General features: G+C 38.8%; 5 protein-coding genes across 7 annotated transcripts; 3 read left to right on the top strand and 2 right to left on the bottom strand.

The window, feature by feature from the left end:
• Positions 1-5966: 5966 nt before the first annotated feature.
• Positions 5967-7600, top strand: LOC149006325 (REF/SRPP-like protein At1g67360). The gene is made up of 3 exons (XM_089165973.1): positions 5967-6113; positions 6208-6432; positions 7028-7600. Exons 1-3 carry the CDS (start codon positions 6099-6101, stop codon positions 7448-7450), a joined length of 663 nt encoding a protein of 220 aa, XP_089022099.1. The 5' UTR covers positions 5967-6098; the 3' UTR covers positions 7451-7600.
• Positions 7601-16330: 8730 nt separating this feature from the next.
• On the bottom strand, positions 16331-18432 carry LOC149006324 (F-box protein At1g67340-like). Its single transcript, XM_089165755.1, has 3 exons — positions 18082-18432; positions 17779-17941; positions 16331-17676 (listed from the first exon to the last, which is right to left on the bottom strand). The coding sequence occupies exons 1-3, from the start codon at positions 18378-18380 to the stop codon at positions 16918-16920; spliced, it is 1221 nt and encodes a 406-aa protein (XP_089021881.1). The 5' UTR covers positions 18381-18432; the 3' UTR covers positions 16331-16917.
• An 18040-nt stretch (positions 18433-36472) lies between these two features.
• LOC149006323 (chlorophyll a-b binding protein, chloroplastic-like) lies at positions 36473-38437 on the top strand. The gene is made up of 5 exons (XM_089165536.1): positions 36473-36596; positions 36708-36893; positions 37000-37037; positions 37210-37721; positions 37830-38437. Exons 1-5 carry the CDS (start codon positions 36544-36546, stop codon positions 37845-37847), a joined length of 807 nt encoding a protein of 268 aa, XP_089021662.1. The 5' UTR covers positions 36473-36543; the 3' UTR covers positions 37848-38437.
• Positions 38438-40579: 2142 nt separating this feature from the next.
• LOC149006322 (uncharacterized) lies at positions 40580-48105 on the bottom strand. Of its 3 annotated transcripts, none has more exons than XM_089166580.1 (9): positions 47906-48105; positions 47510-47585; positions 46432-46471; positions 44753-44811; positions 44585-44622; positions 43558-43644; positions 42037-42098; positions 41264-41365; positions 40580-41070 (listed from the first exon to the last, which is right to left on the bottom strand). In XM_089166580.1, exons 1-9 carry the CDS (start codon positions 48088-48090, stop codon positions 41030-41032), a joined length of 690 nt encoding a protein of 229 aa, XP_089022706.1. In that variant the 5' UTR covers positions 48091-48105; the 3' UTR covers positions 40580-41029. The 3 variants fall into 3 exon arrangements, with proteins under 3 accessions (XP_089022706.1, XP_089022707.1, XP_089022708.1); XM_089166581.1 differs by having other exon boundaries at positions 42037-42090; positions 43581-43644; XM_089166582.1 differs by lacking the exon at positions 40580-41070 and having other exon boundaries at positions 41081-41365.
• A 427-nt stretch (positions 48106-48532) lies between these two features.
• LOC149006321 (plant/protein) lies at positions 48533-70532 on the top strand. The gene is made up of 7 exons (XM_089165248.1): positions 48533-48825; positions 48942-48985; positions 49690-49747; positions 51372-51465; positions 51916-52000; positions 58461-58526; positions 69530-70532. The coding sequence occupies exons 1-7, from the start codon at positions 48720-48722 to the stop codon at positions 69641-69643; spliced, it is 567 nt and encodes a 188-aa protein (XP_089021374.1). The 5' UTR covers positions 48533-48719; the 3' UTR covers positions 69644-70532.
• The last annotated feature ends 759 nt before the right edge of the window (positions 70533-71291 follow it).

The raw sequence follows: 71291 nt of genomic DNA, 5'->3' as shown, positions 1-71291 counted from the left end.
AATGGATTCTTCCGTCGGATTTCCCAAAACGATGTAAATGGGGGAAAACTCCCGAGTGTCGGGTTTCTTCTCGGGATTCTTATCTGCCCTCTCGGGACTTTTGGATCTGAGTCTTTTAGTTGATCTAGGTGGGGACTTCTCTCGATCTTGTCGCTTCTTCTGAAGATATTTTTCAAGTTGCCCTGCCTGGATGAGCTTCTCGATCTCGATCTTTAGATTTCTGCACTCATCCGTATGGTGACCGTAGTCTTTGTGGAAACGGCAATACTTTGTCATATTCCTATCTTCGAGTCGGGCTCTTATCTTGCCCGGCCACTTCAAATTGTCGTTATTTCTGATCTGTAATAGAATTTCTGACCTCTTAGTATTAAGAGGTGTAAAGTCTCTTTCTTTCCAAACTCCCTTTTTGTCATCTCTTGCCCGAGCATTTGAATTCTGACCTCTTTCTCCATTATTCTTCTTGTCCTTTACGCCTCTTGTGGACTCTTCTCGGGCTTCGATAACTTCTGCAACCGTTGCTTGTTTTTGGCATTTCTTGAGAAGTGCTCCATAAGTCCTCGGCTTGTCTTGGAGTAATACCTCGAGCAAACGTCTTTGGGTTATTCCGCTCCATAGTGCATTGTACGCCACCGTGTCATCCAATTCTTCTACCTCGATAGCCACTTTATCGAATCTGAGAAGAAAGTCCCGAACGGACTCACTTGGTTTTTGCCTGATGGCAAAAAGGCTATCTGCTGTCTTCTTACTCCCGATGCAACTTCGGAATCGGGCAATAAATTTTCTCCCGAGTTCTCGAAAGTTTTGGATGGATCTTGGCGGTAGGCTAGAAAACCATTTTATCGCCGGGCCTTTGAGAGATGCCGGGAAAGTTCGGCATAATAGCTCATCTTCTCGGCCAATAACAGCCATGACCGATTTAAAATAACTAATATGTTCTCGAGGATTGGACTTACCTTCAAAGGGAGTGAATGTCGGCATGATAAAGTTCGGTGGAAGAGGTGCTCTCATGACTTCTTCTGAGAAGGGTTCTCTATCAACCACATCATAGTCGTCATCGAGGTCCCGATCATCAAGTCGTCTCTCCATGGCATCTAATCTTTTCCCGAGACCATGCGCCTCTTGACGCACTTGCGGAGACCGAACACTTCCAAGATCGAGAATATTGGGAAGTTGGTCCATGAGAAGATCCATATTGACTAACCGACCCTCTCGGGTTATTAGATCTAGAATGGCCTCTTCCGTGACTTTCTCCTTCTTGCTCCCGAACTCCTTCATTTCTGCGCCCTTTTCTAGGTAAATCTTGAGTTTGCCTAAGCCCAGCCAAACGGTGGAACACACTTCCCCTCGACCGATCCTCTCGGGGACGTGGCTCTTCAATATGCACTCCTTGAGATCTTTCTCCAACCCGTTCGGCTGGTCTCCTTGGTATTCGGGATTTCTCCTTTCTTCATTCATCGGGCGTTGCCTATCCCGAGTCGACGGACGGCTTCACGCCTTCGTCCCTCTTGGGAATTTACCGGGGGTCCGGATGGTACCCCGATCTGATGGACTAAGCCTCGAACAACTCCTTGGAGTTCCAACATTTGTTGTTGGACTTCTCTTTGCATATTCTGCAAATCGGCCACGGTCGCTGGAATAGGAGGTTGACTCGAACCGCCCTCTCCAAATGGAGTTGGAATAGTTAACGGGGGATTCTCCGGAACTCCTTCTTGACCTTCCTCTGGAATAGGAATTTGTCGATCTAGAGAAGGGAGAGTTTGTTCTTCAACACGTCCGTTTTCTGTCTCCCTTTCTCTCGCTCGAGTGAGAATTTGAGAACTTGTCACCTGAGGTGTGGTACGTCTCGTCATGACTTTTTGTGACTTTCCCACAGACGGCGCCAAATTGTTGCATCTAGAACTTCTTCGAGAGTCGGATATTGAGATGACCACCTTAAGAGCTCTCCAACCAAGTTGGAATAACTGAGATGCCTGCACACACAAAGAAAGCAAGAACGGTCCGGCCTAGTTTTGGCCGGGGAACCGCCTCCGACGCTCAAATCAGCCTAGATAACAATAATGGTTCTTGAGAGAGTTCTCAAGAACGTAATGAGTAAGTACTCAGATGAAAGTTCTCGTTCCCTTTCTCCATGTTGGAGGTAGGTTTATATAGAAGTTACCTGGAGGCGGCGATTCCTTAGATTCCGGATCGATAGTTGAGGAGTGAGTGTAGTGGAATAACGGCTCCTTCTTTGTCGCACCTGATATCGCCGTTATGATGACTCACCTCCCCAATTCTCGGAATAGATATGTTGAGTGTTTATGAGTAACTAACTCTTCTTGACTTAGTCAAGAGAGTCTTCTGAGAAATGCTAGAGTTGGGAAAAATATCCAAGTGTGGCACTTCTCCAACGAAGAAATGAATCTGCCAATATGGAGGTGTTTCTCCCGAATGAGGCCCTCGGGACCTTCTTTAGGGAAGAAGTGAGCCATCTCATATGGGAGGTGTTTCTCCCGAATGAGGCCCTCGGGACCTTCTTCAAGGAAGAAACCAGATGACAAAAGGAGATGTATTTGTCCCGAGTGAGGCACTCGGGACCCTATATGAGGGAAGAGAATCATCAACCCGAGGGGGTGCATCTCTCCCGAGGGGGTGCCTCTCTCCCGAGGGGGGTGCATCTCTCCCGAGGGGGGTGCCTCTCTCCTGAGGGGGGGTGCCTCTCTCCCGAAGGGGGGTGCCTCTCTCCCGAAGGGGGGTGCCTCTCTCCTGAGGGGGGTGCCTCTCTCCCGAGTGGGGGTGTATTTCTCCCGAGGGGGGTTGTCTCTCCCCGAGGGGGGAGGACCGGGACCATATTTCCCACAACAATAAGTAACCATAGTGTTTTTTCTTTCTTTCTTGAACCGAAGTTCATCCAGGGCTAGCTTGCGCGCACCACGATTTACTTCTTCAGGGGGAGCATTTTTTATATTAATGCCGCCGAGTGGTTGCGAACCCAAGACCTCCCATAGGGAAGTTGGGTCTTTAACCGCTTTAACATACCACCTTTGACAGGAACCATAGTGTTTCTACCCCGAGAAGCAGTTTAGGTGGCTACATATACATTTCTATGGGTATTTGATTTTCTGGAAATACAAATTGTATCGGTATGCAAAGAATTCTTCCGCACTTAGATTAGTTAGTGGGAGATGTGTATTAATATGATATGAATTACAATTCAAATATTTAAATTTGAACTACAACTTGTTTACAATCAAACTCTAAAATTTGTTGATAATTTAAATATAACTCAAACTCTTTTTGATCGGTTGGAGATAAGATCAATCAAGGATGAAGCTAGTTACGGTAGATTTGAATTTTAATTTGAATTCAAAGACTAATCATTTACATTCCCCGGCAAGGTCATTGGTTGAGAACAGTGAGCTTGGACTTGTTCAAGAACAAAATGATAGTCAATCTCGATGTGTTTGTACTGGTGCTTTTTTAATACTGGAAATGAAACGTCGCCGGATGGGTGCGAACCCAAGACCTCCCCATGGGAGTCTAGGCTTTTAACCGCACTACTAGCCAACCATTGACTATCTCGATGTGTTTGGTTCGTGCATAAAAGATCTGTGTTTGGTTCGTGCATAAAAGATCGGATTAGCAACAAGGTAAGTAGGTCTAATATTATCTATAGAGTTGGTGCAGAAGTGACAACCCCAAGTTCAAGCAGTAGTTGACGTAACCATATCAGCTCAGCGGTAGCATTAGCAACCCCTTTGTACTCAGATTTTGTAGAGGAGCAGGCCATAGTGGGTTGTTTCTTGGAATTCTAAGAGATCAAGTTAGAGCCCAAGGAGACACAATAACCACTTGTAGATCGTCGATCAATAGTTGAACCGGCCCAATCCGCATCACCAAAGGCAATGAGAGAAAGATTAGTTGTTGGCCGAAATAGAATTCCATGGGATGGGGTCTCTTTTAGATAACGAAGGATTCGCTTAACTGCAACCCAATGATCAATTGCAGGGCAATGCATATATTGACAAACCATATTGACAGCAAAAAATATATCAGGGTGTATGAGAGTCAAATACTGAAGGGCACCCACTATATTTCTATATTGGGATGGATCATCATAGAGGGGAGGTTCCTCAGTGGTTGCTTTGGTGATGGAGGTCGGGGTTGCTATTGATTTTGCTTCATGCATATTGGTCATTCGCAAAAGATCTGAAGAATCTTTTAACTGGGAAAGGAGAGTTCAAAATTTGAATTTGAATTTGAATTCGTAGTTCGGGTGGGGTGGGAAAATTCAAAATTTGAATTTGAATTGAAATTTCGAGTGGATGAGAGATTTCAAAATTTGAATTCAGAGATATACATTAATTACATCAGGAACCTTTTTGCAAAGCAAAGTTTCAATGGAGATATAATACAAAAAAAAAAAAAAAAAAAAAAAAAAAAGATGAAGGCCTTGATCTACATTGACAGAGGAGATGAAGAACCGGAAGATTTTTGTCGTTAGGGTTGAAAAAAACAATGGATGGAAACCTTCTAATACATTATGAGAAGGTTTTAATTAGCAGGGATTTTATGTTTAAGATGCCAAATTCTACAAATATCCTGTTTTAAAATTATTTTGCGCCGTGTTTGCTTTGAGAAACAGACACAACAATTATTGTTTTCATAAACTTCTATTTATGTTGTAAAAAACACGTAGTTGTGTTTTAATGTGAGTTTTTTTATTTGTCCTTATTAAAAACAATTATTGTTATTTTCTCAAAGCTAAAAACACTAGAAACAAAATGATATTATTGAGTTTCCATCAATCTTTTTTGTTTCTCAAAGCTAAAATCAAAAAAAAAAAGTTTCATTAGGTTATGAGAATCTCATTAATTGTCAAATGCTATTCTGGGAAGAGAAACAGTTATGACTTCTGATCTTCTCCTTTAAAAGCGAAAATCAAGAGTATTTTATATTTGAAGAAGTCTTTTTATTATTATTATTTTTAAGGATAATTACTATTGTCTCCTGTAGTTTTTATTTTATCACTAGTGTATTTCTTGTACTTTTCAAAATTACTAATTGGATTTGGATTTTACCCATTTTATTAATTCAAAATAAATGAAATTTAGGGTAAAATTGACATTTAATTTGATTTTTATAAATGAAATATCATCATCTTTTGATTTCTTAATTTTAATTAAGGACAAATTAGAAATTAGACAATACATATTCAAACTTAACGGTTACTTAACACCATTATAAGGAAGGGGGTAATAGTAATTTCGTAAAGAACATGATTTTATTAGTAATAAAATCAAACTACATATGGTCAACCGTACTTATCCTTTTCTTTAATATGTTCCTAGATTGTCTAATTCACTGGGGATTTGTTTTTTAAGCTGCCCTTATCAGTTGGACTCAGGTTTTTATCAATTTTTGGAGGATTTTATTTATATATTCATTGATTTTATATTGATTTTATTCTTTTTCACATGTTATATAAATTAAAATTTATTTTTATATAATTAGATATCGCTCTTTAAAAACTGAACTAATCTCTAATCCATCAGAGTTAATTATCATGCTTTTTATTGATAGGGAGCAGGATGTTCTAGAAAACCTATGAAATTAGATATATATATATATATATATATATCTATATATATATATATATATCTATATTTATTTCAGCCGTGGGATTGGAATTTGAAGTCACCAAATCTGTCGTCCACGTGTACTTCAGGAAAGTTCTCCGAACGCGTACGACTCTACGAGAGAGACGTAAAGAATGACAGTTGCCGACGTAACCAAATTCCAGAACTTTCTAGCTTGTTTGTTGGCTGGAAACTCCAACCAGGGAAAGTTAGTAAGGTCCATTTGAGAGACAGAAACCGTTCATCCTTGAGAAAGATGTGATCTCAACCGTCCATCTATAACTGAAAAATGTCACTTAAACTGAAAAAAAATATATATACCTTAAATACACTTACTGCCAGTGAATATTTCTCGCTCATTCTGTTTCTTCAAAGTTTCCGTTGCTACTTCCCTTATAAAAGAAGTACTCTTCGTATGCTTTATCGACATCTTCCGTGAAAACGATTTGAAGCGAAATCGAAGGCGAAGTTCTGACGATCATGGGTTCAGATGCGGTTTGTGATCTCAATCTTTCTAATTTTCTTTGTTTTGGAGTTAATTTCTTTGCTTCGATTCATCTTAATTTATCGACGTATGATTTTTTTGTAGATCGAATCGGAGAAACAACAATTGAAACATCTAGGGTTTATCAAGATCGCTGCTATTAACATATTGATATGGGTATCGAACCTTTACGAATACGCTAAACAGAATTCGGGTCCTTTGAGATCTGGTGTTAGAACTGTTGAGGGTACTGTTACAACTGTTGTAGCCCCCGTTCGCGAGAAATTTAAAGATGTGCCTTACAATCTTCTCGTTTTCCTCGACAAGAAGGTATTCTGAATTTTCCATATCCTCTGGTGTTCAAAATTGTGTTAGTTTGTTTGTACAATGTTTTGCTCTTCGTTTTCCTTATCGGTTTATGCGAATTCTTTCATCTAAATTTCGCCGATGCCCTTTGTGTATCAGGGTTTTCGTGGTGTTTTCATCTCTCTCTTGGATTCATCTTTTTTCCGACCTTTCTAATAAATAAAGAATTAGATTACAGGTTGCTGCAAGCTATGGTTTTCATGGGTTTATTGGCAAAATTTCTTGATAGCTTTCGACAAGATTCTTTCTTTCGTACTTGTGTTCTTAAGATTCTTTCCCTCTTGATGATCTTGATATGCATTCGTACGTGACTCAGCTCATCATGAGGTCATCTTGTGATTATAGTCCTGCAATATAAATGCAGTTGAAGGGCGAGCAACTCACAGCTTCTGCACTCTTTCTCATGTAACTTGTGTCCTGATTGCATACCATATGGTTCCCATTTTGCACACTGGTCCAAAAGCCTGATTATGTCTCTTTTAGTTATTCCTCTTGTAAGGTTTGTTTCATGCTGCAACCCTGATGCTAATACTCTGTAAATCCTTTCTCACAATTGCAGGTAGACGAAGCAGCAAATAAGTTTGACAAAGATGCGCCTCCTTTGGCGAAGCAGATTGTGGGCCAAGCTTCTTGCTTTGCCCAGAAGGCAACAAAGATCACCCAAACTCTTGTATCTGAGGCTCGAACTGGTGGTGTACCTGCAGCAATAAGCTATGGTCTGGGAATTTACAAGGAGTTTGCATTGGACCAATCTGTAAAGGTTTGGTGCGTGCTAAATCAGATTCCAACCTTCCAGAAAGGAGCAGCCATGGTTGTTCCCACGGCTGCTAATTGCTCAGGCAAGTACAACCACGTTGTCATGGACATGAGGCAGAAGGGTTACTCCGTATTTGGCTATCTCCCACTTGTGCCTCTTGAGAAAATTGAGAAGACATTCAACAAGAAGGGTGAAGCAGTGAAGGAAGGGGCAGAGCTCAACTAACTATTTCAGGAGCACGAGGGAGGAGATGCTCACCAAGTAATTTCATCGTTTATGGTTTAGTTTGATCAATTTATTTTCTGTGTGAAGGTTTTAGTTGTGAATAGAAATGTAATTTGAACTTGATTTAAATGATTAAAGCCAATTAACCTTTGTCCCTGCGTTGTTTCCTCTCTGTATTGCACATTTGCACTTAATACGATCCCCAACCGTTGTTACTCGTTAGTCCATCTGAGTGAGGCTGTGATTGCCAACTCCACGGTCATCCTTTCACAAATGCGAATTCTTAATTCCTAAACCGATAAATGTAAAACTGGAGAAGATGGGCATTTCTTAATAAATTCAGAGCGGCAAACTCTCAAAGATGGGGTTTCTTAAAAAATTCAGAGCAACAAACTCTCAAAGATGTAAAACTCACTCATTCATAAACTCTCAAAATTGGCATTTCTTAATAAATTCAGAGCACTCCAAGCAAGTGGATTTAGGGTTGCAGGTGAAATAAGGGAGAAAACGAAATGTGGAAACTTCACATAAGAAATTCTTCTGGTTGATATCCACACTTTGCAAAGCGAAAACACATAAAAGCCGATAAACGAGTCAGGGTGTGTGTGACCGACCACCTGACAATCTGTATCAGTCTATATTTTTTGCAACAAAAAGTGAAATATGTGACCAAGTGTTGCAATTGAAGGGAGATACAGGGAATAGGTGACCTGAACGTATCTGGTTTTATATCTCAGCAAATGAAGGTTCCGAAAAAAATCGAAAAATTTAATGTGGATTTGTAGTTCTGACCTAGGATAAAATAGGGATACTGCCACTGAAATCCATCAAATTTCTTGAAAGTCCTGACACAATTTATCGGATAGGAATACCCTATGGTGGGGTGGTTTATTGCAATGTTTCATGAGTTGGCTCCAATAGGGTGAAGGAGGAAGAAGATGGGTGGAGGGATTCTCCCTTCACTCACCTGCTTGATAACAATAGGTATTAGGAGTATTATAGTTATTTCATATTATCATGTCTTAAAGTATTTGAGGGGAATTTTAGTCACTTTAGGTTAGAAATTTGAAAACATTTGCTTTAGGACTCAAATGTAATTTTTACACTATGGGAACATAATATTAGTTTATGCTATACTAAGAAGATTCACACGCAAAACAGTCTTCTAATTATTAATATTTAATTTTCAATTTTGTTTATCTAAATTTCAGACATTGTTGCACAAAGCACAAGGATTTTTGTTCATGCCTACGCAGATATCTGTACTCGCAAGCGTGCGAGTGTGACATGTTTCTTCAAATTTGAGAAACAACTAGATGTATAGAATGGAATTTTATATTTAGAAAGTCTTAAATAATTAGAATGTCACTCCTCAATTTCTCAAATTTACAAACTCAACCTAGAATTCTCCCGATCAAACGAAATCCTAAACTTCAATGAAATGAAACCCTAAAATTGAGAGTCGTCCTTCCTCGTGATGGTCTCTTTGGATTTTCTTCGAAGTCAACCATAGGTTTCGATTCTTCTTACTCGAATTTGCAGTGCAAAGCAAGAGATGAATTGAATCCAGAAACTCTACTAAATGATGAACCAAATGACTGGTGAGAATGGAATAAACCCCAAATAGAAAGAAGAAGTGATGAAATTCGTGCTAATAAATGCTAACAACTACCCACATTACCTCAGTTTCTTTGTTGTTCTCCATGACCAGAAGTCGTCATTGACAGACAGAGAATGGTCAGTCGCTTCGCCCTGCTTTCTCTTGTTGTCATTTTAATCTCTCGCAGTTGTAGTATATAACGCTTCCAACTTCCTCTCTTCCTCTTGATCTCTACCCAATAAACCTTACATATCCTCTTATGATAATCATTTCTCAAAGGTGCATCAAATTTCGATGATTTTCTAGTTCTCATTTTACAAAATCTGAGAATTTTTATTGAAATTCATAGTTATGTCCATTTCGAATCGAGACCCTATTTTGGATCGTTGCCACTTCATAATGTTTGCTTTTAGTTTTATACAAGATGTATTAAAGTCGATTTCATTCGGGCAGAGCTAGGATTCGAATGCAATTAGGGTTTCTAGTTTCGATGTTGGGAAGGCAAGGATTCGGAGTACTCAAAGGACGACTTCGAAGAATTCTGGACGACTTTGCAATGCAAAGCAAAAGAGAAGGTCGATTGCAATTCAAAACAAAAGAGTACGTCGAAGAGGATAGGGTTTCATTTGATCGGGAGAATTATGGGTTGAGTTTGTAAATTGAAAACATCTTAAGGGTGACAAATTGTAATTATTTAAAACTTTTTAAATAGAGTTTTTTACATGTAAGTCCCTTTAGTGGACCATAAGCTAATGTTAGGTCTAGTAACACAATATGTTACATGTGGGTCTTAAGCAGACTAACACTGTTAGTCGCTTTTAAGTGTATTCAAATTTCAAACGTGAAAGAACCAAAGTATTATTCAAATTATTTAATATATTTTATTAATATACGGTTTTAAAAAGAGATAATTGATCATCAAACGATTAATTATATATTTAAATAAATATATATATATATATATATATATATATATATATATATATATATATATATATATATATATATATATATATATATATAAATAAATAATAACGCAATGTATTAAAAAATCTGAGAAGCATTCCCTCCCCAAAGGTAAAAGACTCTTTTCAGTGCAAAATTCCATTCAATAAATCTCAATCGTTACTCAGTTTTAAAGACACGTGGAGCACTGTAGCGCCTGCGTACAAAAATCCAAAAGCACACGGGGCGGAGTGTTGAATACCAATGAACGATTGGGGGAGGGATTCGCGGTGCGAGAAACAGAATGCAGCATTGGGTACATCCAGGGAAGACGATTCGAGCTCCAAAGACGACTCAACCTAAACAACCTCAAAATAGCACAACTCAGGTTTCACTTTCGTTCTCATTCTCATTTCAGATTGACTCTTCGAAGTGATTCCGCAATGTGGTATCCTGACGATGATGATCAATCAAAAATAGTTGGAGAAAATCGATTTTAGCTCGTCCCTTTTTTTCGTTTTTCAGCATAGGGTGCTGCATACGTGTTTTTTCCTTAGAAAGTTACTCTTTAACTTCCATGAATATGAACACCTTGTAAAATATAATTCCTATTAACCATAATTTTTCGCTGTCACTTGTAGAGGGATAGCAATCAGTTAAAAACTACAAATAATGAATTTAAGTAATTTGTGAAGCGGGTACTACAGAAACACTTTAATCGTTATTGACTGTGCTGTTATATTTGTTGTTACTGACTGCAAAAACACAACTATGTTGTTGTTACGTTACTCCTTTCTTGTATCATGCTCCTGGTTATTCTCTTCTTTTTTGGTAGAAATGCTCTTGGTTGTTCACTTACATGAAAAGAATATGCTCCTGGTTATTCATTTACATGAAAAGAACGAGTTAATGTGTTGTTCTTATGTAGGAATATGCATTTGCAAAATATTCTTCACAAAACTTTTGCACTATAGGATTAGGGCTAGAAATTAGGAAAGAGAACTGGTGAAAATATAGACCTTCAGTGTAGGTGAGAACACTGTGGGTTGCAGTTGTATCAACAAACAACCTGCTCTTGATTATCTATTACTTCATAACCACGAAATCTACCGAAATCAGGTAGATCATTGATTCTTACATTTTTCTACATGTTTTTACACTTTTATAAGGACTTAACTGGAAAGGAATTCTGGTTTTACATTTGTGCTAGTTTGGAATTGGGAAGTCTGCCTTTTTAGTTATTTTTAACTTGGCGGGCATTCTTCGAAATGGTGAGACGTTCTTCTTTCGTTTGATCTCATGTATAAGGTGTGGAGTGTTGAAATGACATACTAATACACACAGATTGGGGAGATGAACTACAGTAAAAGAGGCTGTATCCATTGCACAAGGCTTCGATGTTTAGTAGAGTTTCGAAGGGTCCAATGTACTCAGTCTTACCCCTGTTCTCAGAGAACTGTTCACCATGATAGATTAGATAAACAAGTGGTGTTGGTGATATATATATATGTATTTTCTCCTATTGCATTCTAGAGCTAGAAACCACTTATTTGAATCATTGGAGTGATTCTTCGGTGGAGGAACACTTAATCTAGAATGATTATTTGAATCATTGAAGTGATTCTTCGGTGGAGGAACACTTAATCTAGAATGATCCCATAGAAAATAATTAATTCTTGGACCAAGAAGCAGAAGTGTTCTGCTTCACGAAAATGGTTCTAAAGATGCAAAAACAATAAATAAATATATAAATTAAGGGGAAAAAAATCAAAGAACCTCTGACCCAAATGAAATTCATTACTGAACATTACAGTTTTTGCTCGAACCAGCACAATTCCAATTTACTACACATTACTAAGTCTCTAGAAAAGATTAATCCCCACGATATCTTCTACTTGTGTTCACAATATTATCTTTGGACCACTATCACAATGGAAGGCCTGTGAAAAACCTTATATTAATGAAGGTTAGGAGCAGAAAACTACTACAAAGAAACATTCTTTGCTAAAATGGATTAAAATAGAGAGAACGATATCCTCTTAACTAAAATAAGGAAGTGTACTTCCTGGAAAACCCTGACCAATACCTAATCATTTTGTTCGACGTGGACCAATTTACTAGAGTCATCTTATCTGTTAATCTTCTCTTTTTGAAGCTTCAAGCATTGTCTTTTCTTTATCATCACACTTCACCATGACCACTTCAGCTTAATCTCCAGCATCAAATTGCTTTCATTGACTGGTGGTCTTTCAATTCCCTTGGTAGTGTAACTTTGAGTTATCATTGGCTTAATATTGTTGGTATCAGATTTCAGCAGGTTCCAGCTTGCTAACTATACTTCATGTACAACTGCTTCAAGCTCTTTTCAGATTTAAAATGCCTTTTGGTGGTAATCTTTTCAAACAGAGAGCTTTCTTTGGATATATTCTGGTTTCTAATTCTTCATCCTTCGCTAAGCATAGTGGAGAAGAGGATGTTGAGTGGGAAAAAAAATTAAGGAATGATCATATTAGAGGCTGGTCTGGAAGTAGTTCCAATGATAGCCATAGAAAGCTGTTTGGTATGGCATGGTCATGTTCATGTTGGCCTTTGGATGTTCCAGTAAGGAGGATTGATTCAATTCATAATGAAGTAACTAAAAGAGGCAACGACAGACGTAAAATGACATTAGGAGAAGTGGTGAGAAAAAGTATGCATAGGTTAGTCTTGTATCAACTATGACTTGAATAGAGCTGATTAAAAGGTCAATGATCCATGTAGCCTACCTCATTTATTTGGGATACAACTGAGTTGTTGTGGATGTTATTCTTCCAACTCTTGATCCATCTCTCTCCAAGTACTAGTCTCTTGTCTCCTCATAAATTACCCACAATTCTCTAGCAAGACCAGTCAGTTGCAAATAAATAAATTTAAGAGTCAATACATTCTTCTGGTGGTTCTAATAAGTCAAGGGACAGGCACCAGCCCATCTGTCAGCTAAGTTAGGAACTTCCATCTTAACTTTCTTTGGTGTAATATCAATCCCTGGAGGTACATAATATGTAGGTACAACATTTTATAATAACCTATTCCAACCGATTAGAACTCTAATAAAGTAAATCATCTACTTTAGGAAATGAAACCAATATCCTATATATATCTTGGGGTCCTGGTGTTAAGGAAGCCAGAAATCTCCAATCCCATGGTTTGGTTTGGGTCAAGTTTTGGTTAATGATGAACCAGATGGAACCACAAGAAGACTACTTTCACTTTCTTCTTTAGAAGATAAGTATTTGCACCTTAGGGTACCAATGGGATAATTTTCAAACTAATGGAATTCCCAACATTTGAGAGTGATCAATGATTTTTAAGACTTTGAACCATGAGGGCTAGGCTCAGTTTTCATAACAGAAATTATGCTGAGGATTAATGAATATACAGATTTGCATGAGATAGATAACCTTCAGTTCCATCATCTTTGTGGCATTGAATGAATTTGCGAACAAATTGGAACTGGTCCTTACTCCTTAGCATCTTATCTGTCTTTGAAATAGGCATCTGCAGGTTGCTGCTGCAAAAAAATGGGGTGGGAGGGATTATATGCCCTGACCTTTGACATGAGATAGATAACCTTTCAATTATGTGTCTTTTTATCACGAATAGAGTTCGAGTTTCATTACAGAAAGTAGAACAAAACCAAAGTGAAGTAATCTTCTGTCTAGGAGATTTGGCATTTGCCAGTACTCCGATGTGTCTCTCTTTCTCCTCAAAACAAGCAGGCAGACTATGGAGTCACTAGTTCTTTCCTTCTCGGACTATTAAGTGAGAATGTTTTATACGAGTAATAGTTTCAGCACAGCTAACTGTTGTTACAGTACCTATTTAGGGGCACCTTTCTACTGCTCAGATATGTGTTTGGTTACCACATTTCAGTTTGGAAAGGTTCTGCTTCTGTGCAATGCCAATCTCCCGTAAGGAGATATTTTGAAGCTTGGAAATTAGTTGACAATTCTACTCGACGCTAACAGTTTTGACTTTTGAAAACACAAGGTTAAAAGTCTTAACATGGTGGGCCATATGGTAAATTCCAGACAGGGTGTTGTTGATCTAACGTTTGGTTTTATCAAACAAGCACTCCTCACAAGAAAGCTTCTCTCAACAAAGGTCACCAACTTGTGAGAGTATTAATTGAATTTTATGCATAACTACTGTGTCTCTGTCTACAACTAAAAGTTTGTGTTTAAGACAGTTCCAGAGTAAGAAATAAAATGAATTACGCATGACTGGAGTTTATAGAGTTCAATGAAATCTTTAGATGAGTGTAATGTCTAGATTTACCACCAAAAGTGTTTCTTTGACATACTTTCAAAGGATGCAATAAATTGTGCACGATGGAATTTCCATCAGTTACTGCAGACTATGTTCTTCGAAATTCAGTTGGTTTGACATCTAATAAGTTCCATAGAATTTCTCTGTAATCCTGTCATTGTTAATTATTAAAAAGAAAACCCAACCCCTCCCGTTTGTCTCACTTCTTTGCTGATGACTGCCGATCCGAGGCAGGGGAACTTGTTCTTTTCGGATGCTTATTAGTCCTTTTCTAATACTGGGCTTGATGACTTGTTATTACTTACCTAATTATAAGTAATTAACATGATCTAGCATGTTCTTTCATCATCAATATTGAAATAAGGACTATGGAGAGGTTTTTATCTTGTGATCATAGTGGACCCTGCACGTCTAATTTTTCACAAACATGTGTTCTCTGGGCATTGGTGCTAACTTTCATCTTGGGATACGAAGAGAGCTCAACATCATTTTCAGTCAGAGAAAATATGCAGGAACTTTGTAAGCATTTGCTTGCTGCAGCACCCATTACTGGGCATAAGTATTGATTTTATACATCCGTGTGTCTTGGACAGGGTAAAAATAGTAGGTGGACTGAGATGGGCGTAGCTTGACCCATTTCCAGTTGATAATGGCCCGACATAAACACTTGTATGGTGTTATAAATTTGGAAATGTTTATGCCCACTCACTGACAATAGTGCAGAAAGTAATGCTGTCCATAATCCAATATGACTTTATGTGTTTTTCCTGGGCAACTTAGCATATGTTCATTTTTACTTTATATCTTTCTTTCTTTAGTTATGTACTTTCGGTGATTAAATAGAACTACAGGGAATTGTTGATTGACTATAAACAGTGACAATGATCTGCTATAGTCTCTGGTTTAAGCTGATTTTGCATTTGAGATAAATTCTGGTACAGAGCTTCACTGGCCTTAAAACTGAAGCTGCAATGGAAATTGGCTGTGCACATTTAGCCCATAGGAACTATTCCAAGGCATGCTTTATCTGTAATGTTCAAGTTGTAGGTGCCAATGCTTATACAGTTGCAGAAAGTCCTAATTGCTACACTGAATATGATGAGTATAAGGTGCTGCCATGAGATATACTATGATTTTTGGTACCTGAGGGGTCCCCATCTCAAAACTTGATTCTTCTTCATGATCATTAGCATTTTAGTTTTAAGTAATAATCCATTCTCTTTATGTGTGTGCTTTCACTTTTATACAAGTTATTCCTATATATATATATACTCTCTTTTCTTGGATAAAGCTACCCAACTGCTTTGTGAGGGGGTAGAGATTTCAGTGGCTTTAGTCTTCCCTGCTCCCTCCTTCCAGTGGACGATATAGTTTCGAGCGGTGGCAGACAGGCTGATAGCTGATACAGATTCAGATTCAAAGATACGTTACGTGAGAATGGTCCTTAGATTGTTCCATTGTGATTATTAGTCATAGGTTTTGAGTATGTTGTATTTTTGCTGAAGCAGTGTGAAGTTAACACACATTATGACCCTCTTCAGACCAAGGAGGGACAGAAACCTTGTCTACTGAAACCAGTCGATCTGTATCAGTTACCTAAAACCTTTCTCTCTCTCTCTCTCTTTTCTCTTGTGCATTATTCTTTATGTGTTGTTCAGGGAAGAAATGTGTTCTTCACCAGATTCCTCTTCAACCTTTTGATTTGTTTTATTTGGTGGGTGACAGAGCATAAAAACGTTGCACAGCCTCTCCCACTTGCATCGTACCTGCTTTTATTTTGCTTTCCCCCTTTTCATTGACTCACTCTCTCTCCCTACACCATCTCTTTTGACTGACAGAAAGCCCAAAAGAGCCAAAAGAACAGAGTACATAGTTACACAAACCACCTCGGATTCCTTCTGCTGTCCAGTGGAGCATTTCCTTGATGATGATAAATGATGATATAAATGTAAACTCTCTCTCATCCAAATAAGACATTGGGCTCCGAAAACCCAAAGGCAGAAGATGTTTTTGCGTTTAAGCTTCTATTCCAATTCCCACTTAAGTATCTCTTTCCTCCTACCCACTGTCTGCTTCTTCTGTTTCACCGTGAAGGGTGAAAAACTTAACCCCAAAGCTAAGCCAAAAATAGTTTTCACAGTTTCATTAACCCATTACCAGTGGCAGATGAGCTGTTATGTTTGGTGAACATCTATACCATACCCATCTCCTCATAGTTCAAAAGTACAAATCTGATTCTTAAATCTTGATAATCTTCTACAAGTCTCCCTTCTCCTCCACTCCGCTCCCCACACTCCCCCACACCTAATGACCCAACTGCTACTTTCTCGCTTCCCATACACGAGATATTAATGTAAGAAGATTCAAGAAATATGTGGAGAGAAAAAAAGTTAACAGCAAAAATCAAAGGAACCCCAAAAAAAATTAAATTCCTATTAAATTTTTCCCCCAGGTCGCAACCGATGAGAAATGAGATTGTCTATCGTTTATACAAAATAAAAAAAAAAAAAGTACCCTTCTTCTCTTCTCCTATACAAAAACAAAAAGATCCTCGAAACTGCACTTGAAAGAGAACCGAAAAAGAAAAACTGATTTTTTTCTGTAAAATCGAACGTCAACTCTCGACTAGGGGTTGGTCTTCATCTCCTCCTCCGAGGCCGACGCCGTCGCCAGCACCGTCGGCGTCGACGGCGACCCACTGTTCCATGGGACCGCACTCGACCTTGTGCCGCAGCTTCCAATCGAGTGCCTGACATGCCCGAGAGCAATAGTTGACGGCTCCACACACGGAGCAACGACGAAACTCGTGTCGTCTAGTCTCCGGCCGACCACAGCCGGCATGGGAGCAGAGCCTGAGACCATTTCCAGGCACACCGCCTTGCGAATCGAACCACTCCGCCAGAAAACTATTCGCAGGGTGAGATTCCGGCGCCGGCACGTTGCATCCGAAGTCGCTCAACAGAGGACACCTTGTTGGACTACCCCCGCTTATGAGGTGCCGATGCTGGTGAGGCTGCAACGTTAGCCACCGCCGGAACGTCGGAGAAGATGATGAAGATGAGCAGAGCACGGCAGCGAGTTCTCTGGCGTTCGCTTGCACTAGGAAACGGCGTCCTTCGGAGATGTTTTGGCGAACGCCATAACCATCTTGGAGACAGTGGCCAAGTTCCCGTAGAGCATCGATATGGCCGAGGAAGGCAGCTCTGGCGCAGAGAGCTACGCCTGCTCTCAAATCCTTGTCGTTCTTCGACCCCCCACTTCCGTTAAACTGAATCACTGCGAGCGAGTAAAGCGCAGATGCGTGAGAGTTTATCGCTGCTTTCGCCATTAGTGCCGCTCCGTTCCCTCTGCTCTGCAGACAGTAAAACCGGATCTGCGCGCAGAGGAAAAAAACTGATAAGCCCCAAAATCTTTCAAGAAAAACGAATATTGGTCTCTCCGTTTTTGTTCGTTATTAGAGATTAAAGAGACTAACCATGCCGAGAGTATAACATGCTTCAACATTCCCTGCATCAGCGCATTGTTTTAAGAAACGATGAGCCGATTCAGACCAGTTCTTAGCCTTTACTGCAAAAGCCTTTGGTGAGGCTTTCGTTAACACCAGAGGATTAAGGGCCAACCCCTTCAATCTGTTGCATCTACAAATAAACAAGAAAAAAAGTATCAGACTCATCCATTCTCTATCAACATTATATAATTTCGAGATCTGTAAAAAACGAAATCCCAAGAGAAGGCAGGGGAGAAAGGAGGATAGAGACCCAGAGAAAGGGAGACATACGTTGATAGAACGTTGATGAAATCGGAGGGACAAGCGGCGGTAGTAGCAAGTTTGCAGAGAATACAGACGATAATATCATCGGGCAAGGAATCAAAAAAATCAGAATTACAGTGAGGAGTAGCAGCATCATGCAGCGGCTTCGTCGTCGTCGTCGTCTTAGACTTCTTGTTGTGATGAATCGTTACTGAATCTGAGGAGAAACAACATCGTTTCCTCTTCACTCTCTCCCCTTGCTTGCAAGGTTGGGGAATTCTATCTCTGACAGAAGGAGTGAATGCCTCCCTGACGGTTGTTCTCATTATCTGCCCCAGAAGAATCAAAAGCTGAAGAAAGCCAAATGGTAACTATCTTTTGACGTTTATATATACAACACAACCACAACTCCTATTAAATTAAAAGTAGAGGAAACGTCTCTCCCCTCTCGTCTCGCCTCTAGAGGAGAGAGAAAGAGAAAGAGAAAGACAGGAAGACCCACTCAGAGAGTCACGGGCTTCAACACTATGAATTTACCCTCATACTTACATTTTATTTACGCTATGTGCCCCTCTACGTTATACAGTGTATTGTATAAAACTACAATACGACTATAACTTTATTTCCGTATAACCGTACACGACGAAGCTTCCCATGGGGGAGGTGGGCCAGACTCAATCCAAATCCTTTGTCCTCGACACGTACTTGTGCACCATGCACTGACTAAAACCCGTGACCTTTTCACTAATAAGTATTGATTATTACCGACTTAGCAATCCTTCGATGATCACCCACGCCTGCTTTTAGCTTTCGAACCACACACTCCTGATCTGATTTCACGCCTTGCTCTTCTTCTCGGAGGATTTTGGATCCCTTCTTGTGTAGATTACATATAGCAAGTTGTAGGTAAAGCAGTTTATTTCACTCTTATTTTATATTTGGGCTGTTCTCAAAGCAGTTAATTTTGTTGCTAGTAACGGCAACAACGTTTCGGTTACTCATGTCTTCGTCTCTTCCAGGTTAAGCCGTTGCCGTACTAACAAAACGAACTCAAAAACCGATAATGGTTGGGCAAGGTTTTAGAAAAACATATCGGATTAATCGTATCGAACAATTCATCTGGACACTGGAGTCCCTAGCTTGAATGGTATGGAACAAGGTTAACAATCCGTTTCTGCCGATACTGATACAAAATAATACAGATCTAGTGACGTCAGGGTGTTTCGGGTTAGTATCCAACACAAATTCAAAACGAAATAACTATTTTCTGGCAATCAAAAATAACATCATAAATGGTTAGAGATCAGGTTTTAGGATTGGATATGGTTATTCTGTTTCTGCTCTAGTGTGGAAAAACTGAATAAGGCTTGGATTTTAGTTTTATTCCAAGGGAGAATAATGAATAAGTCCTGACTAGGAGGGCCGTGTCATTACTGTATGCAATAGTTTATCCCCTATATCTCTGGGTTTTGAACCTTTTTGAAAAAATTGGCCATAAACCGAAATATACACATATATCTCGAAGGTCAAGAGACCTAAACAAGAATAGAGAAGTATCAATTATGAATAAGGTGGAACAACCCACCAAGAGACTTATAGCCAATAAAAAAGGTAAAGTACTGTTTGTTGAAAAATCAACAAAAGTATTGCCTTTCCTAGGAATATGATTAAAATAAACTCTACTAATATTTGAAGAAAGCCTCAAAGTATCAATAACTAAACTCATACTGGTCCAATTTAAGGATGATGAAGAACTTCGTGGAAGAAGAACAACGGACAAACAATGCCAGTGTATTTGCATGTTAAAAGCTCTAATGACGAACCAAGTAGTAACCCATCTCTTATGGCTTCTAGTTCTATCATAGTTGCCAAACTGCCATATCCATGCATGCTTTGTGCCATCATAAATCCACCATTGAAATCTCATATGATGCATCATCTACCTCCTTTACTAGACTTGGTACGAAAAAAACAACATTCGATGGTTGGAAGAAGCTGGTACATCTGCTTTCAAGAGAAACCGTTAAACTTAGGATTTCATTTTGGCTACTGCCAAGATAGTAGGAATGTCTCTTAAGTTTCGAGGGTAATTATGAAAATATCGAATCATAGGAAGTTATTGTTAAACTCAAAAGGAGATCAAGCTATTCCATTTCATTGACTGTCAATAGGAGTTATTCCATTTGAGTCCAGGTTGAACTCATCTTGAGCTATTATCATATGTGAGAAGAGTCCTTCTAGTCGATAAAGTTTTATCGTTGCCAATGACAGGTTACTAAAGCGGTTAAAGGCTCAACTTCTAGGGAGGTCTTGGTGTCTTGGGGTTCGGCGGCATTAATTATATATATATAAAATCTCCTGAAGAGTAATCAGTGCGCTGAGGACAGTATGGCCTCGCGGGGGGGGCCCCAAAAAAAAAAAAAAAAAAAAAAAAAAAAGAAGAAGAAAGAAAGAAGTTTTATCGTCAGTGATTGATTAGAGTTCGAACATCTATCATGTGCAAACACTTCATGCCACGAGAGTCCGTTAAGATAAAGGACAAACAATCCTTTGAAAGAGTTATGCTTAACAACATTAAACATTAGGGTCATTGGATTCCATATTGCACATTAACAAGAATGATTGCTAACACAAGTCGATCTGTACTTTGGAGGGTTTGGTTGTAACTTATAAACAAATTGCATGTACAATCACTCACTGTGAGGAGAGGTCCACAAATTTCCTAACCAAAACCAAAGCATCAAAGCATCTATCTATCTATCTGTTGTGTTCCATTTTATTATGAGGACACGTTAATCAGAAACCTTAGCTGATGTTGGCCCTACGCCACCTACTGTTTTGTTCCTTTGGTATGATAAACCCAAAATCATAACTACTTCCCTCAGTCACGGGACACTCCATTAAAGGAATTTATGGTTTTTGGAGACAAAGTTGGTGACTTGAGTCTTCAGAGAGGCAAACTATAGGGTATTACGGAAGGCATCCATGATCTATCTCTCTTTGTACTTTCTTCTACTTAGTGGTTAGTACTTAGTGCTGTAGGGGGCCCAGAAGTCAAAAAAAAGGAAATGTCCCCATACAAAAGCAAGATTGAACCGGTCCGTTTGGTCCAATAGAAGTTGAATTGAACCAAATCAGATGCCATATTGGGTAGCTTGGATTTTTTGAAACGCTTTATAAATAGGGCAGAGTTAGGATTTAACATCGAAAGAAGTCAAGTACTTAATTTTTACATAATATAATGACTTTTTATACTAATTATCGTTACTATTCAAAATTTTTACCTATTCGTAAATAGATGTATGTTAGGCCAAAATGGTTTTGATCTGCGTAAGGGCAAATTAAGGAGAGAAATACAAAAGAGATGTATTAATTGATTGTTGTTAATTAAATAAATTGGAGAGGGATGGGCATGCTAATGGTATGCTTATACTCTCTCTTTCTCTTTCTTTCTCGGCATTTTTCTGTGACATGTGTATAAAAAAATTGATTCAAATCTAATTAAAACCAACTTGAATCAACTTTTTTGCTACCAAAACGGCACACGTACTTTTCTTTGTTATCTTTTTAAGTAAAGAGTAACATGCTAAATGCACGAACCATCAACTTCGCATAAGTTTGTCAATGGCTTTCTTCGTTCTATTTCATTCATTCTAGAATTCAAATATCAAATGGCTTATTTTGCATTGCATGCTAGTTAGGGTTTTTAATTAACAAACTAATTGGTTCTAATCCGGTTTGATTCCATTAAAATCAATCTAAATGAATAGAACTGACCCCAAATTAGGGTGAACCGAACAATCCGGTCTAATAAAAAACTAGAATAGCTGAGTTGTGACCGATTCCAGAGTAAGGAAGTGTCGTGTCAAATCGGAATCATTCAGAGGAGCATAGTTATTATGTAGTACGATTGAATTCGTAACTTTGCTTTCGTACCATTCAATTCGTACACTTTGCTTTCTTCTGTTCCCTCCAACCAAAATTGCTGCCGAAGGGCATTATCGTCAACGAGGTTGTTGCATAAAGAAGTGGGTGGTGGGAATTTAAATTGAAATTGAGATTCTAGAAAGTGGAGAGAAGTCGTGTAAAGAAGTTTAAAGATAATTTTTTCTTTTTCGGGTAAAATTAACAAGTTTCAGATTCCATAGCGCCGTTATGGTGTCACGTCTCCGTAAAAGGAGATTAAAAAAAAAAAAAATTTGAAAGTTAATCAAAACAAGAAGGTCACGTCAACTGTGGAGTTGTGCTCTGTGAGAACTCCGTTGTGGTAAAAATAAATAAATAAATATTTTATGGGAAAGAAAAGAAAAACATTCTGATAGAGTGATGTGATTCTCATTATTTCAAAATATTTTAATAATTCAAAATTATAGAAACCAAATCCATGGACTATCCATACCATAAATAAGGTGGGCGGCAAATGCAACCAAAATAAATGCGGTTTAGTAGGGCACTCAACCTCATATAGGCCACTAACTTTATCATAGATTATTCTTTAAAAAAATTTAAAAAAAAACTTTATCATATATTATAATTTCGGTACCGTGTCGGCCACCGATACCAGTATCAGATACCGACATGATACAGTTCCATTGATTTATAATAAAAAAGAAAAATATTACGCATGTCATATCATTAAAATATATACAAAAACATTAATCGGAGCTACTAACAGTAATTTTTTTTAAAAATTTTATAACGGTGTTTTTTATATTTAAAAAAATTGGTGATGGAGATACTACATTTGCTGTCTGCAACTAGCAAGGGTTAAACTTACGATCTCTCCACTGATAAGTGAGATTTACAACAGTTTCCCAAACCCCTCCCTCCACTGACAGTAATTTATATCTTAAGTTTTATTAGTTTGATGTTTAATATTTCTATACTTAATTTATGAAAATTTACGATTTTTTCTATATTTAGTTAATAGACTTCAAATCTATCTTTTCTCCCACAATTTCTTTCCTATTTTCCTTTCTTCATGATTTTTTAAGTTTTAAATGGTAACAAATCTATAAATTTAGCCCCTATGCTCTATTTCAATATATTTTTAATAATTTATGTTTTATATATATTTTTTAATCTTCTTATAATTTATTTATAATTTTTAATGTGGATCTCATGTTAGAATTCAGAGGTGGGGCCCCTATTGAGTCCACACGCACCCACAAATATTTGTGGTGAAAAGGTATTAGTGTTCGTCCGACAGAAAGGTGATCCGGATTCAGTATTTGAACCCCTGATATTCAATTCTAACTATGCCCTATCGTTAAGGGAGGATTCTTATTTTTCATCAAAGTAAGATAGAATTCTCTAATACTTTATCATATAGGCATAAGAGTTTGAATCCTTTTTTTTTTGTGAAGCTCTTTCAATAAGTGTTCAATGAGTTATAAGTTTTGGGTTATGGTAACTCCAATGAGTGTCCCTAGATTAGAATTTTATCAATAATTAAATTCTATAACTAATTGGGTACTCATTAGGAAAATCCTTCCAAGGTGAGGAGCCAGATGTCATGCATTGTTATTGATGACAGTTGATATTGATTCCAAACTAAATATAGTTCGAACCATATCAATTAAATGTTTGATTCATATCAAGTGACCAATATATAAGATACAATTCATCATTTTCATATGGGTGCCATTGTCATCATATTAATGGCTCCTAGACAAGCTTTGTACATGCAAAGCCAGCCCCTAGCTTTGTAAAAAGAAACCCTAAAGTTGAAGCTTTGCGTATTAATCTGGTAAGAGTGTTAGGGCTTAATATATTTGAGATGGACAAACATATTGTAATCTGAAAACTTCTAAAAAGAAGCTTCTTTTCAAAATGTTTGACCAAGTCAACATAATATGAGATTGTGATTTGATAGAAGAGTGATATTCTAGTCGATTCCTCACATTGAATTTGGTAGTTGGTTGCTTAACTTGAGAGGACCGTTGAGGGAAGGATAAGGAAGCTCTTTGGGTTATACAGGCAAACCATCACTTTAGATTTGAAAATAATTTAATCAGGTGTAGGGTCAAACCCTAATACATTACAACATTTCTAATCTTTCCAAATTTTATTTTAAATGTCCATTCCACTGCATTTTTTAGAGCTAATTGTCTCATTTTTGATATGATTTTATCTTTCATCCACTAATTTATTATTAGGGTTCTTAATCCACTTTTAATACTTGTGATTTCTCTTCTTATCTTATTATCGACATCATTAATCACTCAACGTATTTTATTGGGTTTGGAATTTCATCACTTGGAATCCAAATGAAACACCACATTGACAAAAAAAAGCTGATATTTGAACTACTAAACTTCTTCCCCCCCCCCCTAGAGATGTAAAATAAATATATGAAAGTAATGAACTTTCAACCAATGTTAATCTACACAACTTGATAGGTGACATATGAAGAAATAGACAATGGGCTTGTTGCAGAAGAAGCAAGAAAATTGCCAAGTGGCAAGTGAAGTGTATGGATTAAATGTATTACCCTCTAAAATTCTCAAGAATAATCATGAGTATGAAAGACCTAGACAATGTTAAATTTCTTATTTGAAAATTTTAACATGTATATGGGTATTCTATATTTTTAAGTTTTTTTGTATTTTTTTTACTAGTGAATGAAATGATTGGATGTATATATGTACGTATGTACGTATGTAGTTGTATGTACATATGAAGTGGTACGTGATGGAGCAAACTAGGAAGAGAGAGAGAGAGAGAGGGCCCACCATGGAGTGATGCACATGCAATTGCGTGATTGAGTTTGATTTAATGAATTTTGGTGTTGGTGTTGGTGTTGGTGTTGGAAAAAGGAGAAAATTAGTTGTTGGATTACATGTCACGTTAAAGGTAATTTGTACATGCAAAAACACCCCCACATCACGTGATTGCTTCCTTAGGTAGCTGCTTAGTTATTATGATAAATTACAACATGCGCTTCCCTACTACTAATGAAACAGAGATACGCCAAAGCAAAGCAAAGCAAAACAAAACAAAACAAATTTAGTAATAAAAGAGTGTTGTTACTCCATCGCTAAGTAACCACCCCTTTTATTGCATTATTACGTACAACACCGAATCCACGCAAGCTCGAAAGCTTTCATTTAACCCACTTAATTAACCTCCACCCTTTTCTTAGGGTTGCTTCTAAATTGTAATACTACTACCCATTGCTACCATTTGTTTGATTTCTATGATCAAAGGCCATGAATCTATTTTACTGTAATGGTTTTAACAAAATTCAAAAAGTTAACTTCGAGGGGGTGGCTTGGTTGGCAAAGACCAAAGCTTTCACCCTCCCATAGGAGGTTTCCCGCCTCCCTCCGACCGGGGAACCCCCATCCCCCCCCTATATTAATTATATAAAAAACGCCTCGAGGATGTAGTCGTGGTGTGCGCAAGCTGGCTCGAATGAACCTCATTCCAAAAAAAAAGAAAAACTCAAAAAGTTAACTGTATTTGGTTTATTGGAATGAAAAAAATAAGTGTTGAGAACATAGATGTACAAATACGAACAAAGAAGAAAGAAATACAAACAATACACACAAGAAGAAATAACCTTTCCTACGTACATTGTACACTAGAGAGAAAATAAGTTATATTCTTGCAGAAAATCTCACATTACTCTCAACACTATCATATTTACGTCCACTAAACAAAATAAAGAAGAAACACAAACAAAACATACAAAGAAAACCTAAAGCTCTTGATTCCAATATAATTACAATTTTAATATAATATTAGTAATTGACTAAAATTATGTTTCAATTACAAATAGAACTCAATTATAATTATATGGACTTAAGAATACAAGACACTCAAACACATCAATAAGTAAATTAATTACCTTTCTCACTCCATGACTAAAAAACGTTTTAAGGGCTTGAATGAAATTTTATGAAAAATTTAAATAAACTTGTGGAACCCACATACTCTATATTTTCCCTTACTTTCTCCTTCTCCGTCCTTTATTTTCCCTTACTTCTCTATCTTTTCTTTTTCCACCCCAAAGGGGTCCGAGGAAGGGAATTCAGATAGGTGTCAAGAGACCAAAGAAAAGTGGATGAGTTTGGAGAAACAGGTGAGAAAAGCACAACACAATAGTAAAAGCATGTTGAGAGAAGAGGGGAATGAGAGAGATAGATTCCAAGAGAGAGCGTTTTGTGGTGTGGGGTTGGGAGATGAGATTCGTTGGAGAAAGGAAGACACAATATCTTTAAAGATCTTGGAATTTTATTTATGTACTCCGGAAAAGAAAATGACTGAAAACAGATGTCCAACGGTGCGCAACAACCACACTGTCATGTCCCACTCCATTAAATTTATTGACAAATTAATTATTGGAATGTTAATATCACCCAACCTATATTATAATATCAAAAGCTTTTCATGCTATTGTGTAATTATCCATTAAGTAATGATTTTAGTAGCTAGCATTGGTATTGGAGAAAAAGCCACGTACGGTATATGACAAGGATGGAATTCACTAAATTCTTTCCTCAAGGTTCTCGTGGAAGAGAAACAATGTTACCTAATCAAATGAGGCACGTAGCTTCTTCGATGAGATGATATATTGCATCAATATAAATAGTAGATGTGATGCATCCAAAAATTGAATAGCTTTCGGATTTCTACAAAATAATGTCAAATATGAGTCGAGAAGTCACCTTCAAAAGTTAAATCAATAAAGGCACCATCACATAGCTCTAACAAGTTGTAAAGTTTAATTGAAATATGAAAATGGAAAGAAACGATTCAGTTACATTCTCTATATAGGATTTACATCTTTCTGTCGATCGCTAGATTTAACCCATAAGTCTCATCATTGGTCGTCTGATCGTAGAATTTTTCTCCTACAATATGAGTTAGTTTGTGGTTTTTGTATGGGGCATGATCAAGTTTAACGGGACCACGTCTCCTTCCATAACCATTGGGTTCCTTTTGTGCTTACGATACCTTTGGATTTGATACATGAACCGGTCTTATTCTGGACAACTGAGCCAACCGTGGTTCGATCTGGCCGGTATGCTATTTTTACTTATCAAGATGATACTATACGTGTATCGATCATTTCACAAAATCCTGTGTCAAAATGCTTGACCTATGACTATATCCATCTCCCTAATAACATGTATCAAATCTCGATGAGTGAGATTTTTCACTAGGCAAAATAGACGTCTGTGTTCCTCTTTCAGTTATCCATAACATACTAAGGGCGGGCCCATGAGTGAACAGATAAAAAATACTCCTGAGATTCCAAAAGCAACGAATAAGAACATGAGGTTAAAGTTTAAAGTATCTTGCGATACTAGTTGATATGTATCTATATTTTACCCAATTTATACGATGCATCTCAATATGTCTTTCTATTGAATTACACTTAAATACATCAGTTAGAAAGATACAATACTTAATACAAGATGATATGTCTTTTAAAATTACCTGACTGATACGGTACTTGAAACCGATATTTTAAAGGTTGCCAGGCAAAAGATAAGCGTCGAAATTCAACTCGGAATTTAGGGAGTTAAAGCTGATGGGATACGCAAACGCAATGGTATTATTAGAAAAAAAGAGGCGAGAGCGCCTACCTGCACGAGATCCTAGCTTGAGAGAGAATGAAAGGATAGTGGGAGGAGGAGGAGGAGGGGAAGAGGAATTAGATAGAGATGGGGCCCACTATGTCGGGAAGTATGGGGACATGGGATCTCATCTCATCTCATCTCATCTCTCCACCCTTCCTTCCTTCGCCTCCTCATAGTTACGTTGCGGCACGGCTCTCTCACATGCCCGACACGTGGCGTCACGGACGGCGTCTTGTTAGCTAATTGGTTCACGTACGTCTCCCGCTATGCCACGAAAGACATAAATCATAAATGGTAAAATGGGAAAAAGAAGAAAAAGCAGCAAAATTAATTAAGAATGACCAAATCAGGATTAGGGGAAGAGTCAACGGTCAACTAATTTGTCGGCACGGTTAGTGTACCTTTTGCCTTTGCCTTCCCCTTCTCCTCCGGGGCTAGTGACTGACTGACTTGGTTTGGAATCCGAGCCACGCAACAGCAAGAAGCCAAGATTGCTGCCACAGCCCACGCCCCACGCCCATCAAACTCACTCGTCTCCTCTTTATCTTTGATTTGATAAATATCGCCTCTTAGCTTCAATTGGAAGATGTCAAAAGTATTAGACAAAGAAACTTAGAGGTAGCTAGGGTTTGAATTTAGGAACCTTCAATAATATACCAAGTGTTTCTATTTCGTCAAATATCATAAATAATTTTAAATTCTGGAAGCAGAAATATTTTAAAGCAATTGATAAAACATGTTTCATGAAATAGAATCAATATTAATAAGTATTTCATCACACTAATCAAAGATGGAGAAGATAAAGAATAGAAAATCCTTTCACAAAGACAACGACTAGAGTTTCACCAAAGATTAAAAAGATGAAAATTAACTTTGGTTGAAGGATTGAAGGTTGTTGTGGAGCAAAGTCCGATGCCATTGCATATAGATACAGACTCCCCCAGAAGGGGTTTGATTTGTTAGATGCTAGTTGTGCTAGTAGGAGTCGTTTTGGTTGGCTTGTTGATGAGATTAACTCGATGCTTCAAGGTGTGGGCTGTTGGTTGGGATGTAAATAAGGCCACTGATTGGATGTAAAAAGTCACACTTAATCTGGTGGTGTTCTAGGATGTTCTTTCAAGACCTCCTAGGTTTAGAGGTGGTCCTTCAAGCGAACTAGGAAGCTCGTCTTAGCTAAGCTTACTCATTTGTTCAACGACCATGTTTCTATACCACAAAGGGGGGCGGGGGGACCTTAATCACCAAAGATTTAAAAAAAAAAATCACTAAAATCGAAAGAGTTTTATCAAACAATTTTGGACCAATGGATTTGTTTCTCAAAGCAAGAAACAAGTTTTTGGGTGAATTATCAAGACGGGTCCTTAGAATTAAGGAATGGAGAGGGAAGCAAGGATGGTCAATATCATCCAAGGGCTGATGATTAATGGCATTTTAGTCATTTTCAGTCGAGATTTAAAATACGTAGCACATGGGCGTCGGGCGTCGGAGATAACGTAGGAATGGGTGATGCTTCATTCTTTCATTCTACTTGGGATTTGTGAAAGAAGAAGAGCTCGACGATGATGATGATAATAAGGAAGAGCCGCCGCCGATGATGGAGAAGCAGGATGTTGCTTGACGCATTATGGCACTTGGCATTTGTTTTGGAGCCCCCCCTCCTCGGTTTTCCCCAAAGAAAGTGGAAAGTGTCACAAGGCAAAGCAGGTGGGCGTGGGCACACGCTGCACGTGAAGTGCGACCCAGCTCACTCATGAGGGATGAGTGTGCGCGAAGCCAACGCCAAACCCAACCGAGAGTCACGCACACATAAAATCAAATCTGAGTAACCAACAAGCAAACACAGCAGGAGTAGGAGGAGGAGTTACTTGTCTTTCTTTCTTCTTCTTTATTAGTGTTTGTTCACTCCTACTTTTTAAAAATTGTTGGAGGGAGAAAAAGGTCGTTCGAATCGTACGGAATCGAATGCTAGCGTACGTATGGTCAAACCTGACGTTGGCAGGTTACGTTCGCCATATTTAGCCCGACCGCTGCCGGCTTTTACTCCGCATGGAACTATAATGGATGGATTCACATAAATAATGAATTCTCAAATGTTAAAAACATATTTGCAACGGTATAAAAAAGAAATGATAAAAAAATAATAAAATAGAGTGAAAAAAAAAAATAGTATAAAGTTTAAAATAGGGGGTCACACTTTATGTAGGTTTTCACATTCAATTTTTTTTCATTTTGTTTCCTACCCACTATATCAGCAAATAAATGATGTCTCTACAAAAAGGGAGTATGGATCTTCTACTTGTCCAGGGTTTGTGCTTCTCTAATGTTTCTTCTTCATAAAATAGTAGTAGGGTTTACCTTTCAACACAGAAAAAACAATTAAAAATGGGATCTTCCAGTGGGCCTCACGTGACCCCACCCCCGATTGCGTGGTGTAGAAATATTTGGTGAACACTTACTTCCCTTGTTTGATCGGAAAGAGATGATCTAGACTTTCTAAGGAATGTAGTACCTCTTTTCAATAGTGTTTGGCCTTGGCTTATTCCCTTAGCTGGTTTCGAGTTTGAATCCAGGATAGAGGTTTGCATTTCTCTATTATACAACAAGGTTAAAGTTCATGTGGGTCCCCCACTAGTGTGATCTTACTTATGTTTCATTTTGTTTGTATTCAGAAGTGGACTCACCCTATTATACCGACATTTGGATCGTTTGAAAGTCTCTACTCTAATGGATGGATGAGACATCTCTGGTTTCCTCCATGAGAGAAGAGAAGCGGTTCAATATATGGATTCCAAAGTAGACAACGGTTAAGACTTAAGAGGATCTTGGGGTGCCCTGTGCCCTGTGCCCAGTGACCGAATCATTCCATGCACACTCAACAGACCTGTTATGGCATCACATATTATGGTGTCTGCAGGGTGACGGAGAGAAGATTCCAGAAGACAGAAATGCCCCGGCCCACAAGCTTTTGTATGTCAGCTGGAAGCTACTTGTTTTCTAGTCCCATGAGAAATGGTCATAAGACTATAAAGCGAGGGACATGATTGTCGTTTGGACAGAGAGAATTGCATCATGATTTCTGGTATATATGAGTTGTTGTTGTTTTTTTTGGTAAGAATTTCTGGTATGAGTTCAGGCTCTTCTTCAGAGGCATGGAACTACTACTGTTGAGAAGCAGAGGGAAGCGAGGACTCTTGCCTCCCAGTCTCGGGACAAGATTCTCTCTTTTCTTTTACTTGACTTTACGTGCATGGTAAGTGAACTCCAAGTTCTCCATCTCCATCTCCATCTCCATCTCCAACTCCATTAATGGATATTAGCTAGCTCATCTATCTAATCATCCTTACCTACCAAGCGCCTGCTGGTTTGAGTAATAATTCCTTCGCTGGGGCACCACAACACAACACAGATCCATTTCAATGCTCAATTGCTCATGCTTCTTTCTCTCTCTCTCTCCACAGTGAATCACATCAAACGGAGATTCTGAAGGATGAAATTTAGAATCCTGTCTTTGAATTGCTGGTTTAAACAATTCTCAATTACTCCAACTCCGGCCCCCACTTCACTCAAACTATCCTGGAGACTTGGAGACATCCTTCTCAAAGGGTTTAGTACCTTTAGCTTTTAGGGTTTAAACATGTTGGCTTCGTAATGGGATGGGCCACTTAAGTGGTGGTTGCCATGGGGAGGGGTTAGTGATAGTTTTTAGCAGTGGTGGGTAGTTTTCGATAAAGTACGAAAAAAAGATGGATGAGGGGAGAATCTATCCATTCACCAAAGGATTGGGTATGAGAGATTAATATGGCATAACACCCCTTTAAAGGCATTAGGTCATTTCAATGAATTGATTAATTGAATAAAGGGTTGCATGTAACAGTGGGTAACACAAGTAATATCGGGTTTTATCAAAAGTAATTTTTTCAATATAAGGGTGGAGTTTCCACTTAAGTGGGTCATCCGTAATTTTTTCAATATAAGTCGGAAGCCTAGAGTTTCATTTCCACTTAAGCGGGTCACTGGTAAAAAAAAACTCATTTATAATTATTGTGGATGTGTTACAATCCTTATGATTAATTATATGGAATTGTAAACTACCTTTAGTAAATCCCTAAAATTTATCTAAAAATCCAAATTTGTCTCCTCTTTTTTTTTTTCTCGTTCAAAACAGCTAATTACGCTGGGAGGGAAGAAGATCCATCCTGAAGCCTTAGTAAACTCCAATCTTTACACGTTAAAACAAGATCAGATCATTCACATTTTGAATGGCTGAATTACAGAAAGGGGAGGAAAGGAAAGAGATTGCAGAGAGTAACTATGAAAATATAAAAGGAAGAAATTGTAGGAGGAGATCAATTTTTTCTTGATACGAGTTTCAATATTGACCATTAAATAAATTTTGCTACGTTTCACAATTCTAATGGGTAATTGTAGAGAATTTCAAGATTGCTAATTCTAGAGGCTATGGTATCCTATTGATAATGGCATTGATGAGTATCAGATTCATATGATACTTACATATATAGATCAAGAAAGATCCATATGATTGATCAGTATCTAGACGATAAGTATCAACTATTCAACCATATGTCACATTCTTTCTATCTCATTCATCTGTTGTTGTATCTGTTTTACCTGGCTGGTAGTGTCTCTGTCGTACGCATGGTGCAAGTTGGGTGAACAAGTTGGGGAAGAAAGGGGGAAAGGGGAGATTTGTTTCTCAAGTCAAGACATGAGGGAAAGATAGATGAAGGGCTAAGATATGGAAAATCTTGTTGTGGGACACAAACACAATTAACAAAACCATAATCAAAACCAAAACCAAAACAATTTCCTGCATCTGATAAAGAAAGATGTGATGTGCTTGCAGCTTTTGGATAAGATCTAAAGATGTGGAGCTGGTGGAATATACATCCACTCTTTTTTTTGGAGTTTAGATTTTTTATCGGTCGAGATAGAGGCCGGTCTGTGCTCCTCTCATACCGCTCCACCACAAATTAAAAGGGACACTCAACCTTTGAGTTCGACAAAATGAATCACGTACAAGCGAAACCTACAGTAAATCTTTATATGTGATAAAGAAGTTTGAAGGGAGTACTGACGTACAGAAGATCCGGACTCCATTCATTGCCTCAACGAAAGGGAATGAATGGTTTCGAGCCCCTTCCTATGTGTGTACGGTTTGTTTGACAGCTCATGCATGAAGAAACATATGTCCTTTATTTGGGTTTTTAAAATTTTAATTGTATACTCAAAAACAAATTAAGCAAGAGGTTATATGAAATCTCTTTGGCAATCAATTTTATACATGTTTAATAATTCTCTATGTTTTTTGGGATATGTATGTATTGACTAAAGGATATACATTACAAAAGCATAGAGATCTAAAAATAAAATAAAATAGTCTTTCAAAGTTTTACAATAAATAAAAAAAAAAAACTCCCACACATGAGCTTTTTTTTTGTTGGAACTGCAACATTCACCGTTCATGTCTGCTTCTATATTCCATTTTACTTAACTAAAACCACATCCTGTTGTGGGGATGAGAAGAATAATCTTAATGTTCACATGATGCATTAGATTTCAAGTTTCACACGCTAGTTGGTGGCTATCATACGTTATTTTTTGTTTTTTATATGAGCATGACAACCGTAGACATAAATCTTCAAATACGACATAGAAAATAAGCATTAGAAAAGAAAGAAGATCAACCAACTACAATATAGTGATATACATGATTGACAAGATAGCTACTTTCACAATAAAATAAAAGCATCTTCACTAACTGTTGAGAATAGTGTTTTCTTCCCAAAGAATTGTAGTAGTAGTAGAAATAAGTGGTAGTAGGATTAGATTACATACAAGTATGAGTTTACATCCTCCACAATTCCCACTCCGTGTAATTTTCTGTAATTCCTATCTAGGATTGTAACGCATGATAGTTAATTATCCAAAGAATCTACCTAAGAATGAATCTAATAAATTCCTTATTAGATTCAGTTCCTAATTGGATTCTAGTTCTGACCCTTGGATAATTAACTGTCACGTGTCGCAATCCTAGATAGAAATTACAGGAAATTGTAGGAGTGGGAATGTAGAGGATGTGAATCCGTATAAGTATAGCTGACATTTATTAGATTTCGTTCTTAATTGGATTCTAATTCTGACCCTAGGACAATTGACTGTCACGTGTCACAATTCTAGATAGAAATTACAGGAGGTGGGAATAGTAGTGGATGTGAACCCGTAGAAAGTATAGCATGTTAGCCCAAAAATAAAGTTTGCTTGTAATAATTTCGCGTCGTAGACGTCGTTGTCAAAAGAAACAATATGATAAAGACATTGAAGGCTTTGGGGGACAAACATACCAATTCCACATTCCTTCTTTCATGGGGGTGTTTGGAAGAGTAAGATTAGGCATTATAACAAGCAAAGGTTTGCATCATTAGATAATTTCAAGCCGACTTCCTTACGTTTTGGCCGGCTATCCTAAACCCTAGTTTAAGATTCAAGTAATGAGCTAGCTAAGTTGAGAGAGATATTACCTTATAAGATTGTTTTTTTGTCTTCCTCTCTTCCCCCACCTCTCTCACCTTTTCATTATTTTCTTCTTTCTCTTTTTTATATTAAGTGTTCTATTTCATACAAGTCAATGATGCCAAAGGCTTGTAGCTTTTCTTGTTGACTTCGCAACTGAGAAAAGATGAAAAAGACTTCAACTTCCAGGTTGGAATGGTAGAGATTGATGATCGACCTCAACCCACATTTTTCTTCCATTTTAAAATTTCTTGCTGTCAATCGGATCGGTTTGGTTTAGTTTCAGTTGCATAAACCAAGGTAATAATAAGTCAAACCAAAAAGTCAGATATCTTGACTTAATGGGCTCTTATTGGGCCAGTAATCTATACCGAGCGGGCCCAACGAGTAGTACCCCGAGGTCTTTCGAACTAGTTTGAATCTTCTACTCGTCAAGATAGATGTCTGTGTTCCCCTCAAACCTCACAAGCATACATTAGGAGGGACGCTAGGCGGGGACCGGCTTCTAATTTCTGACAAAACTAATCAGAGGTGAAATCCACAATAGGCCCTGTGGGTCTCCTTTTTTTGGGGGTTCTCTATTGGTTTTCATCGGTCCAATTCGATAAAGGGCTGTTTTGGTTCAGGCTATCCGGTTTCACCGAGTCATCGGTCGGACCGGAAATAATAGATACCCTTGAGACCTAAGTCACCCTACATCATCATCATCTTCTTGTTCATCTTTTGAGAGAGAACATGGGATTGTACTAACAACTATTGTCTCGTTGTTCATGTAATTATTCTGTTAAAGACATAATAAGAATACTAATTAGCCAGCACATGCTTGCACGAAGAAAAGGAAGGGAGGGAAAATAATCATAAGGAATCTGACCATAGTGTATAAGTAAATCAAAACCATGTTCTAAAATTTAAATTGTAGGCTATTCATGCGACCATAAGATTAGTGTTAGATTATTGGATTGGTAAGCAAGTTAACTTAGATTTTCTGCCAAACATGGAAAAAGCTATGCACTTATTTGTTAATAACATCCACTGGTTTTACTTTACTTGAAGCCAAACAAGACGCGGACATGGGTTGGATAATTATCATTGTTACTCAATCACAAACATCTAAATCATACCCATAGAATGAAGAAAAAGATTGCTTTTAATTTGTTAATTTGCACCAAAACATGGTTAGTTTAATCCATCACATATATAGAAACGCATTAGTGTGGACCATGTGGCTTTTCATTGTCTTGTAAAGGTAATTAGGGTTGGTTATATGTACTAAAAAAACAGATTAGTGTTGTTTACAGGCATGTATTGTGCAGTTAATTATTTAATTTGTTTCGTTGATTAATCAGTTAGTGTCATACAAGAAACAACTTGGACTTGAAAAAGGTGAATAAGAAAGGAAGGGAAAAGTAGGTTTTGAGACTTAAAAAATGCAAACATGATAACCAATCCATATGGTTGGGATAAGGTTTGTTATTGTTGAGTTCCGATCTATTTATTAGGGTAGAGGTCTGTGCTTCCCTCACACTTCTCTAATATACATTAGGAAGGGGGTCTACTAGGGGTCTCACCTCTGATTCATTTTGTTAGAATCTAGAGGTGGACCTTCCTCGTAATGTATGGTGAAAAAATGTGAGGAGAGCATAGACCTCTACCCGTAGGATTTAGATTCGTTGTTCTTGAAATAACTAACTTGGCATCTTGCATTTGAACTTTATATAGTTACTGGGCCGGCATCGCTTAAGAATTAAACATCATGGGCTTACTTGTTGGGCCCATCCTAACTGGGCCAAAGCTTCTTGAAACTGCATGGGCCTTGCTTATCCAATAGTTGTGCTAACTCATGTACTGGATGAAGTTCTTGGGATTTGCTGAAGATCCAATAGGTTTTGTACTTGGCATGTTCAAAAATACCTTCCCTCGAGTCTGGATCCTCCATAGACATGGAGAAGAAATTTTTCAACCCATATGGTAGAACTTTACATTATTAATCATCAAAAATTTTTTCTCCATGTAAATGGAATGAAAATAAATTCACCCAGAGAAACTCAGTAAGCCGGTATGATTGGTGAACAAGTCACCAACACCTATTATCAGCCACTAGCTTAGGATTGAAAAATCAGAACCACAGGTCAGCAAAAATCTAGAGTCACAGAAGCTGATTCTTTAGATTCTGTAGGCCATTTGGAGTGGCATCGTCCAATAGAAGCACAGAACACCCATCCTCCAATCCTTCCAGATAAGTCTCTTCTTAACAAAATGGAGATAGAAATACGAAAGGTTTCTTTCTCATAGGTCCATTGTTTTCTCTATTCTCCCTCCATATTGTTACTCAAGCATAGACATTAAACACAGCTTTTCCAGCTTTGAAATGGCATCTCTTTGTTCCCCTGCTATCGCAGCTGTGGCAATCTCATCTTCTAGGTAAGTTTGATATACTGTGAATCAATGACCAATTCATTGTTGATTTGGAAGATTTTCTGGAGAATACGAAATTTCATGTGCTGCTGGTAATCTCTCTCTTCTTATGATCAGTTCTCAGAGGAGTGGAATACTTGTGGGAGCAACAAGGACATCTTTCCTTAGTGGAAGAAAACTGAGACAGAATAAGTTGAAGGCACCAGCAGGAACACGAGCGCTATATGTCTCTGCCGCAGCTGCCGACCCTGATCGGCCTCTCTGGTTCCCAGGCAGCACCCCTCCTCCATGGCTTGATGGCAGGTCAGCTCCAGAGTGGGAGTCATAGATCCTCTTTCTTTGTAACCTTCTTTTCCCTTTCATTCAGCTGAAGAGAAAGTAACAGGTTCAATTTGAATTTCATTGACAGCCTTCCAGGAGATTTTGGCTTCGACCCACTTGGTCTTGGTAAGTGGAATATGAACCCATCACTCAAAATTAGGATGAAAATTGAAGCTCCAAAGTTATGATTTCACAATCTCAATGGCACCAAAAGAATATTCATGAAGGTTATTCAGAACTCTCCAGGAAAATTGATCTTTAAAATGTCAGTGCTGATTATAATAGTGGGTCTTTACAGGATCTGATCCAGAGAGCCTGAGATGGAATCAGCAAGCCGAGCTAGTGCATTGCAGATGGGCAATGTTAGGTGCTGCAGGCATATTCATTCCCGAACTCCTAACAAAGATTGGAATCCTGAACACTCCTTCATGGTACACAGCTGGAGAACAACAGTACTTTACAGATACTACTACCCTCTTCATCATCGAGCTCATCTTCATTGGTTGGGCTGAAGGCAGAAGATGGGCAGACATTATCAAGCCTGGATGTGTAAACACAGACCCAATCTTTGGATACAAACTCACTGGCACCGAGGTTGGCTATCCAGGTGGGCTCTGGTTCGACCCTCTTGGTTGGGGAAGTGGCTCACCAGAAAAGATAAAGGAGTTGAGGACGAAGGAGATAAAGAATGGGAGGTTAGCCATGTTGGCAGTCATGGGTGCTTGGTTCCAACATATCTACACAGGAACTGGACCTATTGACAACCTCTTTGCCCATCTTGCTGATCCTGGCCATGCCACCATTTTTGGGGTGAGTACATCCAGCAAATCCACTCAAGTTATATTGACTTGCCACGCAAGTCAATTGCTTTGAATTAACTCTGTTTTTTTTTTTTTTTATTTTTTATCTTTTTTTCAGGCTTTCACTCCCAAATGAAGCAAGCACAGGAAGACTGATTCTAAAGGGAAGAAATTGAATATCTATGTACAATTTATGCAGTGGTGGGAATAGGAAAGGTGATTACCATCTGTTCATGTCTCTGATAGGATGATCATGTGATGTACAAATATCTTACAAAGAAACTTGATTCCCTTTGAAGGTAAATACAATTCAATGAAAGGTAAATACAGGCTCAGTAGTCAAAATAACCACTAGGTAAAAATGAAAAGAAATCCTTCAATTTCATGCAAAGGTAATAGTGTTTCAGGCCCTTGTGCTTAGGTGGGGGAACATATGGTCAGCTAAAATTCTTTCTCCCAAGGCTTCATTCGGATGCAAACGAAATTAAAAGGAAAGGAAGTGAGATTTTCATTTTTTTTTATAAGGTTAAACTTTAAGTATGAAATTTTTGCTTTTTTTTTCCTTTAATTCCTCATCAGCCAAACTGATTATAACAAAAATGAGAAAAGGATTGTTTAACAGACTATGGAACCAGGAATCAGGGAACACAATCTGAATTTGTTTTTTTGTCACAGGATCAGAATATGGAACCAGCAATCAATGAAGAAGAAGAGAATTTCTTTTTCTTTTTAAGAGGAAGGGGGGGGGGGGTAGGGGAAGGGGAGGAAGCAATGCTATTGCCCCAGCTGTGGTGTACATAGAGCTATATTTAACATATGCATCAAGATAGAAGAAACAAATTTTGGCTGACTGATCCAAGAAGATAATCTGTTGATTGAGTAGCTAAAACACAGAGTCCAGGATCCCAAATGGTTGCAGAAATAGCTCTCCACAGCAGAGTACAGCCAAAAAAAAAAAAAGGAATGTCGAATACATGCAGTAAGATCTACACTGGACCAGATCCCCTAACTCCATACTTTTTTTCTTTGGTAAACGATCCCCTAACTCCATACATGCAGTAAGATTTACACCAGTGTTTCATGTCGAATCTAAGTACAGTGTAGTTTTGAAGAATGCAGCAACTTTTTGTAACCCAGGAAACACTCAATGACATAATGTTGAGAAATATGAAATTGGTAGAATGGCTTATTGATCCATGATCTCAAGCCCCTCTATTTATAATTAAGTGGAAAGTAGACTATTACAAGGAATATAATTTTACATGAATGCAAACTCTAATTTAACTCCTATACAAACTCTTATTAGATTCCTAATAGAATCCAACACTCCCCCTCAAGTTGAGGCATAGATATTACTCATGCCCAACTTGCCTACAATAGGAAGGAAATCTCTTTCTTTCAAACCCTTAGTGAAAACATCTGCTACTTGGTCTCCAGATCTTACAAAAAGTATGCAGATAAGCCCTTGTTCCAACTTTGACAAAAAACCTATCAATTTCAATGTGTTTAGTTTGATCATGTTGCACTGGATTATTAACAATACTAATAGCAGACTTGTTGTCACAATATAACATCATAGGGTTTGAAACTTGGACTCCAATATCATGCAGCAAGCCTTTTAACCATAGTAGCTCACAAACTCCACGAACCATATTCAGCTTCGGTACTAGATAAAGCTACCACATTCTGTTTCTTACTTCTCCAAGTAACTAGATTACCTCCAACAAAGGTACAGAAACCTGAAATTGACTTCTGTTTGGAGATCCAGCCCCTCTGCATCGCTGTATGCTTCTACTTTTAGATTATCGGGTGAGGTAGGTGAAGTATTCCTTTTCCAGGAGTTCCCTTCAAATCTGTAGCAGTACGGTCTGACCTTCATATGAGCTAAATATGGATCATGCATGAATTGGCTCACTATCCCTACGGCATAAGCGGGTGGGCGGCCTGGTGTGGGGCCCGGTGTGGGAAAGTAAATAAGCTTCCCTACCACCCCTTTGGTATCTTCCTTTGTCCACCTGGTTCTCCCTCTTTTTCTTTTAGTTTAGCTCCGACTCAATAGGGGTATCAACGGCTTTACACCCCAACATTCCCACTTCTGATAATAGATCTAGGACATACTTTCTTTGGGATAGGAATATACCTTTATTTGATCGAGCCAACTCAATCCCTAAGAAATACTGTAACTCCCTAGATCTTTAATTTCAAATTCTCTGCCAAAAAAGTCTTTCAACTTTTGAATTTCTTCACCATCATTCCCTGTGATGACAATATCGTCTACATAAATAATGAGAAGTGTGATATTAGTACCTGACTTCTTGACAAATAATGTATGATCAGCATTGCTTTGCTTGTACCCAATAAAAGTCATTGCCTTCAGAAGGCGTCCAAACCAGCATCTAGGAGACTATTTTAACTCATATATTGACCTCTTCAACCGACGATTTCCCTGCAGGTATTGTCATCGGAAAAACCATGTGGGATTTCCATATAGACCTCTTTTGCTAACTCCCCATGTAAGAAAAGTTGGTTTGGTCTAAATTTGGAGAGAACCACAATATGGCCTAAATTTGGTTTGGTTATATGGAAAAAAACCAAAATCTAGTTCGACCAAAGATGAATTGGTTTTAAAGGGATTTTAGAATACTATTGCATCATCGAGTTTCAGGGGTTTAGTTTACCTAGCTTCGATGGCGATGGTGGGTGAATAAGACTCGGTTGACCTGGGGTGGGTGAAGACAACGATGGCGGCGATGGGGTGGGAGGCAAGGAGGAGGAGGTTCTAATATCATTTCGAAATCAGAATTTCTTGCGATGGCGGTGGTCCGAATATTTTTGAAATCAGAATTTCTTGCGATGGTGATGGAGTGCAGCGGATCTTTTTTTCTCTTTTTCTTTTTCTTCTTTCTCTTCCCTAATCAGACAATGGCTGCTTGGAAAGACGTGTAATGGAGGTAGGTTTTCCTCACCGAGAATTTTTTCTCTTATTCTTCCCTAATCGAACTTAGGCTCTGATGCCATGTTGAGAAATATGAAATTGGTAGAATGGCTTATTGATCCATGATCTCAAGCCCTCTATTTATAATTAAGTGGAAAGTAAACTATTACAAGGAATAGAATTTTACATGAATGCAAACTCTAATTTAACTCCTATACAAACTCTTATTAGATTCCTAATAGAATCCAAAACATAATATTCTGGGTCAAATCATGAGGAAAGTATTATGGTCGCACAGAAGACTAGAAATTGCAAAGTTTGATCTCCAGTAAGAAAATATTTTTGGGAGCAAGTAGGAGAATTACTTCTATGGATCCTCAAACTTAAGTAAAATTTGGGTCATCTGAGGCTGATGCTTCCTGACCTGCAATGAGAATAAAGGAATCATCTTAAGCCTGAAGATTAGATGGCCAACACAAGTTAGTTAACACTCCCCACCCCCTTTCTTTGTTGTGAGAGAGGGAATGGTTTGGTCATGAGTTGTGCAAATTTATCCTGGACACACGCAAGTGGGGCAAAAAATCTGATGAAAATTAGGCTAAGTTAGCAAAGCTTACTTTGATACCAGCCATGGATAACAGCCTGTGAGAAGCAGTATATGCAGTATCTGAGCCATTTAACTTCTTTTCCACAAAATATATCACTTCTGAGACACCAGACTGCAAAAAGGAAAATATAATGGCAAGTCTTTCAAACCAATATGGTGTTGAGATACTGTAAACTGCATTGCCAGTCAGTTTTCAGGCAGTAATCCAAACTAGAGAGTCCACGACAGAAACCAACTCATTTTGTGAGGCATCATGCTCCAGTCAAAAAGAAGGGGGGGGGGGGGGGGGGTTAATATATGTGAATACATTTGTGCAAGTTTATTTCCAGACTTTAGAGTGTTCCTTTTCCCCTGCAATTCCTTCCTTCATCTATGAACTAATGCAAAAGCTATGGAAACAGCTGTGATTTCCTACTCCCAAAGAACCCATTTTTCAAGGATCTTAGTGTCACAATTTTTAATTAATCACTCTCCTCAACTGCCAAATCATGGCAATGGTTCATTTATTAATAAACGGATGGATAAATAAATTTCAATTGGCACAACAAATATTATCATTTAGCATTTTGACTCGTGTCATGGAGCAATTCTGGACAGGACTTAACACTCACAACCACAATATTTAGTTTAAAAGGCAAAATATCATTGTTAGAATTTTCCAGTAATAGCCACTAATGAGGATGCAAGACTGTCAAAAATTAAAATGATGTTCAAATAAATTTGGAGCGGAGTATAAAAGATTTAAAAGGAAAAGAGCAGGCAATTTAGGAAATACAGTCAAACCTGGATAATTATTTTTGCACATTCGTTGCAGGGGAACATAGTGACATAGAGCTTCTGCAAAACTTATAAAGCATTTGAGAGAGTGAATTAAAGCTCTTCAAAACAAAAATAGAAGGGGAAATTTCACGATCAAGATATGGCAAAAAGCATAGACACCCCAAATGTCACTTCATATTACACAAGAGTGCACTATGTTAGTATTTTCCGTTAAGTCATGGTTATATAATTCTGTAACCCCTAAACTACCACTACATTCTGGTGAGTTTACCATTTTACCCTTAACAAAAATCAGAAATGTTAAAGAAAAAGAGAGAGAAAGAGAAGGATAACCCATATTTCTCTGTATCCTCTCCTGTCCGACGACTCCTTGCCTCCCCCATTGGGCAACCCTAGTTGCTGTACATTTCCCCCCTCATACTCGTTCTGGTTAAGGACTTTAGGCTAGCATTACTCTTTCTCGTAAGCTCGTGTGAACTCGTTCCCACATTAGTTAGCTGCAAAGCTAGAAACAGCAGTGACTTCCCAGTTGGTCACTTTGGAAGGTATCCATGGTTATCTTTTACCCCTTCTCATGGCTGGTTGGGTACATGAATGTCTCCCACTGAAACTAGTACCTTATTCTTGACCATCATTACCGCAGCTTCGAAAATCATTATTCAGTTTCTTTATGGAAAGATGGTGTGGATGCTGTTTAGATTGAAAAACAGAAGTTGAACTCCTAAAAATAAAAATAAAAATAAAACCTGAGTTTAGTAAGGTTTTCAGCTTCGCCAATAACCATTCCTCTGCTTCTCTCTTCCTTTTTGTTTCCTGCCCCACCTTCCATCTTTTTCTCTTCCTTGTCTCCACTTCTCCTTGTTTCCTCTCCCCAACTTGATCATCCTGCTTCGATTAAGAACTAATTTTGTTTCTTCTCCAATTCCTACTCAACTGGGGTCGTTGGGTCACCAGGGTTCCTGACTCCCAGATTCTTTCATCATATGAGAACTTCAATTGGGTTTCTTCTTTTTGAGATTGCTGCATGGGGTTTTGTTTTTGTGGCTTCTTTGTCGGAACTTCGACGCTATTAGTATGTTGCCATTGATTGGCATAAGGTTGGGAGGGTCAATTTTCTTCTTATCTTTTGAGACTAAAAGAAAGGCTATTCCTTTATGTTTGTGAAGACCAGCAATAGGGTTGGTAGAGACACCACATCAGAGAGCCTGGGGTTATTTATAGCTTCTATATCGACGGAGAGAATTATTGAGAGACAATGAAGCAGCGGGAGAGACATGAAGTCACTCACCAGAAGCTTAGAGAAGACAAACTCGTTTAATGGGGGGAATGGTAATTTCGACCATTAAGGGGAAAGGTCTTTTCTTCTTTCCTGCTAACGTTTCCATCAGAAAAGGGGCGATTGCCAATTTGGCAAACTTGTGGGGTATCTATGCTTTTCGCCTTATGTCTTGGGTGTTCTGAAATTTACCCAAATAAATGAGAAGCAAACATCAAACAAACAATGGTAAGTCTAAAACATTCAACCTGGAGGAAGGATAGCTTTTCACCTGTCCTGCTGCAGATGCATGGTTAGTATTTAGGATAGCATTAACTTCAGCATGACACACATAACTGCAATAACGATGGAGATTAAAGAAAATGAATTATACATGTTGACAGAGTTATATGTGCCTGAATGTAAGATTATACATGCTGACAGAGTTATATGTACCTGGACGTAAGATGAAACTTCAACCCATACCTAGTATCATCTAATAACCACTCAAACGAGGAAAGAAAGCCAAGAGGGGCTTCATTCACAAACTTCCGTCCTAATTTTTCTTACAAGGGGTAGAGCATTTTCAGTCAGAGGGTGCTACCATCACCTAACATGGTTTTGCCAAATGGGGTATCATGGTCATTGTCCCTTTTAATGCATCCCAACTACTATACAGATTGATGTTTTAATTTCAAAAAGATTGTTTAGGGAGAATGAAGGAAGACAGAGAATACCCCCAAAAAGAAATGTAGTAAGATCAAGAAACCTATTATGTTTTCTTTAAGATACTTGGGACAGAACCCCAATATTGAACATTCTTAACCAACAAAAGTTCAAGCCAGAAAACAGAATTCTATGAATGTCTCGAACATAAACTTTGTGCAAATATCAGAAACAGAGAACTAGCAGTAGCAATCAACAAGAAGAGAGAAGAAACGAAAGAGAGTCCATACGATAGACTATTCTCCCCATACTGCCGCCTTTTAAGACAAAAGTAAATCCAATGATAGTACCATAAGGACTATTGTGATAGAGCAGAACTAAAATAAAGATTACAATAGCAGCTATTAGAACTAGAAGACTACCTAACTTTGTGAAACATGATAGCAGACTAACTAATGACTACCAAAGGTGCAGGGGCTGACAATAACATCCCTATTCCCTGCGGCGTTACAAACACACAGCTAAACAACTTTGGTTCATGCATTATAAGATATTACTCTGGGTATGGTACATCTAAGAAGATTCAGAAAATCTGATGGGTGGAGTTCAAATGAAGCATGAGTGACTTACGGATATTTTGTTTCCAAAGGATTGCCAGTCATAGATTTCTGTAATAAACCAAAAAGACGAGGATTCAGTAATGAGTTCCCTTTTTACCAAAGAAAAAGTTTAAAGTAATGAGTTCCCTCAAATCTCAATATAGTAAAGTATTTGGCTGTCATAGACTCATAATTTAACCTTTGCCCATGGAAGCTTGTCATCGGAACAACCTCTTGGGAATCCATTATAGCCAATGCCTGGCTAAGGAAGGTTTAGTGTAAGCGCGCATCTAAAACATGATATTAGAGAGAACTACTTTAAATCATTTTTTGATTAAGCATGATGAGAAACATATAATGAAGGTATCATAGAACAATTCCTTAAGGGAATGCAAGAGCAGCTTTTGTAATACTTTTGCAAGTATAATTGCAAATATCAATAAAAGAATTAAAAAATAAAAAAGAAAGGCAAAAGTCTAAATGGGTAAAAATAGAGAGGAGTCTCCACACAATTTCCACCACATAGGCTGTTTGGATAATCCCACAGTCAGATAAAATGGCACTTTTTGGTGTACCCACATTTTGAATTCTTTGGAACATCTCAAACGCATGGCCAAACATGTACAGAATTTATTCGTCACGTTTTCAGCTGTCAACTGGACAAACCGAACTTATCAATCTGCCTTAATTGCATGGTACCATACCATTGCCCAGTTGGCACCATGTATTGGATCTTCTTCCAACCATCCCAAGATTGTCTAAAATCGACATAGATTGATGTAAAGAGATCTCAGGATGTGAAATTGAAATTTACAATGACAAAGGATGGCCTCAGGCTCTCAGCAATAAAGCCACAAAGTATGGGCATCATGTTATATGCCGTGTGACAGATCAAAATGTACAAAGGTATCCATAGGGTAACCCTTTATAAGGTCCATCCGTGTAGGGAGAAAAACCTAAACCTAAAACCTCTTTCCCCTTTGGAAAAACATACATCAGAGCCCCATAACAGCTGGACTAATTGTATTTTGGGAGGAAGTCTGCCTACCATCCCCTTCAGTGCAAAAAAGGCATCAAAATTTCTTCTATTAAATATAAGAACAAAGCAAGATGAGGTGGAGAATTTAAGGATTTAAAGAACAAGGCAATATGACACAAATTTTGAGGGAAACACAACCAAGTAAACTTTCACAGTTAGAGGAGTAACACCAATGCATACTACAGCGGATGGATGAGAATTTTTCATCATGCCTCTTCTATAGCCCATGGCAGCTTCATCATGGGTTTTCATTGGAACCTAAAATTAACTATCACAGCCACAGGTTGGATATGCTAATTTGAGGATACTCAGGCTCTATGACAAATGCAATTTTTATTAGACTGAGAAAGTCTCTCATTCCCAATCATAAAATAGAAAATTTTCCATGCACCAAGCGAATATGAACATGTGGAGTTTTTAAGAGCTAAAGTGCTCTTCAATTTGTTGGGGGTGATCAGTGTTCACTCAGAGATCTAGGTGGTCTTGAACCATTGTTCCTTGACTGGAAATGGCCTACATAAGTTCTTAACAGAGGCCAAAATTTCAGGAGTTATTGCAGTTTAAAACAAGTCACATGGGACCACAAACTTGATCCTTATGCTGAACTCTTGGTCCTCTATGCAGATTTGAAAAGTATCACCTTTTTGTGTTTTCAGAGTACATCACTGTTCACATTGAAGCCATCAGTTTTCTGAGCTATTTTAGCCAAAAATCTCTCATGGTTATAAGTAGAAATCTCTTCTGCGTATTTGTGCCTGATTAATGTTCCTGAGAAAGTTCTATTTGAGATATGAATACTATGTATTACAATCTAACTTATCCATCACTTGATCTCTTACCAAGTATTACTCCATTTTGGCTGACCAGACAAGCTCCTACCTGCACATGTTTTAAAGAATAAATTTCCAGTTTCATAACATAAGTACATAACTAGACAATAAAAACATTAACCAGAAGCAACACAGCACATTTTGAAAAAAAGAAAGAAGGGGGGGGGGGCACCAAAGAAACTGAGCTGTATGTCTGATAAAGTTACTGGACCTTCATGGCAGCCACGCAATGTAAATTATACAGGCCTGCAAAGAAGCATAAAAGAATGCCACTGTCCAGAATTCTTCAATCATCAAAATTTGTTTACATGGTAAGCCAAAGCATGACAAGGAATACAGTAAGATACTGATTTATGAGAAAAGACCACGGGCAGAATAAAGAATACATTACAGAAAAAAGAAAGGAAAAGGGGGGAAATTCTTGGAGGGGCGAGGAGATGGAAATTCCACCAAATCTGATAAGTTGGTTGGCTGAACACATATTCAGATGTCTCATTATGGTTTGAACAGAGATACAAAATATTTACAGTAGTTGCAAAAACTTTCCTTCCATTGAAAAGAAGGGAGTGATATCACCAATGAATGCCCTACAGACACTGATACAATTCATTTACAGAACGAGGACACCTCAATTGCCCATTCACAGAAAGGCCCACCAAGGTCCAATCGCAAGATTGATAAACCATCCTTTCTAAAGGATTATACTCTGTAATTCAGTTTTATGCTCTGTCATTCAGTTTAATGCTTAATTGTGAAGATTAGTTACAAAGCAGTTATAAATCTAATCTGAACAAGTGGAAGTCTCTGGAAGATGGTTTTAGCTATAAATGAAGTGAAATTCCTCGTTTTCTCCTCAATCTATTCTGTCTTCTTCTCTTCTCTGTTCTGAACTCAGAAAAACTCGCATCGGACACCCCCCAAATTGTATCGAAATTTTTTTATAGAAAGAAGTGAGAGGTTTCACTCTGGAAAATGATTAATACTAGTATCACAACTGCTATATATCCAAGAACTTGAAGATGGAAGAAACACCAAGTTCATCATTGCAACAATCTCCAGATTAGTGTTAAATTTTTCCGGATAATACCTGCCTGTTTGGATCCTTAGACCGCTCTGCCGACAGAAACGCGATGGCCATGAAATAGTCGTCCCATGACAGATATCTGCAAGCGCAACAAAGTAAAACACAACAATTAATAACTAAATGGGCAGGAAAGAAAGAAAGAAAAAAACACTAACTGTTACTAGACTCAGAAGAAAAGCTGTTTGTTTCTCTTCTGTTTTGGGGGTGGGAGGGAAGAAGAGGGTGATCAAAGGGAGAAATACGCAGGCGTTGAAGCTAAAAGATGCGACAACAGTAAGGAACTTGCTGTTTAATGTTTAACGAGTTAACCTGAGCACTAGATACTAATCAAACTTTACTGGAAAGAAAATGTTGAAACAGAGCAAGCTCAGTTGATGGTAAAAGCTGGCAACATCTAACCCTTTGCGTTTCGAGGGATCAAACGGGCTTTGAGACTGAGGTTTATCAGTAATGACACCGTCTGGTGCCGATATAATCCTAGAGAGGTGCTTTTTAGGATTCAAGAAGAAGCGAATTGCAATTGCAGATGCTACAGCGCCGAAAAAGGTGCCCGCGGCGACAAAAGCTAACTCTTTAGAGTTCATACTTTCGAGAGAGAAATCAACAAAGAAACGCCGCAGAGTATAGACTTCTCGAATCAAGCTCCTCTAGAGCTTTACTCCCCTTTCTGCATTAATGTCTGTAAAGGTGGCTCCTCGAGACTGCGCAGAGTAGACAAACCACTGAGGCTGAGACGCCCGAGCCAAGTCGGCCGGTCCATTCCGGATTCTAAAATCCAAGTGAGTCATGAAAAAAGCAAACGATTCCTATGTGGCTATGCCCCGAAGTTCTTTTTTTGGCCAAAACAAACAAATATGCCCCGAAGTTCACTATCCCAACAGAGGAATACATGTCTGATAAAATAATTTAGGGGTGAATATCCAATATGGCAAATTCCAGAGTCTGTTAAATGTCATTTATGATTTATTTCGCTACTGTTTAGAAATGGACCCCACCTTTATCATGTAATAGTGAAACTTTTCCGAGAGGGGATCGGTCGAGACTCAAATGACTTCTTTTGGATAAAATAAAAGAGAAGAATGGCAACTGGTTTATAGTAACCGCCGGAGATTCCGCATCGTGAAGCGTTTCAGTATTGAACTTCGATCACGGAATCGCGTGACGAGCCTAGATTGTGGAGTCGCCGGAAAGTAATCACCAGCTTCTATCCACAATGTCCGCTTCTGCGGGTGTCGAAGTGCTTCAGACTTCGGGAATGCTATCGAGAGAACAGTTGCTTTACCTCTTCAACCGCTTCTTCGTCCTTACCTCCCTTCCAGGTTATTTCCTTTCCCCATTCTCCTCCTCTACTCTAGAAGACTATCATTTCACTATTTCCGTTCTTTTTCGTTTTCTTTCATTTCAATGTTTTGAACGACCATCTTTGACTCTCCAGACGTGAAGAAACGGATAGCTGACGCTGTGAAGAAGGATAAGCAGGTTAATTTTCATCCTATTTCATCGTGTTCTCTTAAATTGTTTCTCTGTACGGATTATACTTGATTCTGGTGATTTAATTGAGATAAATGGAACTGCAATTCATGTCTGAATGATCCAATTATTAGACTTACAAAACTTTAGCTTGTTTTTGTTAGTATATTCGCCGAAATGAATGTAAGCAAGCTGGAGGTGCTTGACGCCGGTATGTAATGGTAGTTAGCGTTGACGGTGAAAGGAAATGATTAGAGATGCAAAGCAGGGAAAGGTTGAAAACAATTACTTGGTGGTGTATGGCTCTTTTTAAAATTCAGTTAGTCAAGTGAAAAGACGTCGATGCAACTTCCAAGCTATATTCATTATTAGTGACAAAAAACGAAATGGTGGAATTTCTCTTCTAAAACATTTGAATCGCTTGTGGTTATTTTGAAAATAGAAATGTGGGATTCATGAGAAAGTTTATAGTGTGATGAATATCAGGAGACCTCAAAATGCTCAAGAATGATAACAAGAAAGAAGAACAAGATGCTAATTGTGCATTAGTACTTAAAATGTTTGAATACATGCATTATTCCACAGTATCATAGTCTGGCTTTGCAAAAAACTTCATTTTTATTTTCCTGTAACTTGGGATTACTTGTCTGGTCAAGGAGAACTATTTGTTGTCCTCATTTCACACTGAAACAGTTTGAATGTAAATCAAGCAGGAAGCTGTTGCTGTGACCACTGCAATCCAAGAAGAAATACTTTTGGAAATGGGAGTTGGTATGTACATCCTACTGATTTAAATTATTGAATTGAAGTAGACATTTACTCCTTTATCAATCCTCTATCCTGTTATTTATTCTCGAATAGAATTTGATGTTCTGGGGGTTGAGACCAATGAAGGGCCTACCACTGGCAACACTATATGATTAAATGGAAAAGTGAAGGCAGGTTGGAACATGTACTATGCCAAACTAGCTGGGGGTTGTAAAAGGACTTGACTCCAATTGAATTACAGGGGGTCCAAGTTGAACAAAAACCCCAGTTATGTTATAAGGAACTCTGATTAGATAAATGGATTAACCTGGTGCTTGAGGCTTCCTCTAGCAATTTTTCTGAGAGGCTATTTCAATACCTTGACCTCAGGCTACAACTATGGTCAGCCAACCATGGCACCAAGTATATGAAGGAATAAAATGGTTGATTTGAGTTTGAATCCTTGGACTTGCTGATATTCAAGTACCTGATAATTCCATAGGAAAGTAGATAGTAGATTTTGTCCCATTTTGAGAGAGTTAAATTATGTATTAGGAGACAAGGAACGTGTATTATGTATTTGGAAACCATGTGTGTGTGTGTGTGAGTATATGGGAGTGGGGGAGCATTTGAATGACACCTCTAAGGTTTCTTTAGAACTTGGCACCTTCTTGCCCCTACTCAGATGCCCAGGGTTTCTTATAATAGGAGTATAAAAGGGTTTTCAGAAAATATATGAGATTGACACTATTACCCTCATCAGAAACTAATATATTTCATATTAAAAGGGCAGAAAGTTGAGGTTACAAATTATTTGACACCTTGAGGGGTTTCAGCAAGAAAATCCTTAACCTTCTCTTGTGTATGTTGATCTTGGTGGATGAGACTTGAGTCACTATAATCAATTGGTAGCTCTAAGTTGACTCTATTGGTTGATTGTTACCTTCTGTTCTTTAGTCATATTTTGGACTATATATCTTGTGGTTCAAAACAAAGATAGATATTTTGAACTACTAAAACTGTCTGTTCACTGCCAATATGCATGATCAATAAGAAAATTAAGCTAGATTGGTGTTGTTCCTGTTCTGGATTGTGCCTATAACATATATGTGGTGTATGATCCTTGTTTTTCTATTACATTAGCAGCATCAAAATTTTGGGGTTGGTGTCTTATCCTTGTTTTCTATTACATTAGCAATATTAAAATTTTGATCCATCTTGACACTGTTCCCTGTGTAATTGTAAGCAGTAGTTGTTGTTCCTCCCTTGGCCTCAGAATGAATTGGTTTGGACTATTCATCTGCCCACCTCTTCATCAAACTACTACTAGCCTACGGTCACTTCATCTTATAATTATCAGCTTATGTGCAGACTGCAGGGTCAAGAATCATTCTTCAAACTAAATCCTGGAAGTTTGGATTAAGGGGCATTTGTTAGCTATATGTTCTAGTTTTAGCTGAGCAGGCCAGCTTTATTCATCTGTTGGAATTATAAGCTAATGGTCAAATATATGAAATGGTTCGAATTTTAAAATTGCCATTGATATTAAGCAGTCGTATCTATGAGGATAATGCATGTCATGAAAAGTGTGAATGTTTCTGAATTTTTCTCTCCGTTCGTTCACCTTCTGGTTGTTGTTTTCTTACAGATCCAAGATTTGGCATTGCTTGCTTGGGTAAAGTGAATATGATTTATGAAAATGACCAAGACTTGATGATCCGGTTTTATGGATTTGTTGCAAAGTAAGCTATCACATATCCTCTTTTTTTTCTTTTTTTCTTTTTGTGTGTGCTTGCGCGTGTGTATGTCTGTTCTGTACTGTTATTTTTTTTTATGATCCGGTTTTATGGATTCTGTTCTGTACTGTTGCTTACATGTGTATGCGATGATTGGGGAAAATTTAACTCACGAGTGAGATGCTTCAGTTGTGTTACAGATTTAGAAAAATTAAGCTTGATGTCACTTGGCCTCTTGTTGGTGCTTTTACCTAGCAAATTCCTGACAAATTTTATGGAAAGAGAATCTTAATTTTACAATATAATGTTGTTTCCAATTATTCCCCATAGGGGAAGTGGTTTTGTATAAGGAGTTCTGTTTTGAGTATCTCAGAGCCATGAAATGCTGTGTAGTTGCAGAAATGCAGCATACTGTATAGAAATCCTGATTGATATTTGATAATATTGACATGCTAGAGAAGAGATGGCCTGTGATGAAGCTGAGCTCGAGCCTGATGAATTTGCAGAAAAGATGCATTTTCAACACAAGCTGCAAGAAGAAGTATGTGTCACTTATTATGGATTCTGGAATTATTGTGGTATAATGCATATGTTAGATTTCAAAATAATACTCTCTTTTTGTTTCTTTTCTTCTTCTTCTTCTTATTTATTTAATTTTTTTTAGGGACTATTGCCCCCTTATACTTTGATTTTATTACTAATCAAACCTCATTCTTTATGAAATTACTATTGCCCCCCTCACTTCTAGCGGTGTTAAGTGGCTGTTAACATCAAATATGAAATGTCTATTTTGCCCTTTGTTAGAAAACAAGCTTTAAACAATCAAACTAGCAGTTGAACTTGAACAGAGAAAAGAGAGAAGAAGAAAAAGAGAAGAGAGATGAAGAACCAGTAGAAAAGACCTGTGATTCTTAGCTAAAGAGTCTAGGAATCACAGAGCACTTTTATTTATAGCTTTTAATGAATCTAATACAACTTGAGAGACAAGTAATTGTCCTTTAGAAGAAGGAAACAAAATATTACAGCTTTAGTAACTTCCTAACTTCTAAATAGAAAATTCTGAAAATAGAAACTACCACCAAAATAGAAACTATGCTTTTTAAAAAACTCTCAAAACTTATGTAGCAAGATTCCCACATTAGAAATAGAAAATAGAATCAAAACAACAGCAAAATACTATTCACGTGAACAGTAACGTGAACAATAAAACTCCTAATTTATGTATACTTCAACACTCCCCCTCAAGCTGGAGCATACAAATCCCATGCCCAGCTTGCAACAGATAGACTGAAAACTTGGTCTGAACAGAGCTTTGGTGAACAAATCAGCTAGTTGGTCAGTAGAGCTCACAAAAGGAGTTGTTATAAGCTTCTTCTTCACTGCATCACGCACAAAGTGACAATCTACCTCTATATGCTTCGTTCTCTCATGGAACATTGGATTTTACTAGCAATGTAAGTGGCTGCTTGATTATCACAAAACATTTTCATAGGGGCAGAAACTGGAAATCCTATTTCCTCTAACAATGAACGAAGCCACATCAATTCAGCAGTGGTGTGGGCCATAGCCCTATACTCAGCTTCAACACTAGATCGAGCAATGGTGGATTGTTTCTTACTCTTCCAAGACACAAGATTTCCACCAAGAAAAGTACAATAACCTGTGGTTGACCGGCGATCAATGACGGATCCAACCCAATCTGCATCAGAAAAGGCAACCAAGTCCATACTCCGATTTGGTCGATAGATGAGCCCTTCTCCGGGTGCACTCTTGAGGTACCGAAGCACTCTCATCGCTGCATCCCAATGAGCCTTCCTAGGAGACTGCATAAATTGACTTAACACACCAACATAATAAGAAATATCAGGACGAGTAACAGTAAGATAAATAAGTTTCCCAATAAGACTCCTATAACGATGGACATCATCTAACAAATCACCATCATCACGTCCTAACTTCAACTGAGGATCCATGGGAATGTCGCTAGGTTTAGAAGCAAGCATGCCAGTCTCAGTCAAAAGATCTAACACATACTTTCTTTGTGACAAACTTACTCCTTTTTTACTGCGGATCACTTCAATTCCCAAGAAATATTGTAGATCACCTAAATCTTTGGTTTGGAAAGATTTTTGTAAGTGTGCCTTAACTGTATGGATTGCATCAACATCATTGCCTGAAAGGACAATATCATCAACATAAACTGCCATAATGACAACACAATCACCCTGCCGTCTAACAAACATAGAGTGATCAGAATAACACTGTACAAAACCAAAAGACTCCACAGTCTTGCTAAATTTCTCAAACCAAGCCCGTGGAGACTGTTTGAGTCCATAAATCGCTTTATGAAGCCTGCAAACACGAACACTGTCCTCCCCCTGAGCAACATACCATGGAGGTTGCTCCATGTAAACTTCTTCATGAAGATCACCATATAATAATGCATTTTTTATGTCAAGTTGAAAAAGAGTGCAATCATAATTCACAGCCAAAGATATCAAGACACGGACAAAATTAAGTCTTGTCACAGGAGAAAAAGTCTCAAAATAATCTACACCATATGTTTGTGTATAGCCCTTAACCACCAAGCGGGCCTTAAGCCTTTTAACCGTACCGTCAGAATGGTACTTAATTGTATACACCCACCGACAGCGGACCACATCTTTCCCAAGAGGCAAGTTGACTAAAGACCATGTATGACGAGAATGTAAAGCATCCATTTCCACATCCATAGCGGCTTTCCAGCCAGGAATTTTAAGAGCTTCGGTACGATGGGTTGGAATATGAACGGCAGACATAGACAAAGCAAGGCAACGAAAGCTAGGAGGGAGATGAGAGGTAGAAACAAAATTGGAAACAAGATAAACAATGTTAGAGTGTAAAGTGCAAGTACGAGTACCTTTCCTTAAAGCAATTGGTAAGTCATCTGAAGGCAGAGTTGGATCTCCACTAGAAGAATCCGCCGGTGGAGAGGATGAAGAAGGAACATCCGTAGGGCCAGCTTCAGGCTCCACTAAAGGAAAGCCGCTAATATTGTTAGGAGAAACTCTACTATCCACAATATGTTCTGGCAACTTATGTCTTCGCTGATAAACCTGTAGAGGAACATTGCTAGTGGAAGGAACTAAAGAGGGAATAGGAGGAGTATCATCCAAAACATTTTCAACAGACATAAATTGACTTAGATAATAAGGAGTGTCTTCAAAAAAGGTCACATCCACACTTGTAAATTGTTTGCGAAGAACCATATCATAACAGCGAAAACCTTTTTGAGTGTGTGAGTACCCAAGAAAAATACACTTAATAGAACGGAGGGAAAGTTTATCCAAAGGATGTGGTATATGAACAAAACACACACAACCAAAAATTTTGGGTGGAACTGAAAACGGTTCTCTATTGGGAAAAACAATTGAAAAAGGAGATTTTTCAGAAAGCAAAGGCATATGCATGCGGTTAATTAAATGACCAGCAGTCAAAATTGCATCACACCAGTAACTCTTTGGAACATTCATCTGAATCAAAATAGCACGTGCAACCTCCAAGAGGTGACGATTTTTGCTTTCAGCCACTCCATTTTGTTGGGGGAGTGAATGAACAACTGGTTTGATGAATCATTCCAAGAGAATCACTCAAGTTAGATATATCATGTTGCACATATTCTAAAGCATTATCAGACCGAAAAATTTTAATAGGAAGAGAAAATTGAGTCCGAATTTCATGAATAAAAATTTTAAATGTAGTTAAGAACTCTGTCCGATCCTTTAAAAAATACAACCATGTAAGACGGGAGAAATCGTCCACAAAAGTAACAAAATATCGAAAACCATGCCTATTACTAATTCTACAAAGGCCCAAATTATCGGAATGAACAAGAGAAAATAAGGACTCACTACGAGAGATAGAGCATGGAGGATAGGTGGCACGATGATGCTTCCCTAACTCACACGCTTCACAATTTAATCTAGACACTGATTTAAAGGAAATAAAATTTTTAATCTAGGTAAAGATAGATGGCCTAAACGACAGTGCCACTGAAGAGCATCTACACAATCATCAGAAAGAGCCGCAATAAGTGTAGCATAGTCCAGACAGTAGAGTCCGTTCCTTTCACACCCTCCACCAATCGTTTTCCTCGTGTGAAGGTCCTGGAAAACACAATAAGTGGGAGTAGAAGTCACGGAGAAGCAGTTCTTGCTTTAGTTAATTGACTAACAGATAATAAGTTAAAAGGAAAGTTAGCAACATGAAGTACGGATGATAAAGTAAGAGACGGTGTAGGAGAAACACTTCCAGAGCCTAGAATAGGTGTGGAAGTCCCATTAGCTATGACAACAGAATTTTTAGTGGTAGATTTAGAAAAAGAGTTAAAAAGTGATGACTTACCAGTCATATGGGAAGAGGCCCTTGAATCGATGATCCAAGGGGTGGGAGTAGAAGTGAGAAGTGTTGTGTTACCTGCATGAGAAAGTGTGGCAGCAGAAGTACTAGTGGATGTGGAAGCGCCAATTTCAATATTTTGCAATCGGCGAAGGATTTGGCTTACATCATCTCTTAGAGTCTTAGACAAGTCCCCTGAAGAAGATCCAGAACCACTATCGTTGTTTGCTACAATATCAGTACCACCATCAGAAATGGCATGATTGGCAAGGTGCTTGGCCCACTCTGGTTTTCCATGTTTGGCCCAACAAGCCTCCACTAAGTGCCCTGTTTTGCCGCAATGAGTACAAAGTCGGGATGTCTTATCAGACAGTTGAACACCACGACCTCCAGAAGACCTACTAACTCCCCCTGAATCACGACCACGTCCCCTTCCATAAGAGGTAGTGAAGGCTGAATTTTCTCCTTTAGAACTTTTTTTTGGAGAACTCCCTTCAGGCAAGGCAATACGTTGAAGTCTAGAATATGCTTCACTAAGATTAGGGACATGCTCACCAGCAAGAAGATGTCCTTTGACAGATTTCAGTTCAGGGTTCAATCCTGCAAGAAACTTGGACACAAAAAATTCATTCCGTTGGGCCTTAAGCTTCTCTATATCAGTGGTGAGAGGTTGAAAGACGTTCAACTCCTCCATCATGCCTTTAAAGGAGTTGTAATAATCCTACAGAGACTTGTCAGCTTGCTGAAATTGAAATAGCTTTTCATAAATACTAAAAATCCAAGTCATATTTTTAGCTTGGGAATAAGTCTCTTGCAAATCATCCCATATTCCCTTTGCAGTTTTATGGAACATAACATTCGCTGCAATATCCGGTCCCATACTATTCCACATCCAAATTTTGATGATTGCATCATCTTGGATCCAACTAAAATAAGATTTGTCAATCTCAGCAGGAGGTTCATCCTCAATGAACTTAAGCTTACCTTTTGCAAGTATGTACACCTGAACCGCTTGTGACCACAACAATTAATTAGAACTACCTTTGAGCTTGATAGATGTAATTTGAACGTTTACATGATCTCCTTAAGATCCTTTTGATTCAGCCGTACTCATGATTGAGTCACGTGTAAGTGAAGACATTAAACTGAGGTAGATATCACTCAAATAAGTTTTCCAAAACTTGAAGTTGAAAGAACACAAAAAAAATTCTGCAACCTTAGGACAGAATAGGAGGAAAAAAAGAGGTAACAAAGGTATTCAAGTTCTGAAACGTGTAAGAGTAAGGTAATAGGTAGAGAAGATCAGTTCACATGAATATCTGATCTAACAGTCCATAATATACAGCATTAGGTGGCTGCACACCAAGGAAACAGAAGAATTTTTTTTTTTTTTTTTCCAGAAGAGAATATTGAGAACAACACTATTTTGATTCAAAAAAGCTCTGATGCCATGTTAGAAAACAAGCTTTAAACAATCAAAATAGCAGTTGAACTTGAACAGAGAAAAGAGAGAAGAAGAAGAAGAGAAGAGAGATGAAGAACCAGTAGAAAAGACCTGTGATTCTTAGCTAAAGAGTCTAGAATCACAGAGCACTTTTATTTATAGCTTCTAATGAATCTAATACAACTTAAGAGACAAGTAATTGTCCTCTAGAAGAAGGAAACAAAATATTACAGCTTTAGTAACTTCCTAACTTCTAAATAGAAAATTCTGAAAATAGAAACTACCACCAAAATAGAAACTATGCTTTCTAAAAAACTCTCAAAACTTATGTAGCAAGATTCCCACATTAGAAATAGAAAATATAATCAAAACAACAGCAAAATACTGTTCACGTGAACAGTAACGTGAACAATAAAACTCCTAATTTATGTATGCTTCAACACCCTTCATTAAAATTAAGAAGTCAAATGGCATTACCCTCATTTATAGAAACTATATTAAATGTCAATTATATCCTTAAAATCTTATATTTTAGAATTAGTTTTGGATTTGGTGGGACTACATACTTATGGTTGTTGAAACTCTCACATTCCACTAAAATTTTCATAATCACAATGATGAAAGTTTTACAAACAAATTAGCATATAAGATGCTAATTGATAGGAAATTCGTCAGCATATATTAGGTGATTTTCAATTTTCAACTTTGAATTAAATTTGATATTTCTTAATATTTTAGTTTCTATTTTAATTTTTATTTAATTACATTTTTCCTTTATTTAATGATTTCTTTTTAGAGAAGAAAAATCACATCTTTCCTTTATTCGGTGGTTTCTTTTTAAAAAATAAAAGTTAGTTTTTCCCATAGTTAATTAAGGGCAGTATTAAATATTTTCCTATAGTTAATTAAGGGTAGTATTATAACTTGACAAAAGAGTAAATAAGTAAAAAGATAATTGCAGGGTTATTTTTTGGATTAAAAAATATATATAGATGCCACATCATCAGTAAACTAACGGAGCTTAACGGTAGGGGGGCATTAGTAATTGTAGACAAAGTTAAAGTTGGATTAGCAATTTAAAAAAGTACAGGGGATAAAGTAGTAATAAAATCAAAGTACAAGGGGACAACAATAATTATAATTTTTTTAATTTTTTAATTTTGACTTTTTCTATTTGCAGCAACTTGAGATGCTAAAGCACATGCGCAAATTTAACAAGGAGGACCAATCTGCTATCCTTGAGATGGTAATGACAGTCAGATTAATTTACTTGTGTTTCTGTTAAATTCAGTGAGCTATTATAGTTGATGATATAATCTTTTATGATACCAGCTCGCAAAGTTGGTGAGGTCTGTGAGTCTTGAAAATCCATTTTCACCACCTGTGGCCAAAAAATGGAGAAGCTATGAGAGATCAATAACTGTAGCTTTGATTTGTTGTGAGAACTGGATTGACTGAGCAAGAGCTGTTTCATATTTGTTGGTTCAGAATGAGAGAAACTTGTTATATTTGATATCCTCCCTGCAGGAGCTGGACATTATGCTCTCATTCTTTTTGTGAAGGCTGGCTCCTTTAGGCACCCAATCACCAAGGGCCTGTTGATGAATAATACACAAATTCTGGAACGCCCTGTTTAAGTGTAGTTACTCACTTACTCCCAATTGAAGTTTCATTAGTAATTTATTTATTTGTGGGTTGGGGAGGAGAGGAGGAAAGGGTGCTTAGTTTCTGGGATTTCATCCTATAGTCTCTACAGTTGATTTTCCTATAATTCCCTGCAATTAGTGTTAAAATTGTGAGACATGGCAATTGATTATCCAACAGAGTAATAAAACCCAGTTAGGAAGTAACTCTTATGCTCCTACTATTTTTCCAAATTCCTCTCTCCTCTCCTACAATTTCTCCTTTACCTTCTCTCCTGTTTCCTTGCCTTTAGACACCAATCCACTCTTAAAGAAAAACCATAGCAAAATGAGTTGAAAAGAAGAAGCCATGTTTGGTTATTGAATTGAAGAAGCTCACAGCTTCATGATCACAGAAACCTGCAAGGTCTTTTAAGTAGTGAAAGCGATAAGAAAGCTCAGAAGTGATCCACTCCAAGGAAAAACTATAGCAAAATGAGTCAAAAAGAAGAAGCCATGTTTGGTTATTGAATTGAAGATGCTCACAGCTTCATGATCACAGAAACCTGCAAGGTCTTTTAGTGACTGATGGTAAAGCTAATCTGCCTATCTTATACAGACCTAACATTGCTGCTGCAGCTAGTACTGTGAGTCAGTTCATGGATGATCTGCATCAAAATAAGATGTTTGTCAGGTGATACCATGTCCTCTAATGTTTCCCTCCCTCACCCCCTCCCCTCCGCCCGTTGCCACCTCCTGTGACCACCCCCTCCACCAAAAGCCTGGAACTCTCTCTTCTCCTCATCCCCGTCATCTTTGTCGCCGACTACAACCTCACTTCCATACCTCCATCCTCTAAATCTACCCCCTGGTCCAGTCCCCTCTAACGCCACTGCCGCTAGCATTCAACATTGGAAATTGCCATCCTCGGCCAATTGCTTGGGCCTTGTCCGCCACTTGGAATTGTCAATGCCTCCCTTTCTAAGCAATGGAACTCTTTGCTCAATGGAAACCTTCATTATCGACACAAATATTCTGCTCTTCAAGTTCGCTTCACCCTCTTGCAAATCCAAAGCCCTGGAAAGCTCTCCTTGGTTCGTTGGAAAATCTCCCATCTTCATCAGGTCCTGGGAGTTCTCTATGCCTCTGCACAGGATAGACTTCGGTTCCCTTCCCCTGTGGGTGAATCTCCCTGGTCTCCCCTTGGATTTCTAGAATCAGGAATGTCTGAGTCGCATTGGCTCTGCCATTGGTCTCCCCCTTCGCTCAGATAGAAAGACCTTAAATTTGGAGTGACTCCCCTATGCTCGAATTTGTGTAGAAGTGCTTGCAGCAAAGCCTTTACCTCCATCCATCACCATCACTGACGACAATGGTCTCCTTTACAATCAACTAATTGCCTACAACTGGATTCCAAAAAGGTGTGACGTCTGCTCAACTTTTGGCCACGAATCCTCCGCCTACAACTCAAGCTTGTTCACTTCCACCGTTGTTGGGATTTTGCCAACTCCACTGGCTTCATCCTCTCCATTGTCTTCTACTGATGCCCAACTGATGCCTCTTATTGAAGACAAAATGGTAGAAACTCTCGCCATCGCCCCACTGGCTTCCATTCTCGACAAACTCGAACAAATTTCTATCGATGTTGCTACCGCGGCAGCTCCGGTGCTCTCTCCAACCTCCAAAGCCTACCGGAGAACTAGAAGGAAGAAAAAGAACAGGATCTCTGACGACTCTGCATCTCTAACGGTACAATACTCCATCGCCATTGAAATTCAGCTGACTAATGTTGCCTCTTCTGACTCTCCTTTAATCGTGGCTCTCCCCACAGGTCCCGATGGTCTCGAAAACGCCAATGACGCCTCCTAGCCGTAGCATATCCTTCATCCTTAGATCTTTGGCTCCCGAGCGTACCAGGTAACTGTCCTTTCTCTTGCTATCGCCCCTGACACCTCGACCAGCTCCCACCTGCTACTTTCAATTTCAAGCTACCCACCATCGGCCTCGAGTTCACCGAAACCCTGCCCTTCGACTCTGCAAACCAAAAGCAACCCTTTAACCTTAAATCTTGCAAATCACGTTAACCATTTGGTAGGCCCCCCTTTTAACCCTCATTTTATAAACCATTGTTCCTCATCCAATTTTAGGCCACGTTAAACCCTCGCGACTCCATGGGCCTCTTGCGCCTTTCTCTCTCTGCCCACATCACCAGTCCACCTTAAGCCCATTTGACCGCCCCTCCTTAAGTCCAATTGAGCACTCTCCTTTGGCCCAACCAACCCCCAACCCTTGTGAACCCATCCAAAAAATTCCCTTTTTGACCCATCCGGCTGCACCTCCATCCCCTAGTTCTGGATCCACCATTGACCCCAATGTCTTTGAAACGCCTTCTCCCTTGCATTCCCCTTGTGTGAGAATTACCTCTCCCTCCCCCCCCCCCATTGACCAAGACCAGTTGGCAATCCCTCCCTCTTATACTGCTACCCTTGGAATGTTAGGGGTCTAAACTACCTGGCTAAACAAGCTGATGTTAAAAATGCCATTCGTGAATCGAAAGCCTTATTCAGTGCCCTTCTTGAAACCTATGTCCATAGTGATAATGCTCATCAAATTCCCTATCGATTGTTCCCACTTGGTCTTTCCTCTCCAACTCAAATCTTTCTCCTAATGGTCGAATCTGGATTCTTTGGGACCCAACAAAATTTCAAACTTCTCTAATCTCTTCCCCCACTCAATTCATGCATCTCCACCTATGCTCATCCCTTTGGGTTCTTACACCTTCCTTACCATCATCTATGGCTTCAACTGATCCTCCGACTACTCCCCACTTTGGGATGACCTCTATTCCATTGCTTCCTCTATAGGAGGCATTCTTGTGGTATTGGTGGTGATTTCAATATTGATTGTTTATCGCACGAACATGTTAGAGGCCGTATGCCGGACCCTCTAGCTGTTGATGCATTCAACTTATGATTTAAGGACATTGGTCTTTTCGATCTCCATTGGTCCGACCATCTTCTTACTTGGCAGAACGGCAGGATTGGCGTAGCCCGTATTGCCTCCAAACTTGAAAGGTTCTTAGTGAATGAATCTTGGCTCACCTCTTTCCCCGCTTTCCATGTCCACTTCTCCCCCTCTAGCCTCTTGGATCACTCCCTTTGCATCCTCCACTTCCTAGACCTTCCTCCCTCTAGGCCAAAGCCCTTCAAATTCTAACATGTGGAGTGTGGACCTTCAGCCCCTCCTTTCTCCCCACTGTTCTTGAGGCCTGAAATCTTTCGGTACACTGCAATTCCCTTCCTCTCGTTGCTCTTGCTCATAAGCTCCGCAACACCAAGATTGCCCTCCGTTCCTGGAACTCCTCCACCTTTGGAAATATCTCCTCTTTTGTTTCCTCTTGCCGGTCCAACCTATCTCGAGTCCATCACCTCCTCCAAGTTGACCCCTTGGACCCCTCCCTTGCTGAGGAGGAGAGATCCCTCTTTATGAATCTTTCCCCTCTCATCTCCCAAGAGGAGAGTTTCCTTCAGCAAAAAGCTAGAATTAAGTGGCTTGATCTTAGAGATGCCAACACTGCTTACTTCCATAGATCCCTTAAAGGTCGTCTCAACCTCAGCTCTATTCCTTTTCTTCTTACTAGGTCTGGATCTTGGGTCTTTGATCCCCCCAGTATCAGGGCTGAAGTTGTTTCCTTCTTTTCCGACCTTCTCTCCCCCCTCCACTCTTCTTAACGAATGTGTGCCCTCCTCCTCCTTGAATTCTCTCCGCTCCATCCCCTCCACTGAGGAGATTCTCTCTACCATTTGATCCCATAAAGCCAATCGTGCCCCTGGCCCTGACGAATTCAATATGGGCTTCTTCCTGGCCTCCTGGGACTTCATCGTGGATGATCTTGTCTGCACTATCCGGAGCTTTTTCTTCAATCCCACCCAACTATCCTGTAATGCCCCGCATCTTTTTCTATTATTATTTTATTATTGTGGGTGAACGTGTCATTGTGGTCAAGGTCAAACATCACTTGTGGGTCCCACAACAGTGGAATTAGAACGGAACGAAAACGAGGAAATGATCGGCATGATTTTTGGAACCCAGAGGTACTGATATTAGCACCTCAGAGTGGGCCCTGCAAAAGATATTATAGCGGGCCCACAAGCCCATTAGTCATATATATATATATATATATATATATATATATATATATATATATATATATATATATATATATATATATATATATATATATATATTTAAGAGGACCGACTAAAGAGAGTTAAATGGATAAGATTTTTGCTGCGTAGTGGAGAAGCAAGAGAATAAGAGTAGAAGAAAGGAGAGAAAAGCGAAGGGTTGGAGATTTGCAGAAATCAGATTGCAGAGAAACAGTTTGAAGCTGAGGATAAAGAAGAAAGAAAAGACAGAATAAGAGAAAGATTAGCACCAAGCAATTAAGAGGAGAGGAGGAGAGAGAGAGAGAGACAGAACGTGCAAGAGGAGAGAAAGAAAAGTGAGCTAGAGGAGAGAGAAGAAGTGGAAGTGAAGTGAAGCATAGAGAGAAATAGAGATAAAGGGCAGCCATTAAAGGCCTTAGAGGAGAACGTGGAGAAGAGGAGAGAGAAGGAGTGGAAGCAAAGGAGAGAGGAGAGAAATGAGAGAAATAGAGAAAGTGGAGGGAAGCCATTAAAGGAAGAGGAGAGAGAAGGAGTGGGGAGAAGAGGAGAGAGAGAGAGGGAGTGGAGACAGAAAAGGAAGACAAGAAAGGAGAGAGAAGAAAACCGTGGGGAGGAGAGAGAGAGAGAGAAAATAATATAAAAAGGGGGAAAATTCCCTGTTGGCCCCTGCGTTTTCGTAATTTCCGTTGATCGATCGAGATGTAAGGAGAGCGGATTATGATGGAACCAAGGTCAGGACACGCACGGACCAGGTAAGTAATATTGACCAACCTATGTATGATAAGTGGGTGTTTTTCTTTAATAGATATGTAGCATGCACATGGTAACATAAAGTCTACGTTATTTATTCGGTGATGCAATTTATGGAAAGTGTACGATATATGCCTTTGTGTATTGAACAAAATGCATGAAATTGGATGACAGCTCAATGACTAGATTGAATTGGTTGAAATGGAATGTGGATAGTGTGCTTGAACTGCTACTCATGAATTTGCAAGAATGTTTATGCATGTTAAATGTAAATTATCATGCTTTCATATGTAAATGATGGAATGTCATGAACTGTGTCCAGAGGAGATTGAATGATGTCATGCTCTCATGTTTAAATGATTGAATTGTATGGAATTGTGTCCAGCTTTACTCATATGAGATTGAATGATGATTGAAATGAAAAATGTATATGGAAATATGCAGAGCATGGTAAGGCAATTTTGGAAAGTGAATATAAGAAAGAGTAAAAGAAAAAATGTTAAAGGCTTCTATAAGACGTGGTACTTATGTACCCAAATGGGAGGGCATGAAGCGGCTTCTGTAAGTCCTGGTACTTATGTACCCAAATGGGAGGGCATGAAGCAAGACTGAAAAGTGAAAAGAAAAGAAAGGAAATAAAAGAAATAAAGAAAGGAATAAAATGTAATGGCTTCTGTAAGTCCTAGTACTTATGTACCCAAATGGGAGGGCATGAAGCGAGACTGAAAAGTGGAAAGATATACTAGACTGATGATGGCCTCCTGTAGAGAACACCTGGCCTTGAGCCAAGAGACTGATGCCACTTGTGTGGTTGAGACTGATGCCACTTGCGTGGTTTAGACTGATGGTGCTCTCTCTACAGTAGCGCTTGGGTCTAGTTTAATTAAAAAGGAAAAAGGAAAAGGAAAAGAAAAGGAAAAAGGAACAGGAAAAGGATAAAGGAAAAGGAAAATGAAAGGAAAGTTTGGAATGTATGATGTTATATGATTTTGATGTGATAATTGATGCATAATGAATTGCCTGACTTACTTACATGGTTGTCTTTATTGCTTACTGGGCCGCAAAGCTCATTATTGTAAATGTTGACAGGTACTTAGATTCATGATAAAGGCAAGATGTTGCCACCTGTCAATGCCTTTAAAGTTGAAGATGTAATCTCACATTCCTTTCGTTACGTTTGATGTTTGTATAACTGGACTGTGCAGCTATATATTCTTTAGCCCGGAAAAATGTTTTGTCTAGCATTTTGTTTTTATTTATTATAAAGAGGTGTTAATGAAAAGGAGCAGTCACGTGCCCTAGTGGAATGTACATGATGTGGGCCCCACCAAGCCTGTGAAAACTGGGGTCGTGACATATCCTCTATCAACCAAACTTTCCTCTACCTTATCCTCAAAAAGCCCGGAGCCACCTCCTTCCCCAATTTCTGCCCCATCTCCCTCTGTAATGTCATCTATAAATTCATCGCTAAAATCCTCGCGAATAAGCTAGTCATGCCCTCGCTTGTAAGCGCTAACCCAATCTACCTTCATCCATGGCTGCAGTATCTCTAACAACATTCTCCTTTGTGCGAAAATTGTCCGTGGGTTCGATAAAGCAACCCATTCCTCAGCTGCCCTTTTGAAAATGGACCTTTATAAAGCCTTCAATTATGTCTGTTGGGACTTCATCAGTAAGGTTCTCTCTGCCATGGGCTTCCTTCCTACTTTTGTTCATTGGATTGAGATCTGCATTTCCACCCCTCATGGTGGGAGATCTCGCAAGATATCTCGCTATTTTGGGATAACGAGATCGAGAGGAGAGACGAGATTTGAGAGACGGGAGATCTCGCCACGAGATCTCGCCATCTTTGGTTGAACCATCTGGTTTAAGGGGTTTTAAAACCCCATATCTCGCTCGAGAGAGGCATATTGCTGTAACCCTCAAAACTTGCCGGAATTTGTTGGGGATTCAACTTTTACACATCCTTAACATATCTACAACATCAGATTATCATCATTCAAGCTTATTTCAACTAGATCTTCAACAAAGTTAAGATTTCCCCCCAAATTTGAATTGTTTCAAATAAAATGTTCTACATTGGGTGTGTGAGTGTAGTATAAATATATGTTGATCTACTAGTATTTGATACTTGATAGTTGATAACTTGAATTACTTGATATCTCTATATTACATGTTGTTTAACCTTGCATTTTACAGCATTTCAATTTTACACATAGGTTCATCTTAGAAGACATACTTAGGATTATTTTCTCACAAATCTAAGGCCAATAGTGTATTCAAAAGGCCTTAAATAGGTTAAATGCCAAGTTTAAGCCCAACCAGGGCCCTAAGACCGGGCCACCGAGTTTACGCCAAAAATTTGGTATATCTCGACTGAGATCTCAGTTTTTTGAATTGGCGAGATCTCGCTCCCACCATGCACCCCTCACTTTTCTATCATTAATAATGGATCCCTGGCCGGATACTTTTCCTCTCGGGTCAACATCCGCCAAGGCTACCCTCTCTCCCCCTATCTATTCTCTTTGGCTCTCGAAGTCCTCTCCCGCCTTCTCCAGTCCAAAACTAATCAGTTGTTTATCTCTCCTATCTCCAAGTGTAAGTCCCTCAAGCTCACCCGTTTTGCTTTCGCGAACGATCTCATAATCTTCCAAAGCTGACCACACTTCTATCTCCTCCATTCTTTCCTCCCTCTCCACCTTCGAATCCTTCTCCGGTCTCCATGTCAGTCTTGACAAATCCACTCTCTTCTTCTCTGGAGTCTCCAATTCTATCCGCACCTCTCTCCTGCAGCTCTCCGGGTTTAAACTCAAATCATTTCCTGTGGTCTACCTAGAGCTCCCCCTAATCCCTGGTAGACTTACTATCCTCCACTGCTTTTTAATGCTTGACCATATTAGGAAAAAGCTCTAGCTTTGGAAAGGAAAGCTTCTCTCCTTTGCAGGAAGAGTAGTGCTCATCCACTCTGTTTTCCAATCCTCCTATGTTTACTGAAGTGACATCTTCTCTTTCCGCAAATCTACTATCCATGCCATTGAGTCTCTCTTCTGAGCTTTCCTCTAGAAAGGCCAAGGATCCTCCCATTTCCTTCATCCTATCTCCTAGACTGCCGTTTGCCGGCCTAAATCTGAAGGAGGTCTTGGAATCTTTCGTATCCTGGATGTTAATTTGGTTTGCCTCCTCAAACTTATCTGGAAGATTGCCTTCAAGCATAATTTCATCTGGGTCTCCTGGGTTCACTCGTATATTATCAAATCGGACTCCTTTTAGACCGCTCCTATGCCTTCCAATCCGTCTTGGATTTGGAGGAAGCTCTTGCTCCTTCGACCACGTGCCCTTATTGCCATCTCTATCCAAATCTCCTCTAGATCATCTACTTCCCTTTGGCTAGACCCTTGGCATCCGATGGGTATTCTCTTCACTATTCTTGGCCCCTACACCATCTATGAAACTCATATCACTAAGTTTGTCCCCCTCTCCTCCTTTATCACCAATGGTTCTTGGTCTCCCCTCCCCCCACCCCAACCTCACAAGTATGGAATGCGTTCCCTCCCATCTAACCTCCGTCCGTGATACCATCATCTGGCTCCCCTCCCCCTCCCCCTCAAAATCATTTACCACCTCCTCTGCTTGGAACCCCCTCAAAATCATTGGACCCTACACCGTCTATGAGACTCGTGTCCCTAAGTCTGTCCCCCTCTCCTCGTTTATCACCAATGGTTCTTGGTCTCCCCTCCCCCACCCCAACCTCACACAAGTATGGAATGCGCTCCCTCCCATCTTAACCTCTGCCCGTGATACCATCATCTAGCTCCCCTCCCTATCTCCCTCAAAATCATTTACCACCTCCTTTGCTTGGAACCTTCTCCGGTCCCTCTCTCCCTTGTCCCTTAGGCCCCCTTGGTCTAGTTCAAAGGCCACATCCCTCGCCACACCCTTACCCTTTGGAGAGCCCTCAACCTTGGCCTCCCCACCCAATCTTTCCTCATTAGCCGCCATATCCCCTTCAACCCTAACTGCATCCTTTATTGGAACGGTTCTGAGGATACCAAGCACCTTTTCTTCTCATGCCCCTTCTCTTGTTCCCACTGGGAGAAACCCTTACTACCATTTGGCCTAGGTCAAGGTACCCATGGCTTCGCTCAAGAGTGGGCCTGGATCTTGAGGAATTTCTCTAGCTCTTCCATCTGTGATCGAGTTGGCAAACTAGTCTTTGGAGCCATCATCCACCACTTATGGCGGGAGCGCAATCTCAGTAGATGGACCTCCAAATCTTAGTCTCTAGAATTGATTTGGAATGCCATCTGCTTTAATGTTACCTCTAGACTTCTTTCTTCCCCCCCCCCCCCCCCATTTCTTACAATCCCAGGAATAGGTTAATTGTTAGTTCCTGGGGTCTCAACTCTTCATTCTGGGCTTCCCCCTGACGCCTTGTTTGTTCCCCCCCCCTCCCTTTTTCCCCCTCCTTCTATTTGCTGCTCTTGTTTATTTTAATTAGTTATTCATAAAAATTACAAATAAAAAAAGCAAAATAAATCTTAGAAGCCGAAGCTATGTACAAACCCATACCTATTTTTTAATGACTAACCAAAAATTATAAAAACTCAAACACCAGAGCTGCCTTGCTATTGAATTGTTCTCACTTGAAGGCATGTAGATGATTCAGATTCATGAAGGTACTTGAGATTTCTCCCATTGTAGAAGATCAGTGATCCCTATGTGATTGAAGAACAAGATGTAGAAGAAGTAGATGAAAGAGGAAAGAGAGAAAGTGTGATGGTGGGAAATTTCTCTGACAGTGTGGCAACCGATGTGAACTAATTGGAGAGAAGTTAGGGGATAACTAGAGGTATTTTCTAATTGGGTTTTAATTTTGACCATTAGATAATTAATAGCTGTATGTCACAATCGTAAACATTAATTGCAGGGGATTGCAGGCAAATGAAGTGTAGAGGATGAGAATCCATTTCTCGATTGCTTGTCTAGCCTATTTATATGGACTTTCCACCTGCTCCCAGGAAGGGCCTTCCTCTTATAAGCACCATTGCTAACCATGCATCATTTCTTGTACTATGATGCATAATCTTTATTATTTTTGTGGCAGATGTTGATGAATGGATGTGATTATAATTGTTAGTTTAATTTTTAAGTTATTACCAAGCCTAGATTAATGGGCATGTGCATTTTATGGTGAAATTTCTCTGATGGTGTGGCAACCAACTTGAGGAAATTGGAGAGAAGTTGGGGGATAACTAGAGGTATTTTCTAATTGGGTTTTAGACTGTTAGATAATTAATTGCTGTATATCACAATTGTAAACATTAATTGCAGGCAAATGAATTGTAGAGGATGAGAATCCATTTCTTGGTTGCTTGTCTAGCCTATTTATATAGATTCTCCACCTGCTCACAGGAAAGGGCCATCCTCTTATAAGCACCATTGCTATACATGCTTCATTTCTTGTACTGTGATCCATAATCCTTGTTATTTTTATTGCAGATGTTGATGAATGGATGGGATTATAATTGTTAGTTTAGTTTTTAAGTTATTACCAAGGCTAGATGAATGGGCATGTGCATTTTAGATGTTAATTTCTTCGAAAATTTTCAATAGCAGTGTTATGATTGATTCAGTGTGATTGACCTTGTGAAGTTTTAGCTTTGCTATTCAGTTGGGTGATATTAAAAAGGCTGAATTTTTATGTACAGTTGCGCCAGCAGATGGAGAATGCAAATTTTGAGAACAGTGCAGATATTTTGAACCCTGAGATTATTCAAGAGATCATTCGGAGAAAGATATCACCATCTGGAAAGACAGCATAGCTTGGTGTGCTTCCCTGTATTTTTCATTATTTTTCCTGTTGCCTCTAGTCTGATACTCCCAACCTAAACAAGGATGTATTTTCAATGTTCTTGTTTTCATGAATAGAAAGAAACCATTTATGTCTGTGGATAGATGAATGGTGCAATTGAACTCTAACAGTATACTACTCCACACATCCCATATTTCCATTGGGGGGGATCCTCATGCAGTTTTTCCTGCTCTGCTTTATAGAATGAATCTGGTAGAAAGATCTTGGAAAGGAAAAAGTGGGGGTGGTGCAATCTACATAATGCATACCAAGTCCATCCAGTCTGGTTGTGAGTTTTGTTTCATATGATCTTAAGCTGAAATATGTAGTAAATTCACTCCTGCTGCTCTCGAGCTTTGACATGACAAATACATAGCTAGTTTTTTGCATTATTATGCCTGAATGTGGTTGTTCACAAGGTATTTCAACGGAGAAAGTGTTCAGGTGCTTCGGTTCTTAGTTCTAAGCCTTGGGTACCTCAACATTGTGTCACCAGAGAATAGTGCAGCGAGGTGTTAAAATAGAAAGACACTGAATTCCATCTATTTGGTTGACACTTGATCTCTTTTCCCACAATGTTGGCATAGGGAATATTTAGGCTTTGGACATGTTAGGTCAGACTTTTTTTTGTTTTTTAAGTGGGTGTGTTGCTGAATGCCTGGTATGGTATGGAAACTTCTCACGCAGCGGCTGATGATAACAGTCATCATCAAGAAGCAAAGACATTAACATCCATAGATAAAGTATTACAAAGCTTCTTGGTGTACAACGGGATCTTGTATGGCCGAGCCAGATTGGCTACATAATTCATAACACCCATAGAAGGGTATAGGGTGAGAGTAATGTGAGGAGGAAAAAAGCAGCTGTATTATTAGATATACGTGATGTAAAAAAGGCCACGAACCGGCAGATTTAGTAAAGCAGTTAAGAAGTCTTTTCTGTGGTCCAAATTACATAATTAGAGGAACCCAGATTCAGTCCTTTAGTGAAGCCAACTTCCTGCGCCTGAACAAGTACATCCATATACATCCAGTGCATCAAAAAGCAACCATCATGGTGAAGCAAAATGCCCATCCTGCACCATACCGATTTTGACTGATAACCTGCAATATCTGAGATAAAAGAGAGATCATAGTCCAATCAGGAGCCAAAGGAGGAGATAACACTGATAAGCTATGTGGATTATGATCAGGTTTGATGAGGTGGGGTTCTATACCAAGTAATCCAAATGTAGTAACAAGTGATTGAAAAAAAAAGGAGAAGACCCAGGAAGCCATATGCTTGTCTTTGAAAAAAAAAACTCCTCTTTTAGGTCACTGGGGATGTAACATATCCAGCAATCCAGTCTTGCTGAACTGTTATATCTCAATTCTGGTAAAGCTACCAAATTCCCAAATTCAAAATGCCTAAGATCAGAAACTATCTTAGCTTAATTTCTGATGGGAAAGCAATAATCAGGTAATGAACCAGTCATGTGGACACATAAGGGCTCAATGGTTGAGTGAACCAATAGACAATAGTCAAGCCAAGCAAACCCAGTTGGTCTGATGCAAAAGGATGGGTACGAATATATAGCTTTGTTAGGTCTGAATCTAGCTCTCATCTTTCTTTATCTAGTT

This window comes from Hakea prostrata, chromosome 8, assembly GCF_041222555.1.
Source record: "Hakea prostrata isolate BN-2017 chromosome 8, UWA_Hpros_2, whole genome shotgun sequence".
In the NCBI taxonomy this organism is placed as follows: domain Eukaryota; kingdom Viridiplantae; phylum Streptophyta; class Magnoliopsida; order Proteales; family Proteaceae; genus Hakea; species Hakea prostrata.
Note: the sequence above shows the minus strand (reverse complement) of the source record. Positions and strands in the feature narration are given on the sequence as shown.

Bases quoted from the DNA above. Each gene is read 5' to 3' on its own strand.
- LOC149006325 (XM_089165973.1), top strand. The intron at 6,433-7,027 runs GTATTCTGAATT...TCACAATTGCAG, and splicing joins TCGTTTTCCTCGACAAGAAG to GTAGACGAAGCAGCAAATAA.
- LOC149006324 (XM_089165755.1), bottom strand. From the start codon at position 18,380: ATGAGAACAACCGTCAGGGAGGCATTCACTCCTTCTGTCAGAGATAGA. The intron at 17,942-18,081 runs GTATGTCTCCCT...GTTTATTTGTAG, and splicing joins TTCATCAACGTTCTATCAAC to ATGCAACAGATTGAAGGGGT. The intron at 17,677-17,778 runs GTTAGTCTCTTT...CTCTGCGCGCAG, and splicing joins CATGTTATACTCTCGGCATG to ATCCGGTTTTACTGTCTGCA.
- LOC149006323 (XM_089165536.1), top strand. From the start codon at position 36,544: ATGGCATCTCTTTGTTCCCCTGCTATCGCAGCTGTGGCAATCTCATCT. The intron at 36,597-36,707 runs GTAAGTTTGATA...TCTTATGATCAG, and splicing joins GTGGCAATCTCATCTTCTAG to TTCTCAGAGGAGTGGAATAC. The intron at 37,038-37,209 runs GTAAGTGGAATA...GGGTCTTTACAG, and splicing joins CTTCGACCCACTTGGTCTTG to GATCTGATCCAGAGAGCCTG.
- LOC149006322 (XM_089166580.1), bottom strand. From the start codon at position 48,090: ATGAACTCTAAAGAGTTAGCTTTTGTCGCCGCGGGCACCTTTTTCGGC. The intron at 43,645-44,584 runs GTAAGTCACTCA...TCGTTATTGCAG, and splicing joins CCTTTGGAAACAAAATATCC to TTATGTGTGTCATGCTGAAG. The intron at 42,099-43,557 runs GTTGAATGTTTT...ATGCTTTATAAG, and splicing joins AAAAGCTATCCTTCCTCCAG to TTTTGCAGAAGCTCTATGTC.
- LOC149006321 (XM_089165248.1), top strand. From the start codon at position 48,720: ATGTCCGCTTCTGCGGGTGTCGAAGTGCTTCAGACTTCGGGAATGCTA. The intron at 49,748-51,371 runs GTATGTACATCC...GTTTTCTTACAG, and splicing joins ACTTTTGGAAATGGGAGTTG to ATCCAAGATTTGGCATTGCT. The intron at 52,001-58,460 runs GTATGTGTCACT...TTCTATTTGCAG, and splicing joins AACACAAGCTGCAAGAAGAA to CAACTTGAGATGCTAAAGCA.